The 72,089-nt window shown below is 41.8% G+C and overlaps 2 protein-coding genes and 1 long non-coding RNA gene across 3 annotated transcripts; 1 reads left to right on the forward strand and 2 right to left on the reverse strand.

Moving 5' to 3' along the window:
• Positions 1-12,057: 12,057 nt before the first annotated feature.
• LOC126234524 (uncharacterized) lies at positions 12,058-38,745 on the reverse strand. Its single transcript, XR_007544745.1, has 2 exons — positions 38,548-38,745; positions 12,058-12,177 (listed from the first exon to the last, which is right to left on the reverse strand). It is a non-coding gene; the product is annotated as an uncharacterized LOC126234524 (long non-coding RNA).
• A 216-nt stretch (positions 38,746-38,961) lies between these two features.
• Positions 38,962-46,571, forward strand: LOC126236728 (clumping factor B-like). Its single transcript, XM_049946253.1, has 3 exons — positions 38,962-39,083; positions 43,296-43,478; positions 46,194-46,571. The coding sequence occupies exons 1-3, from the start codon at positions 39,036-39,038 to the stop codon at positions 46,377-46,379; spliced, it is 417 nt and encodes a 138-aa protein (XP_049802210.1). The 5' UTR covers positions 38,962-39,035; the 3' UTR covers positions 46,380-46,571.
• A 19,480-nt stretch (positions 46,572-66,051) lies between these two features.
• On the reverse strand, positions 66,052-69,723 carry LOC126234525 (uncharacterized). Its single transcript, XM_049943220.1, has 2 exons — positions 69,521-69,723; positions 66,052-66,373 (listed from the first exon to the last, which is right to left on the reverse strand). The coding sequence occupies exons 1-2, from the start codon at positions 69,598-69,600 to the stop codon at positions 66,091-66,093; spliced, it is 363 nt and encodes a 120-aa protein (XP_049799177.1). The 5' UTR covers positions 69,601-69,723; the 3' UTR covers positions 66,052-66,090.
• Between the last annotated feature and the right edge of the window lie 2,366 nt (positions 69,724-72,089).

Here is a 72,089-nt window from a genome sequence, read left to right on the forward strand (position 1 = left end):
GCCTTGCATTGTCATGTTGCAAAAGGACACCTGCTGACAGCAATCCACATCGCTTTGATTTGATTGCAGGCCGCAGATGATTTTTTAGGACATCTGTGTATGATGCACTGGTGACAGTGGTCCCTCTAGGCAAGTAATGCTCCAGAATGAAGCCCTTTTCGTCCCAAAAGAGAGTCAGGATAACCTTCCCTGCTGATGGTTCTGTTCGAAACTTCTTTGGTTTTGGTGATGAGGAATGGCGCAATTCCTTGCTCGCTCTCTTCGTTTCCAGTTGGTGGAAGTGAACCCAGGTTTCGTACCTAGTAACGATTCTTGCAAGGAAGCCATCAACTTCTCGTTCAAAGCGCCGAAGAAGTTCTTCACAAGCATCAACACATCGTTCTTTCTTTTCAGGAGTCAGATGCCGTGGCACCTATCTTGCAGACACTTTGTGAAATTGGAGCACATCATGCACAATGTGGTGTGCTGACCCATGACTAATCTGTAAACATGCTGCAATGTCATTCAGTGTCACTCGGCGGTTTTCCTTCACTATGGCTTCAACTTCTGCAATGTCTGTGGAGTCACAACTCGTTGTGCCTGACCTGAACGAGGAGCACCTTCCACTGAAGTCACACCATTTACGAACTTGCTACTCTATTCGTAGACTTGCTGCTGTGACAAACATGCATCACCGTACTGAACCTCCATTCGTCGATGAATTTCAATAGGTTTCAAACCTTCACTATGCAAAAACCGAATAACAGAACGCTGTTCTTCCCTGGTGTAAGCCGCAAGTGGGGCGGCCATCTTTATACTGATACTGCGACGGTATGTGTGCATCTGCACTATGCTGCCACCTACAGGCCATTCTGCACGCTGTTTGTAGCATGCTTACCAACTTACAGGATACCGGCGCGAAATTTCGATTTCTTATTACAAATTTAAGGTTTTCATTTGACTCACCTTCGTATATATAACTGTATACTCAGTATTGTCGGAACGTACAACTTCCTGACCTATTATTACTGTATCAGCCTTTTCACTGGAGAAGTTTATAATTTGTTTATGCTCATTAGCTGATGACTATGCTGAATGGTCACATCTTGGCCTATCAGTGTAACAACATTTTCAGTCTCTAATAGAGTGATTTCGAATTTATTTATGGTTACTATCTGACAACTGTACTCAGTATTCCCAGAGTTAGACACTGTTTCACTATTTTCAAGGCTTTTCTGTTTCCTAACTTCTCAGTAAAATCAATAATGTTTCACTCCATTATTTTATACTCTCATCTAGTGCATTGAAATCCTTGTCCACAGTTTCCCTTCTCTGTATTACACACTTTATTCTCATTAATAATAATATTATCTTCCTGCGTCCTATTAACCTTTTCTTCCTTACTTTTATTACTCTCTTCTTGCTTTCGATTACTCCGTTTAACTAGCCCTTCACTAGTAACTATTCTTGATTTTGTTGTACTGTTAAATGGATCTAGTATCTGCTGTATTTCAGCGTCAGTATCACTGTCTGAGCTACTCCAGTGATTTCTTTACTCGACCCCTGAAGCCGCTCTCTACTTCTCACAATCTCCTTCCTGTCTTCGACAAACGGTTCACCTTCCTTGTGGATCCCACATTCTTAGCATCTCGTCAGCTACAATTAGCGCTAAATAGTAGTCTCCCCTCTTCACCACCCATATGTCAAGAGTACATTTCAGAGAGCTATACACTGGCCGAATCCCTTCCATCTATGACTCTGTAGCCTCACAGAAAAAATTCCTCATACAGTGCTCACAATAAATCCAGGAATCAACGAGAGTAGAGAGATAAGTTATCAATTTCTCTATCCCAATATAAAATCTTAAACAAAATGCAAATTTATGCCGTTGTATGTATATCAAAAAAGAGAAATACTTGCAGTTCAGTAACATAAGAGTGAATATTCAGTTTTAACATCCACCACAAATCACTGTCTAACTGTACAACACAACAAGCCGACAATAATACTCAGTGGAAAGATAAATTTTTATTCGAATTTAAAATATTACCTAATGAAGTCGTCCACTTACTCTAAATAAGCAGAAAATAGAAATAATACATCAAATGCAGAAAAACGCTTCCCAATCAGATGACTATCCTACACACTGCATGTCGCTTCAGAAAATTACTCAGTAACCTTGTTGGCTATGTACTATAGTATTATTCTCCATAAATTGTGTCATACATTCCAACAAAAATTCGGAAATCTGCGTGCTTTTCATCACACATCTCACAGTATTTTCCAGTGATCCTCATAGAGCATATTACCCAGCAGAAAAATATCACTAATCTGTACAAAAAGATTGTTGTGTGCAGTCAACTAAACAATGTCACTAGAAAATGTATACTATACGAGTATCGTCACACAAAACTTTTCTGGTCACTTGTAATGCTATGCAGCGTGCAGTCACATATGTGCTTACTTCAAAAGTAATAAAATATATGGGTAAAATATCAAGTTACACAAATACCGGGTGCTCTTAACAAAACTTTCCCTGTCTAACGCTATAACACGGAAACTTATTACCGTACGAGTACCAGATTTGATAGCATTAACGTCAAGAACATATGGAAGAGAAATAATGCAGAATCAGTTCAACTGAAACACTTTTAATGTGCTGATATGTACATCGTACCACTACTTAACGTATCATTACTGCTACAAAAGAGGCTCGATATGGCGCCCATCAGTGTCCACAAGAGTCTGAAAGAGCAGGGTTGCATTCTGCACAGCAGATCGAAGCATATCCATAGGTATGTTGGCTGCGCTTCAGATCAGTACATGTGTGAATGTTCCCCTGGTAAACCCTGTCCTTCAAGTAGCCCCACAACCAGAAATTAGAGGGAGTGAGATCAGGTGATCGCGCAGGCCAAGCATTTGGAAACGATCGGCTGATAATTCGATCGTTTCCAAACGTGTTTCGGAGAAGCAGTTGAACACGAGTTATGTGATGTGGGGCCCAATCTTGTATGAAAACTGTTGAGTTCAATGGATCTCTCGCGTATCGGGCGGGTATGACTTGCTGGCGAAACATATCGCAGTAACGCTGGCCAGTCACAATGCACGTCTTTGGTCCTTGAGCGCCAACCTGTTAAAGAAAAAATGGGCCAATGATGAACGTAGCTGTGAAGCCTCACCATAATATGACACGTTGACCATACAGAGAAACTTCATGTGCAGTTACAGGAGGTGAAGGTCCCCACACTCGGGAATTCTGTGTGTTCTAGTCACCCGTCAGAACAAAAAGGAGCTTGCGAGAAAGTGGAGAGCGAAGTCAACATATCGTTGTGCGTTCTGTGGTGCAAGCTGCTGTACGATATCGATACCATTTGCGAGTCGTTCGAAACACCCTCCGTACAGTGGACCACGGGATGTTCAACTGTCGTGACACAGCACGCGCACTGCCTGACGATCGGGAATTGTGCGCAGCCTTGTCTGCCATAGCAACAGCAATTTCATCGTCCACTTGTAGTGCAACCGGCCGTCGGCCTCTTCCCTGAGCGACGCCCAGTTCTCCAGTTGATTCGAACTTCTTCATGCTCGGCAAAGCAGGTGGAGAAAGAGGACTCATCCGCAAACCTTTCAGCCGGTGATATTCTCCAAGTGCAGCTGCAGCATTACTGTTGTTTTGATAATAGGACTTCATCAATACTGCCCTGCTCCTTTTGTCCAGGATCATGCTGGCACGTCAACAAGTGCACTGCGACTGGTCAGGTGTGTGAGACTATGAATCACGATGACTGATCACGGCACCTGGTGGCCATGGTTGGAACTGGACGGTTGCGCTGTGACACATGGAAATGATGCACCCCATACTCTGGACATTAATGCTGCCAAGTTTGTTACTCGTACGATAGTTAGTTTCCATGTTATAAGGTTGTAGTTGTTGTTGTGGTCTTCAGTCCTGAGACTGGTTTGATGCAGCTCTCCATGCTACTCTATCCTGTGCAAGCTTCTTCATCTCCCAGTACTTACTGCAACCTACGTCCTTCTGAATCTGCTTAGTGTACTCATCTCTTGGTCTCTCTCTATGATTTTTACCCTCCAATACTAAATTGGTGATCCCTTGATGCCTCAGAACATGTCCTACCAACCGATCCCTTCTTCTGGTCAAGTTGTGCCACAAACTCCTCTTCTCCCCAATCCTATTCAGTACCTCCTCATTAGTTATGTGATCTACCCATCTAATCTTCAGCATTCTTCTGTAGCAGTTTAATTATAACCACCTGGTAGTAATTGCAGTCGGAAATCAAATCCTTCATCCAACTGCTGAATCAAAAGCCTCCCGCAATATTGTATTCTGGCAAGGTAGCCAAGTGTAGCTTTTGAAAACAGACTGTAATATCCATTGTAACTTTTCAGCTGCGCTAACTTACCGAAAGAGAATTTTTGTTTTGGACCCCAGTGAAGCCTTTAGACTTTAATTTGACTGTGTACTCGATGTAATTTTATGCACCTTAGTGTCTGCACATAACCATTACTTGTACTACATATGAAGCTTCTATGATTAACCAAGGTACGTGCATTATTACCTACATTACATGCAATACTTCCGAATACAATACATCTGTCATATTACATACGATACCTATTTTACTGTATAAACTTTATACGTAATACAAATATTTAGATTGCCAGTGCAAAATACGGAGACACTGCACTAAATAATATCAGAATCCATTTCACACCAATTATTGTTTCATTAAATGTAATCTAAATAGGCAATCAGTGGGCACTTAGTGCATGAAATAATATTTAATTCTGGCCCTAATAATAATTTGGCGTACCTGTACAGCAGTGGATAAGGAGGCTGATGCAATGCAATTGTAGTTCACTGAAAAACGCTTCTGTAATATGTCCCATGGTGCAACAACTGCACTCCGAAAACAGGCCTCCATACCAGCTACACACATCTACTTCGGTCAGCACTCGACACCACAATCTTGACCACGTGGACTGGCTGCTTGACAACAACAGAAACTTTACAATCCGAAGTGTCTGTTTTTATACACACATCAAAAAAAGTTTTGCACCATCTCAGTTCCGAGAGTTCTGGAACCTGTACAGAAAATTGGAATATAGATCAACATATGAATCATTTCAGCCCTTTTTATTGCTCATGAAAACCACACATTGCATGTTGTACCACCATACATCGAGACATTCAGAGGTTGCGGTCCAGATTGCTGTACACACCGATACCTCTAATACCCAGTAGCACGCCCTCTTGCATTGATGCATGCCTGTATTCTTCGTGGTATACTATCCACAAGTTCATCAAGGCACGGATGGTCCAGGTTGTCCTACTCAACAGCGATTCGGTGTAGTTTCCTGTCCATAAACAGCCCTTTTCAATCTATCCCAGGTATGTTCGACACGATTCATTTTTAGAGGACATGCTAGCCACTCTAATGGAGCGATGTCGTTATCCTGAAGGAAGTCACTCACAAGATGTGCACGATGGGGGCGCAAATTGTCTTCCATGAAGACGAATGCCTCGCCAATATGCTGCCGATATGCTTACACTATCGGTCGGAGGATGGCATTCACTTATCGTACAGCTGTTACGGCGCCTTCCATGACCACCAGCGGCGTACGTCGGCCACACATAATGCGACCCCAGAACTGCAGGGACCCTCCACTTTGCTGCAGTCGCTGGACAGTGTGTCCAAGGCGTTCAGCATGATAGGGTTGCCTTCACTCACGTCTCCGAAGATTGTCTGGTTGAAGCCAATCGGTGAAGAGAACGTGATGTCAATCCTGGATGGTCCATTCGGCATGATGTTGGGGCCGTCTGTGCCGCGCTGCATGGTGTCGTGGTTGCAAAGATGGACTTCGCCATGGACGTCGGGCGTTAAGTTGCGCATCATGCAGCCTATTGCGCACAGTTTGAGTCGTAAAACGACGTCCTGTGGCTGCACGAAAAGCGTTATTTAACATGGTGGTGTTGCTGTCAGGGTTCCTGCGAGCCATCCACTGCAATAGTAGCCCTTGGGCGGCCTGAGAGAGGCATGTCATCGACAGTTCCTGTCTCTCTGTATCTCCTCCATGTCCGAACAAGATCGCTTTGGTTAACTTCGAGATGCCTGAACACTTCCCTTGTTGAGAGCCCTTCTGGCACAAAGTAACAATGCGGACGCGATCGAACCGCGGTATTGACCTTCTATACGTGGTTGAACTACATACAACACGGGCCTTGTACCTCCTTCCTGGTGGAATGCTTGGATCGGCTTTCGGACCCCCTCCGTCTAATAGACGCTGTTTATGCATGGTTGTTTACATCTTTTGACGGGTTTAGTGACATCGCTGAACAGTCAAAGGCACTGCGTCTGTGATACAATATCCACAGTCAACGCCTGTCTTCAGGAATTCTGGGAACTGGGGTGATGCAAAACTGTTTTTGATGTGTGTACAAGTTCTCAGGAAAAATATGTACTGTCGCAAATATCACAAAGAAAACTGCCACTACTCATAATGTAACAAACTTTCAGAGTGGGAGATTTAGTCAGCTTCTGTGACACGATGTTGCTTAGGGCTGAACAATTCAGTATATATGACTGTGTGGTTTCCTATGACGTTGGGCCAAGTTCTTCAGCCGTTTTTTCTCTAAGCGGACTTTCGGCTGATTGTCGCCAAACGTTTTCTACAGTTCAGCCTGACATTTGTCCCAACTATTGAGATTACTCCTTCTATAATCATTGTTGGGCTACGCTGTCTAAGTAATAGTACACATTTGCCAAACACACCTTGTCATCCCACATGTTGTATTTGTCAACTCAGTTGCATCCGCCGGCCGAAGTGGCCGTGCGGTTAAAGGCGCTGCAGTCTGGAACCGCAAGACCGCAACGGTCGCAGGTTCGAATCCTGCCTCGGGAATGGATGTTTGTGATGTCCTTAGGTTAGTTAGGTTTAACTAGTTCTAAGTTCTAGGGGACTAATGACCTCAGCAGTTGAGTCCCATAGTGCTCAGAGCCAGAGCCAGTTGCATCCCTTCAGCTGTTTAGCTAGGTCCTGACCGGTGTCTCCGGAAATCATTGACGGAAGTCAGATGTGCAGCTGTCTTACTGCCCTTTTGGAATCTCTCTCTCTTCTCAACATACAGGGTGAAGAAAAATTGTGACACGAAATTTCAACCCTGGATACCTGATACCAGGTGGAACCAAAATTACTAATGTTCCTCAGATCGACAACTCACCGTTTTTAAACTATGGAAACTTGGCGCCACGCGCACCGATTGACCGTGTAATCGCCCTGTTGCCATTTTTGGTTTGATGGGCAGCGCTATGGTGGTCGGTTCAAGATACAAATGTCCCTCGCCCCGTCACTGCTCCAACGTGATATGCACACGTGTCGAATAAGTCATGCTGTTTGTCTCCACCTCACGTCAGAGGCATTCACACGTAAGCTTCACTTCGGACCACACACACGTCACCTGCGATTTATTCACACAGTATTTGTTTGAAGAACAACGAGACATGGTTTTTGTTTATGGAGTAGCCAACGATAATGCGCATGAAGCTCGATGGTTGTATGAGGAACGGTACCCAGCAAGACGCCACCCACATCCGCAGACGTTTACAGCAATTCACCGGCGACTCGACGAAATAGGTTCGTTAGCGCGGTATCATGGTGATGCTGGGAGATCTCGAACACGACGGGATGCTTCATTTGAAGAGGAGCCAGCCACGACAAGTACTCGAGCCGTTGAACACGACATGAGGGTCACTCATCAGTTAGTCTGGGAGGTTTTGAGGAATGACGGCCACCATCCATTTAGTTTCCACCCTGTCCAAGACCTAAATCCTGTGGCGTACTATGAACGCAGGCTAGAGTTTTGACGGTAGATTCTGTGTCGTGTTGCACGAGATCCCGACCTGCCCGCCATTGTGTTGTTTACATCTACATCTACATCTACATCTACGTGATTACTCTGCTATTCACAATAAAGTGCCTGACAGAGGGTTCAATGAGCCACCTTCAAGCTATCTCTGTACCGTTCCACTCTCGAACGATACGAGGGAAAAATGAGCACTTAAATTTTTCTGCTCGAGCCCTGATTTCTCTTATTTTATCGTGATGATCATTTCTCCCTATGTAGGTGGGTGCCAACAGAATGTTTTCGCAATTGGAGGAGAAAACTGGTGATTGAAATTTCATAAGAAGATCCCGTCGCAACGAAAAAGCCTTTGTTTTAATGATTGCCGCTCCAATACACATATCATGTCTGTGACACTGTCTTCCCTATTTCGCGATAATACAAAACGAGCTGCCCTTCTTTGTACTTTTTCGATGTCATCCGTCAGTCCCGCCTGATGCGGATCCCACACCGCTCAGCAATACTCCAGAATAGAGCAGACAAGCGTGGTGTCTCTCTAGTAGACCTGTTACACCTTCTAAGTGTTCTGCCAATAAATCGCGGTCTTTGGTTTGCTCTATCCACAATATTATCTTTGTGATCGTTCCAATTTAGGTTATTTGTAATTGTAATCCCTAAGTATTTAGTTGAATTTACAGGCTTCAGATTTGTGTGACTTGTCGCGTAATCGAAATTTAGCTGATTTCTTTTAGTACTCATGTGAATAACTTCACACTTTTCCTTATTCAAAGTCAATTGCCACTTTTCGCACCAAAAAAATGGCTCTGAGCACTATGGGACTTAACATCTTAGGTCATCAGTCCCCTAGAACTTAGAACTAGTTAAACCTAACTAACCTAAGGACATCACACACATCCATGCCCGAGGCAGGATTCGAACCTGCGACCTTAGCAGTCGCGCGGTTCCGGACTGCGCGCCCAGAACCGCGAGACCACCGCTGCCGGCTTTTTCGCACCATACAGATATCTTATCTAAATCATTTTGCAAGTCGTTTTCATCATCTGATGACTTTACAAGATCGGAAATGACAGCATGATTTGCAAACAACATAAGACGGTTACTCAGATTGTCTCCTATGTCATTAATATAGATCAGGAACAATAGAGGGCCTATAACACTTCCTTGGGGTACACAGGATATTACTTCTGTTTTACTCGATGACTTTCCGTCTATTACTACGGATTACTATTACCTTTCTGACAGGAAAACACGAATCCAGTGGCAAAACTGAGGCGATACTCCGTAGGCACGTAGTTTGGTTAGAAGACGCTTGTGAGGAACGGTATCGAAAGCCTTCTGGAAATCTAAAAATGTGGAATCAATTTGACATCCCCTGTCGATAGCACTTATTACTTCATGAGTTTCACAAGAACAATATTTTCTGAAACCGTGCTGTCTTTGTGTCAATAAATAGTCTTCGAGGTATTTCATAATGTTCGAATACAGTATATGTTCCAAAACCCTACTGCAAATCGACTTTAGTGATATAGGCCTGTAATTCAGCCGATTACTCCTACTTCCCTTTTTGGGTATTGGTGTAACTTGAGCAATTTTCCAGTCTTCAGGTACGGATTTTTCTGTGAGCGAGTGGTGGTATATAATTGCTAAATATGGAGCTATTTTATCAGCATACTCCGAGAGGAACCTGACTGGTATACAATCTGGACCGGAAGCCTTGCTTTTATAAGGTGATTTAAGCTGCTTTGCGACACCAAGGATATCTATTTCTATGTTTCTCATGTTGGCAGTTATTCTTGATTGGAATTCAGGAATATTTACTTCGTCTTCTTTGGTGAAGGAGTTTCGGAAAACCGTGTTCAATAACTCTGCTTTGGTGGCACTGTCATCAGTGACTTCATCGTTGTTATCGCGCAGTGAAGGTATTGATTGCGTCTTGCCACTGGTGTGCTTTATGGATGACCAGAATCTCTTTGGGTTTTCTGCCAAATTTCGAGAAAGTATTTCGTTGTGGAAATTATTAAAAGCATCTCGCATTGCAGTACGCGCTATATTTTGAACTTCTGTAAAACTTTGCCAATCTTGGGGATTTTGCGTTCTTTTACCGACGAGTCCACCTTCCTTCAAAATGGCCTTTACAACACTCGAAACGTTCATTTCTAGGTAAGGGTAAATCCTCACGTCATGTACGTCCACGAACACCAGGAACGATTTTCGCTCAACATTTGAGCAGGCATTGTAGGTGACCATCTGACTGGACCAGTCCGTCTACTCCTCGACTTACTGGGGCAAATTACCTTCACTTTTTGCAAGAAACTCTATCCGGCCTGCTAGAAGATGTTCTCCTGGACACAGTGCTACGCAGACGGTTGCAGCGTTATGGAGCGCCGGCACATAACAATCTCGCTGTGCGCGGATATTTAAATGAACTCTTCGACGGCTGATAATTGGCAGACGTGCTCTTAGGACATGGCCCGCGCGTGCACCAGACAAGCCACCGGGCTTTTTCCTGTGGGGATACTTCAAGGTTCTAGTTCACCTACCCGGACGCGAACCACCGAGAAACGAAGAGGAATTAATGGATCGCATTCAACATGCCGCCAGTTTCAACAAGCCGTTAGTCACATCAGGGCAACTGTTGGAATCTTTGAAAGAGTTCGGCAAAACACCGTTCGACGGTACCAAGCTTCTGTCGCGTCAGAGGGTCGCCAGTTCGAGCACCTGCTTTAAATAAAAATGTACTAGCCTTTTTCAGGGCCGACACAATTTGTAAAAGACTTTCTGTACGCGAACTAACAGCTGTTGACAGGTTTGTTCCCAGTATGCGTTATAATGAAACTACATTTGGATGTCTCGGGACCCAGCGGATTCGCGCCCAGAGTGGAAGGCTGGCGCGCTACCTTGGATACATCGCGATCTCCTGCAGACAAAGCATTCGCGGTCTTGCGTTGTCCAGAGCATCCGGCAACAGGGCAATCCCGCAGCCAATCGGTACGCGTGGCGCCAAGTTTCCATAGTTTAAAAATGGTGCGTTGTCTACCTATACAAAAATTTAGTGACGCAAGTTTTCTCCACCCTGTATATATGAAGCGCAAGGACAGTGTACTAGTTGAATCCTGGTTCCTGTCCTTGTTAGCGACGGCTCTTGCGTTACTAATTGGAGCCACAGTGATGTAGATGTTGTGAAGTACCCAACTTCTACACCAAACGATGTCACGCCCTAAACACCGGAACGCTGGGTTGACAGTGAGGTACATCAATTAGAAGTGAATGGTATCAACGTACAGACCGGGTGGAACTAGACTCCTGCATGGACAGAAACTTCGATTATTACATAATAGTAGGATTTATACAGACTTCGAATATTCCAGAATACACAGACATTACAAAAACAAGATATTTCAAGAAAATTCCAGAAATGATAAACACAAATAACAAATAAATACTGGTGATCGGATTTGAATAAGTTACCTACAACACAGCAGATAGCCACATTCCATGCACCAAGGCTTGCTGAAGCACTTATTAAGTAATTTATCTGTGAATAGAAGTTGCCAACCAGAAATAAGTTTAATTTGTTATTGTAACTTCCATTAGCAGCCATTAATTCACGAAGACAGTAGTCAAAAATTCTTGACTGCATACTTTGCTCCTTTCTGTGGAGAAGTAAGATTAATGCGAAAATATTCGACATTGTTTTTGCGAAATCGTCCGAAGAGCGAGATGTCAAACCAAGGTTGGCACCATGCAACGCAGCTACAAGATACGATAGTCGCTGCAACCCGCTGCGACTAATGAGCGACAGTGGCGTAGCCATGCACAAGAACGTTTTGCTACACCGCCGCAACGGCTCTCCTACTTAAGGCCCAACACAGGCCCCTCCACCCAATCCACGATCATCGACTAAGACGAAAGCATGATCTAGTATACCAACTGCGTGATCAGTGTACTAGGTAGAACTCTACTCTTCTGTTAACTGTACTCTGAGTGAGAGACTTATATGAGGGTTAGAAAGGAATGCACCTTTTTGTTTTCTTCAACAATTCTTTATTGAACATAATGAGAATGACACACACGAAAGAATGATGTCTTACCTACACACCCTATTGTTCCACATAAGACCTGTTAAGCTGTACAGATCGGAGTATGATGGTCTACGAGTGTTTTATATCATATGTGTTTCTGAATAAGAGAAGACTTAATAACAATATTAAGTATTTTTATTAAAGTGAAATGTAATCAAATTAAGAAGAATTTCTTCATATTTTATATCATCTTGAAAGGCACTGGTGTTCCCTGGAGTCGACTGCCTGCATCTACAACTGAAACGGAAGAAAAGAAGTCCATGGTCATATTTTCGTAAAATACATATTTTGTACACGCAGAACATTTCATAATAATGCAATTGTACTAATATTCTCTTTTCATTGCAAGCGAATGGACAAGTACCAATCAATTTCCCTTCATTACTTCGTTTAATATATTTTTTTTTATTATAATGCAACTGGTAACCTAAGTGCCGCGACTTCAGGACACCGGTTGTAAGTAGGATTTGTTAACTATTGTAATAGTAAGAAATTTCTATGACATTGTTATTAGTCACAAAAACTAATTGTCTGTATCTTCTGTTTGCATCAATCACAACGGGAAGCGAGTAAAGCATAAAGGCAAAAACTGAGGAGAAGTTTTGGAAAGAAATAAGATTTGGTCCTAGGTTACTTAAAATTTTCCATAGTAAGCTGTTTTGTTCGGCGCAGCGAAGGTAAGACGGCTACGCAAGTTGCTTGCATAGTTACACTTGGTAGCGCCTCTTTTGATGTAGGTAGAAACCTTTTCCTCATTATTCCCTTCCTTGAATTTCACTGTGGAAAATTTACAGGAATTTTTCAGTGCGTACGCGTTGTCAGTAAAACACAATAGTTTGCGTGTCATAGTAAACGTATAACAGGCTTTGACGTCGCGTAAATCACAATTACTAAGTGTAATAATTAGCATACGAAATTTATCCATTTTTTGTGAAATTTTTTATTTCTTGCATATTCATACAGCATTGCAGAAAAATATATGTCCATTGTTGATAACATTAGCGAAAATGCAATCAGCCAAGCTGGCGTAGAATTGCGCGCTCGAACAATTGAAGTTCAGGCAAAATGCATGCCTACCTCAGGAAGTTTAAGTAAGTCAGAGATAAGTGTCTCAAGTGTGACAAATGATAGTGACGCGCCACAACAGAATAACTATGTTTACTATTGACGAGGCCTTTTCGCGCATATCCCAGAGCGATATAACGCTCATGAATGAAGCATTGGAGAGCGATACAAAAATTAATCTTGACAACAAATTACAAACACCGCTTGTTTACAACACAAACTTTAGCTTAGAAAGTACAGCTGACAGCAACTACTGTAGTACTACTGACGCACTGCTATGGCAATTATTATCTAACATAAACACGAAATTAGATAATATGAATACCAATTTCGATTATATGAAACAATATACGAACACGGTAAAACAACAACAAAATACTCTTACACAAGATCTACCTACAACGAAACAAGAACAAAAACAAATATTCAATGATTTGCAAGACACGGTATCACAGAAGTTCAATGACTTAGCCAAACATTTTCGTACTGAAATTGACGAAAAATTGAATGATATGAAAAAACAAATAAAGCATGAAGTACTTTCTGAAGTTAACTATAACATTACGCCGTTAAAAAAGAACATGATCTAGTAGAGCAACAGATAAAGAAAATCACGGAAGCGAACACAAAACTTGAAGCCACGCAGGACCAGATGTGTTCGACAGTAAAAAAGGTAACCACTGCCGTTAACAAACATAACAAAGACTATGAAAGTGTACCTCTAGCTCTAGAAGAGCTTACTTTGATGGTAGCATCGCTGAAAGTTGACTCAGCATGTGCTAAGGAGGAGAGAGAGAGAAGATCAATGAAAATATAAGTGATATCATTAGTGAAGCTGAAGCAGGCACGTTGGATAAGATTAATACCATTGCAGAGAAGTTAGTAACCGATTGTAAGTTATACACACATGTAGTAGAAAAGGCTGTTCAGAAAAAAAATGAAATACTGAACAAGGTAAACATTAACCTACTAGCCATGGAAGGTAGGATCCGCAATCTTTTAGAAGAAAATATTACCGGATCTCGAATTATGCAAGTAAACAATACACAGGCTACAGTGAACAAACCACAGCCTGTCGTTATTGATCCACAAATTGTCACGAGTCCTACAGTTGGTACCACTGACAGTTGTAGAGCGCGAAATGTTAACGTACCCACAACTCCAACACCTGAGCAATTACCATGTGTAGTTACAGGTAACTACAATAACAACTTAAATACGACAGAAAATGCCACGTGTCTATCAACTATTTTTTCCAGACGAAGGTTTCTTGAGACATTAACAGTTTCAAAAACAACTTAAAGCTTATTTAGGACTAGCATACTTTTTTCGTAAATTGTACCACAGCAACTGATGAACAGTGATGCATTACTCAACTTGCTACGAAAAAATAGTCCTTGGTTATGGGATGATAAGTGTCAGGAGGATTTTATTAATATTAAGCAGGCATTAGTCAATGCAAACATTCTTAGCCACCTTACATGTCCAAGGATTTTTGTCTACGCACAGACACCTCATCTCAGGGGCTGGGGACATGCTTGTTCCAGATGCGAGAAGATGAAGCTAAAGAAGTACCCAAAGTCATCAGTGTTGTTAGTCGAACATTATCAGAAGCAGAGAGATCTTACTCTGTGTCAGAATTGGAAGGTTCATCTGTAATATGGGCATTTAAAAAGTTTGAATATGTTTTGTGCTGTAAGAATACCAAAGTTTACTGAGACCATCAGTCACTGTCATTTCTTTTAACGTGTAAACTACTGAACTATAGATTAGATAGGTGGTGTCTATATTTACAAGAATTAAATTTCGAGATCATTTATATTAAAGGAAGTCAAAATGTTATTGCAGATGCCTTGCCTAGGCTACCACAAGTTTTAGATGAGTTTAGTGAATTGACAAAGCAAGATGCAGAAATTAAAATATTATTAATGCAAGGTAAACATAACAGTCTGATTACCATAAGTTTTGTAAGCAAATGAAAATCATACAACAGCAAGTTCGCACTTGCAGTAAAGTCATGCAAAAACTTAAACAAGATGAAAGTGGAAAGGTAAGTAAATGATATCAGGAGTACAAGGGCGTTTTGTTTCATAGGAAACATGAAAAATCTGATCAGTGGTGTGTGTGTATTCCTGAAGACTATATCGACGAATATATAAGACGCACACATGAGGTATGGGGACACTACGGAGTAGGCAAGTGTACTGAAAAAATTGCAACACTTCGTTATTTTCCAAATTTGAGAAGGCGAGTCCTACAGGTATTAAAAAAGTGTGCGATACGTCAAAAATCGAAACAGTCCAATGTGTCAAAATATACTGACCTACACCCAGTACTAACAAAAACCCTCTAGATATAGTATCTCTGGACATAGCTGGTCCATATCCAAGAAGTAAAGGAGGTGTAAGATACGTAGTGGCACTATACGATATTTTCTAGAAACATATCAAAATATATGCCATTAAAAATGCAACAGCTACAAAAGAATTGAGGAAGACTATTTCAGAAGAGTAGGTAAACCAAAGGTACTACTAACTGACAATGCTTCATATTTCGTTGGGCAAAAGTTGAAACAATTTCTGACCTCACAGGGCATAAAACATGTTTTAGTAAGCTATTTTCACCCGGAAGCAACTCCTGTGGAACGAATCTTTAAAGAATTTAACCAGTTTATTAGGACATATACCCCCCACAAAAACACCCGATGTGTAGAATACGTAACTCGTTTCATTGAAATTGTCAATAATCTTCCATATTCTTCAACAGGTTTCACACCTAACGAATTAATGTTCCGGCCAATACAAACGAATGAGTGGTAGTCGCCCATACCAAAAGTACCAACTGCATATATGACTCTACAAGACAAAATCAAACAAGCTATGATTACACTCGGAAACAGAGACGAGTATAGAAAGAAAATTTGTAATAAGTAACTGAAACGTCTTACACAAGTTTCTGAAGGACAACGAGTCCTCTTACGGACGCACCATAAATCGCGTAAAATTGGCAAACTGAATAATAAATGGCAATTAATCTATTCAGGACCATATATAATTTCTAAAATACTTTACCCTGGAACGTACAGATTAGTCTATGAGGAAACAGGGAGAGACAAGGGTCTCCACCGTCACAAAGACATAAAAGCTATTATACAATGATGAAGCAACGTAGCATTTTTCTTCCTATCACAAGATAATTATAAGTGTAATTTTTTTCTGGAGTGTATTTTAGGATAAAGTGTAAAAGTGTATAGGTATAAGTAATGGCTCAGCTGTGCGGGCTCAACAATACGCGCTGACGTTGGTAACAGGAGGCATTGACCTGTGCCAATGCGCAACAGACTGGCAGAAGGCGCAACCAAATAGGAATGCAATATGTACAATTACCTAACTTAAATACAGAGTAAACGGAAATACTAAGAAATTACATCAACTGTCTAAGAACTAAGGAACCTATTGATATATGTACCCAGAGATTTAATTAAATACTAAGCTATATACAACATATTTACAAGTAAAAGGAAGCATTATGAAGATATATGCGAGACGTGTAAGCTAAGAAGAAACGATAAAATATTATAGGACATGTCAAATAATTCTCTTTGCATGGTAAATGATTGTAAAGGGTAACAGAATAAACGAATGTCTATGAATTTAAACAAATTATGGAAAAATCTGCAGACGGATGTAATGATCAAATGTAGCAGTGTCCTCCGAGCTACGTAATGCAATTCGTTTTAAGTTAGTTTTAAGTATTTTTTATTTCGGCGACCAGTGCATCGTCAGGGCGCAGAAAAAGGGAATTACGAGCTTCGAAAATAGCACGTACCAAATGAAGAAACGGGCTGCACATCGAGTAAACAATTTAGTTATAAGGATATTTATAGAAAGGTCATAAGACAAATGAAACATGAAGATATGCATCGTCACAGTATAGCTCCGTGATATGTACCAGTAACTATTCGCTGCAAAGTACACATAAATATTTAAGCATGTGATTTTACAAAAAACAATTAATTTTTGTCGTGTCTAGTGAAAACATAAATAATGGAATTTCCACTAAGCTACACGTGAATTGAACTAAACAGCACTATCGCATGAAGAAACAACATGATAGTACATGACTGATTGGTCAGTACACTAGTGAATCGTGTCCAGTACTGAAACCTCCACTGTTTGAGATCTCGCTGTTGTTTGCGTGTTACTGCTCCCAGCGTCGGTGAGACCAACCGCTACAAGTGGCGTCTGTCTGGTTGGCGGAAGCTACTAGCCGCCTTCTCCTCCTTGATGTTAGTTTGGGTTTAGTATTATTGTTATTAGTGACGTGCAACCAGCGGTATTTTCTGCCTTGTGGCCGCTAACGCTCCATTTACCTGCCCTGGGGGTTAGCGTACATTTCCGGCAGTGTACCTTTCCTCGTCGTTTTGATGCTGTCCGACACGGTGTGTAGTTCGACAGCCTCTTGAATTGTACTGTGCATATGTTTTTCTGGAGGTCTACCTTGGTTCTAGTGTTTCCTTTGGCCTTGGCTGTTTTTCTGAAGACGTAGTGCTGACCGTCTCTTCGCCCTTGCAAAAATATATTCCATCGTGGTACCGGTAATCGGACGTTAGGTGTTTTGGTTAGTCGGTCGGTCGGCGCTTAAGCTACCCCTAGTGTGAACTGCCATCCTGTTACGTGAGTACAACTCTTGGTTGCCTGTTTCGCCGCTTACACAGCTGTAGTCACATTCCTCAGGTCGATCCAAGGAGCACTGTCTGTGGATCACTCCGTCTTATTTGGACAATTTGTTATAATTGTTTAAAATTTACCCTAATGTTTTAACATGTTATTGCCTTCCCCACTTGTAATTCCAGCCTTCAGCCGTTAATTGTTTGTAACACTGCTTGTGGCCTTCAGCCGACAAATTATTTTCTATTTTCTCATTATATGGCCTGCAGCCGTCACTATAGCCTGTTACAGTTCGTTAAGATTGTTTTAGAAAGGTTTTAGTATTTTAACATGCAACTGTCTTCCTTACTTGTAATTTCGGCCTTCAGCCGTCGAGTATTCTGAAAATTGCTTGTAGCCTTCAGCCCCCAATAATTTCGAATCCTTTCTTAATCAGGCCTTCTGCCGTTAATTGTTTGTAACATTGCTTGTGACCTTCAGCCGACAAATAATTTTCAATCCTGTTTTAATGAGACCTTCAGCCATCACTACAGCGTGTTACAAGTTATTAAGATTATTAGAAAGGGTTTTAGTATTTTTAAAGTGCAATTGTCCACCTTATTTGTAATTCAGGCCTTCAGCCCTTGTGTATTCTGAATTTGCTTGTGGCTTTTAATTTTCAATGATAATAATAATAATTTTCAATCTTCTTAATTAGGCCTTCAGCTGTTGGTTGTGCGTAACACTGTCTGTGGCCTTCAGCCGACAAATAATTTGCAATTTTTTTTAATAAAGCCTTCAGCCGTTACCATAGCTTGTTACCGTTTTGGTTGTTAAGAAGAAAATATCTTAGTATTTGTTAATGTGTAACTGCCTTCCTCACATGTAATTCAGGCCTTCAGCCGTTGTGTATTTTGAAACTGCTTCTGGCCTTCAGCCGACGAATAATTTTGAATTATTTTAATCAGGCCTTCAGCTGTTGATTGTGTGTAACATTGCTTGTGGTTTTCAGCCGACAATAACCTGCAATTCTTCTAATAAGACTTTCAGCCGCCAGTGTAGTAAACTCTTTAAAATGATTGTTGAGAGTTTTGCTTTTTAAAAAATAAAGTGGATGTGTTTTCTGTGCACCGAACGGTAACTGATTAGTTTCCCCGTCCACACCTTTCCTGCTTTCCCTAAGTCCCACCTCTCAGTGGCTGCCACTCGCGGACAAACAATACTAGCAAACTAAGTGGTGCCATTAACACAAGAAGGAAGCAAGACGCCACTACCGCTACTACAAGATACGAAGCCATGAACGGCATCATTGCGAGCCACACATGGCTCAACATGATTTCCATGAAAACAAAGCTCCTTGGCAACTAGTCCATGATTGTACGAGTACCATATCGTAATAAATCCTTGAACTAGTAGATGAGTATTTCCTTTTTTCCCTCCCAAACAAAGGAGGTGGCGCCAAGCGTAGTTAGGCCAGCAGTGTGTAATGTTTCAGTCCTATTTTGAATGTTTTTTCCTTGCTCTACCTAAGGAAGCAGTGGGCTCCAATAAGTGATAAAAGCATGTCTAGAGAACGAAATACACTCCTGGAAATGGAAAAAAGAACACATTGACACCGGTGTGTCAGACCCACCATACTTGCTCCGGACACTGCGAGAGGGCTGTACAAGCAATGATCACACGCACGGCACAGCGGACACACCAGGAACCGCGGTGTTGGCCGTCGAATGGCGCTAGCTGCGCAGCATTTGTGCACCGCCGCCGTCAGTGTCAGCCAGTTTGCCGTGGCATACGGAGCTCCATCGCAGTCTTTAACACTGGTAGCACGCCGCGACAGCGTGGACGTGAACCGTATGTGCAGTTGACGGACTTTGAGCGAGGGCGTATAGTGGGCATGCGGGAGGCCGGGTGGACGTACCGCCGAATTGCTCAACACGTGGGGCGTGAGGTCTCCACAGTACATCGATGTTGTCGCCAGTGGTCGGCGGAAGGTGCACGTGCCCGTCGACCTGGGACCGGACCGCAGCGACGCACGGATGCACGCCAAGACCGTAGGATCCTACGCAGTGCCGTAGGGGACCGCACCGCCACTTCCCAGCAAATTAGGGACACTGTTGCCCCTGGGGTATCGGCGAGGACCATTCGCAACCGTCTCCATGAAGCTGGGCTACGGTCCCGCACACCGTTAGGCCGTCTTCCGCTCACGCCCCAACATCGTGCAGCCCGCCTCCAGTGGTGTCGCGACAGGCGTGAATGGAGGGACGAATGGAGACGTGTCGTCTTCAGCGATGAGAGTCGCTTCTGCCTTGGTGCCAATGATGGTCGTATGCGTGTTTGGCGCCGTGCAGGTGAGCGCCACAATCAGGACTGCATACGACCGAGGCACACAGGGCCAACACCCGGCATCATGGTGTGGGGAGCGATCTCCTACACTGGCCGTACACCACTGGTGATCGTCGAGGGGACACTGAATAGTGCACGGTACATCCAAACCGTCATCGAACCCATCGTTCTACCATTCCTAGACCGGCAAGGGAACTTGCTGTTCCAACAGGACAATGCACGTCCGCATGTATCCCGTGCCACCCAACGTGCTCTAGAAGGTGTAAGTCAACTACCCTGGCCAGCAAGATCTCCGGATCTGTCCCCCATTGAGCATGTTTGGGACTGGATGAAGCGTCGTCTCACGCGGTCTGCACGTCCAGCACGAACGCTGATCCAACTGAGGCGCCAGGTGGAAATGGCATGGCAAGCCGTTCCACAGGACTACGTCCAGCATCTCTACGATCGTCTCCATGGGGGAATAGCAGCCTGCATTGCTGCGAAAGGTGGATATACACTGTACTAGTGCCGACATTGTGCATGCTCTGTTGCCTGTGTCTATGTGCCTGTGGTTCTGTCAGTGTGATCATGTGATGTATCTGACCCCAGGAATGTGTCAATAAAGTTTCCCCTTCCTGGGACAATGAATTCACGGTGTTCTTATTTCAATTTCCAGGAGTGTATAAATGTATCATATGTGTGTATTGTACCACAATAATGTGATATGTAATTAATTAGCTGCGCGGTGTGGTCGCGTAGTGTGTAAGTCTAGGGACCGATAACCTAGCAGTTAGGACTCTTAGGAATTCACACACATTTGAACATTTCAGTTAATTTGTATTGTGATGTGAACGAAGATAAGTTGAAACTAACAAACAAACTGTAGTAACCGAAACCAGTTAATGAAAAATTTATGAGATTTTAAAACTTAAGAAATTTATGTTCGTAGTATAAGCGGTGGATGGTATGTCACCACAGGTATAAGCCATCATTAGCGGTTAGAGGCGCCATGTCACGAATTTCGCGGCCCCTCTCGCCGGAGCTTGGAGTCCTTTCTCGGGGATGGGTGTGAGTGTGTTGTTCTTAGTGTAAGTTAGTTTCAGGTAGTGTGTAAGTCTAGGGACCGATAACCATTTTGTAAGAATTTTCATTGAAATTCAAACTCTGTGTAAAGGAGTGAACTTTAAAGACAAGCAGTTTATAACATATTTTGGACGGAAGTATGAATCTTTGTACAAATTGGAAAGTGAAGTGTGGTGACATTAATATATGTGTGGAACGAAGTAATTTCTGAGTATTGTGTCTCACAACGCCTGATACATTAATAAGTGAACTGTAGTTGTTCGAGCCTGTACTTACCTCGTCGACGGATGCTGTTGGCCAGGGTTCTCTCCGCAGAAAATGTGAGTACGACAGATAATAATGATGCCTGTCCCGTAAGAATTGAGATCATCTGCCACAGCGTCGGATTTTGAACAACAAGCACACATGCACTGCATCCAGAATGAAGACAAATGCCACGGCATTTCTATAATATGTAATACTCAGGTGAAAGTGTGACACCAATGCGAAATTAACACTAAGAAACGAGTGCACGCACGTACGATGGTGGTATCTAGTAAGTTGACCGATAGAAGCTCATCCTTAGCCGCCAAACATACTAGTGTGCAGGCGCAAAACCCGGCAACGAAGCCGAAGCAAACTGAACATTAGTGTCAGAGAGCTAAATTCAAATATGTAGTGAACTATCATATTATGTATGTCCGCCCCTCGTGGTCTCGCGGTAGCGTTCTCGCTTCCCGAGCACGGGGTCCCGGGTTCGATTCCCGGCGGGGTCAGGGATTTTTCCTGCCTCGAGATGACTGGGTGTTGTTGTCTCGTCTTCATCATCATCATTCATCCCCATTACGGTCGGAGGAAGGCAACGGCAAACCACCTCCATTAGGACCTTGCCTAGTAAGGCGGTGCGGGTCTCCCGCATCGTTCCCCTACGCTCTGTAAAGAAGCATGGGACTTCATTTTCATTTCATCATATTATGTATACGCCGGCCGTAGTGGCCGAGCGTTTCTAGGCGCTTCAGTCCGGAACCGCGCTGCTGCTACGGTCGCAGGTTCGAATCCTGCCTCGGGTATGGATGTGTGTGATGTCCTTAGGTTAGTTAGGTTTAAGTAGTTCTAAGTCTAGGGGACTAGTGACCTCAGATGTTAAGTCCCATAGTGCTTAGAGCCATTTGAACCATTTTATTAAGTATACAATCTTTTTATTTGTTGTAGAACTCTAACATACATAGAATAAGCCTACTTAAATAAAAGAGAAGCCGACAAATGAAGGTGATCGATCCCTATCGGAAAAAGTAAATATAAGTTATGCACACGCAAAAACACTGTACGTCTCAATTCCATGTCAACGTACAGTGTGAGAGTAATTGTGAAGGTATATGGTGAAAGACCCCCGGATATGTTAAAGTTAAAATTTATTAAAAAATAAAACAGCGATAACGACAGAATCAAAGACCGACTATAAGAGTCGTCAAAGACATTAGTTTATGGATGCGCAGTAAAGTGTAGAAAACTGACTATAAAACATCATTCACTTTTTTGTACATGATTTTGTTTCACTCTCTCGTATGTAGAAGTTTTGTTAAGCTGCACCGCTCAGAGTATGATGGACTACGAGTGTTTTGTATCATATGTGTTTCTGAATAAGAGAAAACTTAATAACCGTATTAAGTATTTTATTAAAGTGAAATGGAACCAAGTTAAGAAGAATTCCCTCATATTTTATCACCTTGAGAGGCACTGGTGTTCCCTGGAGTTGGCTGCCTGCATCTACAATTGAGATGGAGGAAAAGAAGTCAACGGTCATATTTTCATGAAATTAGCAGAAGGAGAAGCTTTCAGAAGACTAGAAATATAATTAAAACATATAGAGTGAAGGACACAAAAAAGTAAACAACGGAATGTAAAGTGAACGAACAGTAGCACAATTTCGTACACTCAGAACATTTCATAATAATGCAGTTGTACTAATAATCTCTTTTCACTGCAAGAGAAAGGGTAAGTACAATCAATTTCCCTTCATTACTTCCTTTAATCATTTTGTATTATAATACACCTCTGAAGACAGGGAGAGCGGCACAAACAATCAAAATTTGCCACCCACAACGAGCTGGATTCAGAGAGAAAGATAGGTTTGTCCAGGTGACACTCGACGTCCATAACTGTCAATAGGATACAACGAGTAACAAGCCATCGCATCCTTACTTAGCACTGGGTTGAATGCTGAAGGCAAATCGTTGATAAATTAATGTATGTATGTATCTGAATGAGGGCTCTGTTACCAGCTGATCAAAACGAGATTCACTCTACCAAGAGCAGAGTCAAAATGACATTAGAAATTTATCTGTGTTACTTTGCTTTTCATGAAGCGTGTTTTATGCCTGTTCATTACATGACTAGAAAACATCTAGCAACAGATGGTCCTCTCATATCAGATACCTTACTAGAATATTAATATATTTACTCAAGAGTATATGAAACGTGCATGACTTCTACAGATATATGTTCAACTAACAATTTGATTACAGCTTTAGAAGAACACTTGGAGATCCTAAAGACGTGGTCATTGATAATTTCAGAAAGAGAAAAGGGTGTAAATATAGTATGGCAGCACACAGCGGTGCATAAAACAAGTTAGGTAACATTGAAACAAACACTAAAATATATGTAATTCCAGTTATCTGCTTATGACTAACCATATTTTTGTGTACATGAGAAGCATTAATTTCATGCCAAAGGTAATTCTAATCATGACACAGAATAAGGAATGCTTCAACTTAATAATGTAGCTGAATCCTTAAAACTGAACGTGTGTATAATTTGGTAATTCAAAATTAATCGTCAGGACATACGAAAGATACGAATTGTACATAACTGATGTGAATATCGTATAGAGGAGGATACATGATAAAACAATAGAACATAGTCTTTGGACATAATGGTCCCTCGGAATAAGACAGGATGAACCTGATGTGATACTGGCATTACTAAGTGTTTACACAAAAGCCCTGCAGGGTTTACTTTGACACAGTAGTACAGCGCAGGTTCTCACTGATGTATAGTGGAAGGGCCTGTATCAGTACGTCATATCTGCCTCTGGTTCGTGCTCACAGTGTAGGTGTTGTGCAAGTGGTGTGTGCAGCGGTGGCGGTGGGTAGAGGTTAAATCATCCTCCCGTTGTCCCAGGAATGGCCAGGAGACGGGGTTCAATGCCGTTAGGTAACACCTCACCTGCCCAATGAAGTTGCATGCCAACAGGTGCGTGTGGTCAGGAACCAACTGTCTGTGGTACTTCCCACAGATCAATGACCTGTTAATGTAGCTGGTCGTTTGTTGTCAACTAGACTGTCTCATGATAGTGTGTTCCTAACATGTTCCCTTGAGAAGGACAGTCGATCATTGCATCTGTTGATGCTGCTGGTCGTTTGTTGTCAACTCGACTGTTTCAGAATAGTCTGTTGCTAACATGCTCGCCTTGAGATGAACACTGACAAACCGTAGTGTAGTTTGGACAGTCGATCATTGCTCTCCAGAGGTCGCATTTGAAATTGTGTATGCTGATCAATACTGAATAAGGCAGTAAATAGCATCAGAGTATTCTCACAAGGAGAACAGATATCTGGTACTGGGTAACGGTTATTTAGTACAGTACTGTGTTGGGGTACAGACTGACTAATGTATAAAATAATTCTTAAGGGGGAAAAGGTGAGCAGACTGTTGATGCCATGGATTAACGAAGTTAAAAGATTCATTTTCTATGCTATTGTACCAGGATGACCAGTAATTAGGGTACTCATGGTGCTTGAGGTTCTCTTGCTTACTTTAACAGTTTTGTCGTCCCTGCAGTATGACTGAGATGTGACGGTGAAGCCAGCTGTGTTGCCATCCACCTCTCTCTCCCCCTGGGAGTTCCTGCTGAGTCTCCAAACCGACCAGTCTGCCACTCACGTTTGTTTTACCAATGAGAGTGCTCTGCCCATCGCAACTAGGCCACCTTGGGTGTAGCAGTCTCCAGCTGGGGTAATTGCTCCTAGCTCACTTCCCCTGCTGCTGCTCGCTTCGGAACACGTCGTCATCGGACTCCCACTTCTCACGCATGCCTGTGCACAATCCTCAAAACCCGATTCAGTACCAACACTATACTATTATGAGATTAAACAAAACTTACAATTATAGCTCTGTAATTATCATTTTACAAAGATATGGAGTGACCCTAATAGCTTAAAAATGAATTAAAATGTGCACAAATATAGTCCTAAATATAATTAGAATTACAACAAGTAGCTAAAGTTTATTCATAAAATCTAAATAATTTTGTGTTATTTACAGAAGTTCTTTGTTTGATATTTATTGGCAAAGGAATCTTTTGCAGGCTAATATTTCATAACAAACGTAATGCACAATTACTGTCTCTTAATGCAGCCCAGTTATGTTGTGTCTTATACTCCAGGAATATTTTTTGTTGCGGATATTGGGTTAGTAGCAGGATAGTGGGACATGTTACAAGATTAGTATTAGTCCATGTGTACCTCTCGTGCCATAACTTAAGTGTAACTATACCAGTTATTTGCATGCTTCTTGCATTGAGTTAGTTACGTAGACAGTGCAAGCAAACTATAGGTTCGACTTATTACTAATTATAACTTTTAAGATTATTGTACACAATCTGAGGTGTTTGCCCTTTATGATATGATCCTTCGGATCCAGGCATCATCAATTTTCATTTTTGTTTCTACTGTACCCCGTTTACTGGAGATTCATACACTGAAAAGTTTACGTGTCAACAAAAATCTCACAACACATAAAATAATGTCTTACTACACGTTATACATATCAAATTATTACAGCTTTCAAAATCGCATGTGAAGACGAGCTGAATGCTCATTATACTATACTGTACTTCACGTGATGTACGTACCTTTATGGAAGTGTAATAATTACCTGTCGTAACTCTGCTTCGTTATTATTTTACGATCAGTAGTGCTTTCTGTCTCATATGTTTGCTATTAACAAATAAAAAGAAATAACAACACACACGTCCACGTTAAAGAGCAACTGTATATCTCTGTCCTGACATCAGAGTGAACCAAAATACCTTACGATTCTCTGACGGCTTCAGACACGTCTCTAAGCTCTTATTACTCGTATATACATCCTTACACTATGTTCCTTACGCCAAAACTAAAGGGGTTGATAGAAGAACTGGTTCCCGGTAACGGAACTGGGGGAAACACACACAATAAATCAGACCATGATTAACCTACTTACATTTTACTTAACACTAAATAAAATTCTGCTATAATTGCTATAATTCTGTCCCCTGATGTATGTAGCATCAGAGATAAAATCTCGTGACCAGTAGTACTTACCCTTATGACCTATGTCCTAAATCTAGTCCTAAGCAAACCACACCCTGCACCTCTCTTCTCCACCAATAATCCCGTGTGTCTTTTGTGCCCCAGTCGCCGCCTGCCGTCCGCAACTGAGCACTTTCGCTCCCATTACGTCCGTATCCACTACCTTCTAAACCTGTCTCCCACACTGGTGCTCACTCGGTTCATAATTGGCACGAATAATCTGTTTATTTTGACACTAACGTGTTCTGTACCTATAGGTGCGAGGTATTCTTCGTCTTCTACCTTCCCTGTCGTTGTACTCTGTTCACCATATGTCCTTCAGCCATCTCTTGACTTTATTCACGCTCTCTTTCGTCTGACCAACTAAAGCCAAATGGTAGGCCTATTTCGTTGGCAGCTTGTCAGGCACAATCACATGATTTCTGTAGGAGAGGATGGTTCGTCTTGATATATGTTCCTCTTTTGCAGCTCGCCAAATAATTGGACTGGTTTATAGAAACTTGTCATTCTCAGAACCTGTAAACTTAACACTTCATTTCTAACCTCGTCTCGTGCTGCGCGTGACTAGTACATCTATAAAAAGTTCTCTCTGAATGCCGCAAATGACGAACATAAATCAGTAACCGGAAAAAGTCGATTTTGTCCCTCTGCATCGATGTGACTCATCACAAATCTAGCCAATGATGAACGAACCAGTTAAGAGGAACGCGATTGTTGAGCTGTCCGACCCAGGCTCCCGGATGCATCGATGCCCCATTTCTCTTGAAGTCTGGGAATGGATATGCTAACATATAGAACTCATCGTCCGTTTTTTAATTTCCTTGCGGCTTATCCCTTCTGTGTGACTCGCAACCTCTGCTGGTCCCAGCTCATCGACACTAACGTGGCTAATTCCTGTGCCATTAACTGGCGTCTTACACCACGAACTTGGTGCGCGTCCTTAGTCACGGCCTGTCTGCAACTCCAACTGCGTATCAACACACCCCATCGGTCTGAAACAGAACAACGTTCCCGTTCCACTCCTCTGCTTTTTTTTCCACCAAGTAATTGATTTTGCAATGCTGCTGTTCGAGTATAAAGCAGTAGCTGTGTTTCCATGAATTTTGCTTTTGACCTTGTGTATGTGTTGTTTGGTCCCACATGTGCCTTACGCACCGCTTCCGCTGTTATTTCATGTTTTAAGGCCTCGCGTAATTTCACCTTAATAAAGTCCTCGAGTTGACCGGTCCGCTCCTCCATTATTGCCAGAAAGTTTCTCTGTCATTCATTGTCTCTCGCTTAATTGCGCTTGATCCCTTTACAGATCGAAAATTTAGCTAGTCCACGATCTACGGTTTCCACTTTACAGGTTAATTTCTTTATCTGATCACAACTTTCCTCTACTGTTCTCTTGCATTCTTCTTTCGTTCCCATTACTGCGTTCTTGGCTTCTTGTTTTACGTTTTTTGCCTTATTCTGTCAGTTTCCATATTTCCTTCGTTTCTTTTAAATACTCTATGACGCCAAAATTATCATCTCCTGAGTCACTATCCCCTTGTGGCGCAGAAGCACAGAAACCCAGTGGAATATCATTTCTCACTGGCGTCTCCCTCTCTGGTGCCTCACAACTGCGAATCTTTACTAAAGCTTCTTTCTGCATGTCATGGCGCGACCTCATCACCTTGTCTTCGAAACCCAAACTCGGTATCTGCCTCCTGATCGCTGGGGTTAGTAGTACTGAAGTCGTCGACTGAATTTTTATTTCACCGTGAGCAGCACTAACTTCAAAATGGTTCAAATGGCTCTGAGCACTATGCGACGTAACTTCTGAGGTCATCAGTCGCCTAGAACTTAGAACTAATTAAACCTAACTAACCTAAGGGCAACACACACATCCATGCCCGAGGCAGGATTCGAACCTGCGACCGTAGCGGTCGCTCGGTTCCAAACTGTAGCGCCTAGAACCGCACGGCAGCAGCACTAACTGTACAACCGCTTTCATCTTCACCATCTCCCAGAATATCTTCGCAACCTTCAGCACTACTCTTCACAAGTAAGTGGCAGCTACAACCAGGTGGTTAACTTCTTTCATGAGACGGAATTTTATTGCGTATAAGTAAATCTCGCAGATACAGTTACCAATCATTAGGATTAAAAAGTCTGATACAGAGACACACCTTGGTTTAACCCGGCGAGATATGGCACGTAGGAGATAAGTGACGCACTGTCCTGGATTCCTCTTAAGGTTACTGCAGTAGGAAGGAGATTATCTGCTCTTCGTGAGCTCACCCTGGAACCGGTTTACACCCCGTAAAGCAGTACCGGTACAAAGAATGTAACTGCGGAGAATCCATGGGTAAGAGAAGAAATATTTCAGTTAATCGATGAAAGAAGGAAGTAAAAAAATGTTCAGGGAAATTAAGGAATACAGAAATAAAAGTCACTGAGCAATGAAATAAATAGGAAGTGCAGGGAGGCTAAGACGAAATGGCCGCATGAAAAATGTGAAGAAACCGAAAAAGAAATTATTGTCGGAAGGACTGACTCAGCATACAGCAAAGTCGAAATAACCTTCGGTGAAATTAAAAGCAAGGGTGGTAACATTAAGAGTGCAACGAGAATTCCACTCTTAAATGCAGAGGAGAAAGCGGATAGGTGGAAAGAGTACATTGAAGGCCTCTATGAAGGGGAAGATTTGTTTGATGTGATAGTAGAAGATACACGAGCCGATAGGGAAGAGATTGGGGATTCAGTAATAGAATCAGAATTTAAGAGACCTTTGGAGGGCTTAAGATCAAATAAGGCTGAACGGATGGATAACATTTCATCAGAATTTCTAAAATCATTGGGGGAAGTGACAACAAAACGAATATTTATGATGGTGTGTAGAATATGTGTCTGGCGACATACCATCTGACTTTCGAAAAAATATCATCCACACAATTCCGAACATTAAAGAGCTGTCCAGGGCGAGAATTATCACGCAATCAGCTTAACAGCTCATGCATCCAAGTTGCTGACAAGAATTATATACGGAAGAATGGAAAAGAAAATTGGGGATATTTTAAACGATAATCAGTTTGGCTTTAGGAAACGTAAAGGCACCAGAGAGGCATTTCCGACGTAGTGTGGACCGGCCGCGGTGGTCTAGCGGTGCTAGGCGCTCAGTCCGCAACCGCGCGACTGCTACGGTCGCAGGTTCGAATCCTGCCTCGGGCATGGATGTGTGTGATGTCCTTAGTTTAGTTAGGTTTAAGTAGTTCTAAGTTCTAGGGGACTGATGACCACAGATGTTAAGTCCCATAGTGCTCAGAGCCATTTGAAAAATCCGACGTAGTGGTTGACGTTGGAAGCAAGAAGAAAAATCAAGACACGTTCATAGGATTTGTCGACCTGTAAAAAGTGTCCGACAATGTAAACGGTGTACGATGTTCGAAATTCTGAGAAAAATAGGGGTAAGCTGTAGGGAGAGACTGGTTATGTACAATATGTACAAGAGGCAAGAGAAAATAATAATAGTGGATGACGAAGAACGAAGTAATCAGATTAAAAAGTGTGTGAACAGGGACGTACCCTTCGGCCCTACTGTTCAGTATGTACAGCGAAGAAGCAACGATGGAAATAAAAGAAAGGTTCGGGAGTGGAAGGTTATTAGTTATATGATTCGATGGTGACATTGCTATCCTCAGTGAAAGCGAAAAAGAATTACGTGATGTGCTGAATGAAATGAACAGTCTAATGAGTGCAGAATAGGGTTCGTGAGTAAATCGAAGGAAGAAGAAAGTAATGAGAAGTAGCAGAAATGAGAACAGAGAGAAACTTAACATCGGGATTGATGGTCACGCAGTTGATGAAGTTAAGGAATTTTGTTACCTAGGTAGCGCAACAATCAATGATGGGTGATGCAAAAAGGACAACATTGACGACAAGCAAGCAAGTAAGCAAGGTGGACATCAAAAGCAGACTAGCACTGGCAAAAAGGGCATTGGCCGGCCGCGGTGGCCGAGCTGTTTTAGGCGCTTCAGTCCGGAACCGCGCGACTGCTACCGTCGCAGGTTCGAATCCTGCCTCGGGCATGGATGTGTGTGATGTCCTTAGGTTAGTTAGGTTTAAGTAGTTCTAAGTTCTAGGGGACTGATGACCTCAGATGTTAAGTCCCATAGTGCTCAGAGCCATTTGAACTCATTTGAAAAAGGGAATTCCTGACCAAGAGAAGACTTCTAGTGTCAAATAAGGCCTCAAATTGAGGGAGAAATTTCTGAGAATGTATGTTTGGAGCACAGCATTGTATGGTTGTGAAACGTCGACTGTGGGAAACCGGAATAGAAGAGAATCGAAGCATTTGAGATGCGGTGCTATAGACGAAACTTAGGTGGTGACGAATGAGGAGGTTCTGCACAGAATCGGGAAGGAAAGGAATATGTGGAAAATACTGACAAGGAGAAGGGACAGGACGGTAGGTCATTGTTAAGGCATGAGGGAATGACTTCCATGGTAATAGAGGGAGCTGTGGAGGGCAAAAACTGTAGAGGAAGACAGAGATTGGAATACATTCAGCAAATTATTGAGGATGTAGGCTGCAAGTGCTACTCTGACATGAAGAGGTTGGCACAGGAATTGCTGGTTGGCCGCATCAAACCAGTCAGAAGCCAGCTGACTCAAAAAAAGCATTCTCCTGTACTAACCTGTATCGAAATATTAGATACTGCGACATAATCTTACGATTAACATATTTTCTTATTTTTTTTACAGTACTGACTTACAACGACAATAAACACTCAGATGTGGAACAAAATCCACAAAACCATTAGCATGGAGCCAAAAATAAAATTACATATCTTGTTTATTCACGTCGGCCAAGTGCTATAAACTTCCGCTGTTCCATGTATTTGCTCTTACCAAGACATTTGAGATAAGCATCGAAGATGATACCTGCTTATTTCACAGAATTTCCTATATTGGAATCATCAAGGCAGGGTCTGCCAATTTATGGAAAACACCGTGTGTTTTTCGAAGGGTTACCCTGGCCCAGAAAATTTCTTAAGAGCTGGAAATATGTGAAACACCCAAGCAGAATTACTGTGTAACTAATACGAAGAATTTATGGCCATAACTGTGGATCCTGAAGTGTATAATTGCAAAATATTAAAAATTAGACTAACTGAAGGTGTTACAGAAACAAGTTTTAAGAGAACACATTAGTTTATTCAGTAAAAACACAAACATGAAATCAATCCGACTATATGATAGCCGCAGTAAATGTTAAAAAGCTATACTGCATGGGTTACACCAAGTGAACCCACAAGTTCTCAGAGGTACTTGAAAGTCTCGAGACCGCGCCTCGTGTGACGTTCTAGAAATGGCCCACAGGCTTCTAACCAAACAAACACAGTGGCTGTTGGCCTGACCGTCGCACTGAGAAATGCTTGCGTCTATCAAAGTGCTGCTGGACTTGGCAGATAACTGAAATGATCTGACTAAATTCGGTCCGAGGGTTGTCCTAAGGTGCCATTGCTGCTACTAATGCTCATTTTACATTATCAACAGGAGCCATACAAAGTGTTGCTGTCATGACTGTCTTTCTGAAGTACAGGGCAAGGATCGTGTTTCCGCCGATACGAACTGTGAATTCCCGACCGGCTACTCGAGTGGAGATGGCAGCTCCTGTCGAATCGCACTTTTCTCCATCCCGGCAAGATATCTTTGCATGTACACTCGTTTTTGATTCCAAAAAAACCCTAGTTATTTCAAACATGTGCGTCAAGTTTTACCTCTCTACCAACATTACTCCGTGAATTAGTGCAGTTCCCACTAATAATGCACTTGATGTCTCCCTGTACAGCTTTCACGTTCTGTAAAAGACCCTAAGATCTCCAACCTCTTCTCATGCACTTAGAAAAAAATAAGATCTCATTGCTATAAACTAAAAAAACTATAAGAAGTAGGAAATCGTGGTTAAAGCAATAGCACAAATGTATGAAATGATTTCATTTACATGTACCATTATTTTCATTTTATTTTGCACAAGGAGAAACGATTACAGGCATCGTAGTGGCCACAAAACATTTTGCGATGGGCTCAAGGAAACGTACCAAAAGCCAAGGACTGGAATAATGTAACTGAACGCATTGGTCAACTATGGAAGATTTCGAGCTGTATTGGTGCACTGGATGATAAGCACGTCAGAACTGAAAAATTAGCGAATACTGATTCAAGGTAGTTCAATTAAAAATGAAATCGCGATGCTGATGGATTATGTATTGCGGTCTGGAATGGTTCTCTTCGAAGGAACAGTGTCGGAGGAATATAACGCGCTTCTGGGAGAAAACATTGAATAATACTTGCAAGCCATGATAATCCATATCCACTGAGATAAAATGATAGTCCATTTTACTATTAACTTTTGGCAGACGAAGCACTTGTTATATCATACTACCTAATGAGATCATTCTCCAAAAAACCCTAGATCGTGGAAAAAAATTTTAACTATTGTTTAATAAGACGAAGAAAAAAGATGAGCTGTGTATTCTGAATACACAAAAAAAATTCAGGTTCTGGAAGACACGCTATGTCGCAGGAATTCACCGAACTGAATGATATGGTGAAAGCTGTTTGTGATCTCCATTATCATGTGTGCGAACGAGAAGGTGTTCAGTACGTACTGACACGTTTTGAAAAGTTCATGATACGGATGGTGATTTTACAATGTTATAAGTTGTTAAAGGCATTACAATTTGCGCAAATTTACCGGCAAATGTAGTAAGAAACTGTTATCAAATTACTCAGACCAAGTTCAAAATGGTTCAAATGGCTCTGAGCACTATGGGACTTAACATCTATGGTCATCAGTCCCCTAGAACTTAGGACGACTTAAACCTAACTAACCTAAGGACATCACACAACCCCCAGTCATCACGAGGCAGAGACTCAGACCAAGTGCATCTGAGTTATTGCCATGGAAATACTGCATATAAACGTTTGTTTCACTGTTATATTTGAATTATATTAAGTAATACAAGATAATTCCTATTCTTTGACCCTTGACAGTTATTTTTGTTTTATGCACTCAGATTGTCTTTTGATATAAACACACTGTGAGCACCATTGTGTTTTAATTTATCGGAGATTCGCTGCTTTCACTCTTCACTTGCACGCGATAACGTGATATTATAGTACAACAAGAATGGGGAATGGTAAAAAAAAGAATGTTCCCTGTATTTTTTCTCGTTCATTTGCTCTCATCCACGTAATTATTATTTTTCTTCAAATTACACTTGGAGTACACTACATAACTGTTGTCTGTATTTCTTTTGCAACTTAAAACCGTGTTTCTGCAGTAAACTGGGAGCTTTTAATTGTATAAAATTGGGTGTTTCGACGCCTCCCGCACAAATTTTATGTCTCAAGCCCGTAGGTTCTTTTCAAAATAAATGTAATATTTTAAGTTATTCATAGCACCAAAGGAAATGGTGTTGTTGTTGTGGTCTTCAGTCCTGAGACTGGTTTGATGCCGCTCTCCATGCTAATCTATCCTGTGCAAGCTCCTTCATCTCCCAGTCCCTACTGCAACCTACATCCTTCTGAATCTGCTTAGTGTATTCATCTCTTGGTCTCCCTTTACGATTTTTACCCTCCACCATGCCCTCCAATGCTAAATATGTGATCCCTTGATACCTCAGGACATTTCCTACCAACCGATCCCTTCTTCTAGTCAAGTTGTGCCACAAACTTCTCTTCTCCCCAATCCTATTCAATACCTCCTCATTAGTTACGTGACCTACCCACCTAATCTTCAACAAGGAAATGGAGCAAACGTATATTAAACTAAAATCTCATTCTGGAAACATCCCTCGGGCTGTGGCTAAGCCATGTCTCCACAGTATCCTTTCTTTCAGGAGTGCTAGTTCTGCAAGGTTCGCAGGAGAGCTTCTGTAAAGTTTGGAAGGTAGGAGACGAGGTACTGGCAGAAGTAAAGCTGTGAGGACGGAGAGTGAGTCGTTCTTCGATATCTCAGTTGGTAGAGCACTTGCCCGCGAAAGGCAACAGGTCCCGAGTTCGAGTCTCGGTCCGGCACACAGTTTTAATCTGCCAGGAAGTTTCATATCAGCGCACACTCCGCTGCAGAGTGAAAATCTCATTCTGGATGTATTAAATTAATTTCATTTCAACCTTACGGCCAAACAGAATTATATGTGAAGTTAATCAAAATATCCACGGGTGTACTGCCGGTCTACAGTGTCCAACGGGCACAATATTTCGGCGATCATACATGTCGCCATCATCAGGTGAACTGACGGACTGAGCTCCTGTGAACGTGCCGGCACGGAGATCCGTACGCTATGGCTGCTCAGGAGGAACTGGGTTCGGTCGCGGCGGCGGCCAATTTAAATACCCTCCGCCCGCGGCGCGCTCACTCCGGCGTCCGCGCCCCGCGCCACGGTCGCGCGGTGGAACAGATTGCGACGGCGTCTGAAGTGACGTCGGTGTGATGGCTCTGTCCGCCGTGGTCGTCACAACTATACGTTTGCTCGATTTACTCTTGATTAACCCAATCGCTGGTTCCCAAGCCTTGCTAAGATTATAGCCACAGTCACGGTTTATGAGGTCGTCATTGGTGCGAATTTCGATGGCATCTCTAACAACACTGTCCCAGTAGCTCGACGTCTGTACCAGAATCCTCGTGCGTTCATACTCCATGGCGTGATTTTCCGACAAACAATGTTCAGCGACCGCCGACTTGCTCGGATACATCAGTCGAGTGTGCCTCTGGTGTTCACGGCATCGATCCTCGACGGTACGCATCGTCTGACCAATATACGACTTGCCACATTGACACGGAATCTGGTACACGCCGGCCTTCCTCAAACCGAGGTCATCTTTGGCTCTCCCCACCAGTGCACGAGTTTTATTCGGAGGACAAAACACAGTTCCGACCCGGTGTTTCTTCAAAATGTGGGCGATTTTCCCCGAGAGTGCGCCTGTATATGGAATAAACGCAGTGCCTCCCTCTTCCCTCGTGATTTCATCAATCTCCACAGGTTGTGCTGTAGTGGGTGGGCGGAGAGCACGTTGAATCTGCCACTCTGAGTACCCATTTTTTCGAAATACAGTTCTCAGATGTTCCAATTCCTGGGGTAGACTCTCTGCGTCAGAGATAGTGCGCGCCCTATGTACTAGAGTTTTAAGTACCCCATTCCTCTGTGAAGGGTGGTGGCAGCTGTCTGCGTGCAAATACAGATCAGTGTGCGTTGTCTTCCGATACACCCCATTACCTAGGGTGCTGTCTGCCCTTCACTTGACCAAGACGTCAAGGAAAGGTAATTTACCCTCCGTTTTAGTCTCCATAGTGAATTTGAAGTTGATCCTTACACATCTAAACTCCATACACCTCAGATACTGGGACAGTGTTGTTAGAGAGGCCATCGAAATTCACACCAATGACGACCTCATAAACCGTGACTGTGGCTATAATCTTAGCAAGGCTTGGGAACCAGCGATTGGGTTAATCAAGAGTAAATCGAGCAAACGTATAGTTGTGACGACCACGGTGGACAGAGACATCACACCGACGTCACCTCAGACGCCGTCGCAATCTGTTTCACCGCGCGACCGTGGCGCGGGGCGCGGACGCCGGAGTGAGCGCGCCGCGGGCGGAGGGTATTTAAATCGGCCGCCGCCGCGACCGAACCCAGTTCCCCCTGAGCAGCCATAGCGTACGGATCTCCGTGCCGGCACGTTCACAGGAGCTCAGTCCGTCAGTTCACCTGATGATGGCGACATGTATGATCGCCGAAATATTGTGCCCGTTGGACACTGTAGACCGGCAGTACACCCGTGGATATTTTGATTATCAAATACGCCGGGAGAAACTCAAGAATCACATATGTGAAGTTGTTGCAGCTTATGGCTTCTGCCATTCAACAACAGTATATAAATGTGACGTAATGTGGGACTTCTAAGGAAACAATAGTAGTACCTCTCAGATACGAAAATTCATCTTTATTTTATAACAGTTTTAGAAGTTTTCAAAAGTGAATCTTAAAGTACAACGATTTTTACATATGCAGGGTGTCTATCCTAAGAGTCATCGGTCACATTTTCTCTGGTGTTTCGCCAGACATTTGCAATTTCGTTTTTGAAATGTGTTGCTGGAATCACCTCGAACAAATATTAGTCATCACGTCTTTCTGGCGACGCCCTTTGTAGACGGAAACCGTTGGTTTGTTTCCCCTTACGAACAAAATCATTTTTAAAGTGGAATTTTACTTGCCCATTCGTTAGACTGATCGCAGATTAGTCTATTGTGATATTCATTTCATCGGTGTGTGTGTTGATAGGGACAGCACAATGCAGCGCTGCTACATGGCGGTAGCAGGGCCGGGGCAATGCTCTCGCTGTTGGAGTACTGATTACTCTTCGTGTTTTAATGTCCCTGTTAACACAGACCGATAAAAATAATATCGAAATAAACTTGCGATCGCTCTACCGAATGGGCACGTAGAATTCCGCTTTAAAAATAATTTCGTTGGTAACGGGAAACGAAGCCACGCCTTCTGTCGACAGTGGGTGTGGCATTAAAGACATGATGAGTAGTATTGGTTTGGACTGACTCCTGCTACTCCTTGCAAAAACTGAATAGCAAATATCTGGCGAAACACCAGAGAAAATTCTCCCTCGATTCTTGGGAGACACACTTTGTATATGCTGTTTACTTTTATAGCAGTTCACTATAGCCCCGTACCGAACGAAAGATCGTTTACATCGGTAAATTGATTGCGATTTTTTGGTACATCAAGCATGTTGTCTGTAAAATCCTTAAATGGCTTGACAAATAGAAGAGAAAACTGCATAGATTCTGCCGTATAATATGGCTTATTTCATTTGGTTACGAAGCCACTTAGGGCACATTTCAAGTCACCTACAAAGCCGTCAAGCTCTTCCATCTTTTCTGGCACTCAGCCACTAAAAATAATTTTAATTACTCAAAATGAAAACATTCGTCTTTGTATAAAGAAACACATAACGTTTTTGTTAAGTAAAGTAAATCACAAAAGGGCGCTAGGTTCTCATACTGTATTTTACCGATTTGCAAATATTTGGCAGCTGAATCAACATTCGTGCCTCTTTTCATTTCACTTTTTTTCAACAAACAGGTCACCGGTAACGTTCAAAGTCCATTCGACGGGAAGGTCATTTGAGAACGAGTTGTACGTTGAAACTGGAAGGTCGCAGGATCGATTACCGTACGAACCACGGAAATTTTTCATTTCGCGTTTAAAACAGGGTTCACATCTCATCGATGTGAACATTCAACAGGGACGACGACACGTGGTTCAGTTTCCTCGTTACACTGTGTGTTCCTTTTCTCTGGTATGTTAACTGGTAGGTTAGCGCCCGCATCTCGTGGTCGTGCGGTAGCGTTCTCGCTTCCCACGCCCGGGTTCCCGGGTTCGATTCCCGGCGGGGTCAGGGATTTTCTCTGCCTCGTGATGGCTGGGTGTTGTGTGCTGTCCTTAGGTTAGTTAGGTTTAAGTAGTTCTAAGTTCTATGGGACTGATGACCATAGATGTTAAGTCCCATAGTGCTCAGAGCCATTGGTAGGTTAGCGACATGCGAGTTGCCGAAGTGGCGTCCAGTTGAAAGACTTCCTGCAGGCTGCTGAGCCATGGCAAATATTTATTTCTATTCTTATTAAGAAATAAGTACAAACTGGAATCTGGGAAGGAAGTCGGCGGTGCCTTTTCAAACATCCAGGCCATTACCTTAAGCCATTATGGAAAACCACTAAAATCTTAAATGTGGATGCCCTCTTGGGGATTTGAACTTCTGTTTTCCACTGTCCTGCCTAACACTCGGGACCCCAAAGGACAGACTATAGCAACAATCTGGAATGTTTTGAAGGAAGTGCACGTGAATCTGACGAATCATCAACATTGGAAAACGATTACTCAATTATGTCAACCAATATTTCAAGAGCTTAACCAATTCGTAACCATATTCAGTAGATTGAAGTTTGACAAAAAATGGATGTAGGTGTTATATCATCTAGCTGACGTTGCTCATTTATGTCTTTCAGTAATGTCCTTTCGTGAGTAATCAGTACGCATGTAATCGTACAGTTCGGGACATTTTTCAGCTTCTGCCACAAATTTAATATTAATAATCTGTTCACTCACCATCGTTAAAACGCAGTGGTTTCCGCAGGACTGAAGAACTACATACAGTCACTGGCAACTAGCAAACCCACCAACCAGACCATTTACCCTTCCCTTCGCGTCACGCTCAACAAGCGAGCTGACCCCAACTAGAGTCATAAACGAGTTCCTTTCAAGTATCCCCGTTTCCGACGGCCTAGTCATCAAAACTGAACTAATTCGTTCCATATAGAAGCCCCGCTCATGACGTCGGTTATTGTGTAAGGCATGATCAGTGAAAAATTTCCTTTCTGAGACACATGTTGTCGCATGACAAATAAACACCAGTTATTTTTTGGCAGAATACATCCACCTGAGTAATCAGAAACACAAGGACCGCTGTTTGCAGATGACGAATGTAAGACACCTGCGAAAATCGCGAACATGTGCGGCTACAGACGGCGCCTGCCCTTTAAATACCCCGCGATTATTAGCGTAAGGCAGTTGCGTCGAGTCTTCGATTAAACAAAATGACTTCCAAACTGGTGATTGTCTTCGCTCTGGCCGTAGTGGCTCAGGTAAATCCTAAACTACTAGTTCATTCTGTGATCAAATGAGCGAAAAAGTTATTATGACTAACCTGATGCATCTGAATATGTATCCAATAAAAAGAAATTAGTAACTACACTAAAATATTTTTATCTGTTTCTTGGAAAGACAAAGCCACAAATCTTACTGCGTTATTTTCTCATGGGACCGGGCCACATAATCGTAATCTTCTGTATCATTACTACATTGGACATCCTTCTTACTATAATTTAACTGCTATTCTGCAACTATTTTACCATCGCTGGCAGGACACTATTAGTAATCGCTTTTCCCCTATAATATCTCTATCCATTCGAAAATCCGAATCACTTTTTTGATTTGTAGTAAATTTTTGCTGTTTCCTACAGTCTTCATTTCGTATTTGGTTCCACGGTTTCTTCACTTCTGCATGGATAGAACATTACAGATATCAACTCTATAAGATATGAATGATAGTTCAATACTATGTTTTTCTCCATTTACAAAATTAGAACTCGAAGCTGCAGAACCTAATAATAATTAAACAGAAAATAGAACCATCAATAGGGATAGTAAATTATCCTTTAATTTATTTTGTATTAAACTCTTAAAAATCGCAGCTCATTCAGTGTTTTACAGTAAAAAATATTCCTTCTGCTGTTAAAGTGCTGTGCCAACAAAAGACAATAGACAAATTCTAGGTTCTCGGGTTTCACATTGATGAAAAACCGTAAGGCAGACCTGATAACGTATTTATATTCAGCTACTTTTGCCATAAAAACAACTGTCTACTTGGCACCAATAAGTTAACATTTTTGCATATATTCATTAACTCCTGTTTGCGGGATAAGGTATTGCGTAAATCTCGCTTAAGGTATTACGTAAATCTCGCGTAAATCTCGCTTATCTACACAACAGAAAGGAATTAAAAATGTGTGCTGGCATCACACATGTACGTTATCAGACATCAACTGAAGCAATTAGAATTAATAAACACAACATCTCAATACATTAATTCGTTGATAAATCCACTGCAGTTAGAAAATAATAGTGATATTCATAAATACAACACCAGAAGGAAAAAGATCTGCACTTCCATCTAGTGATTCTAATTTTGGCACAGAAAATAGTGAATATACAGCTATAAAACTGTTTTAAAATCTACCCATGAAAATTAAAAGTCTGGCATTAAGCATAAATTTTCTTAAATGTAGGTGAAAATAGTTTGCCCTTACTTTTCCTTCTACAGATCAGAGATATTCTTCGATGGAAATAAGTAGTCAAGTAAAAACCTCTAAAGTGTCGCGTACGTAGCCATATGGTATGTGGTATATGGAACGTGGCTCTAACTAACCAATCTTCTAATTTACCTGCAGACGTCTACTTCGTCGATCGTGATTAATGAAATAGTGTCCATTACAGTCTGTCACTATTGTCTTCGCTCTAAGATTATAACGTCACTTCGTGCTGCTTGACCGTAATTATATTTAAAATCCTAAACATTCACTTTTTCACTTCTCCTAAACGTAAATCTTCGAGGTAGTTGGATAAACCGCACATTTGCTTTATTAATATTTCTGTGCTTTGCTTGTAAATATTTTTCATATTTGGTTCTTGCAATTATAATCTCATCCACTATTCTTTGATATTAGGACTAGCCAAAAATTTACTCATTTCTTCATGCGTATACAGCTTAAATATGGGGAAATGTAGGTAGCCGATTTGTTGCCTTTAGAATTCTTGTTTTGGTTGCTGTTTTGTTGTTGTTATTAAAGCAACCTGTTTTTGACCCAGGTGTCTCTTCAAGTTTCAGAAGTTTAGTACCCAAATATTTTAACTTACCACTAATTATACGGTTACATTTATCTGCGATATGTTAGGTTTCACTTTTCTTGCCAATAACTGTTCTACTCCAGGTCATCTTAATCATGTTGAATGCCCACTGTGTAGTGATTGTTTGTCCACTTTTTCTTCTGTGTGCTCTGCGTATTTGTCATATATCCTGTTCTTCGAAACTCTTCTTGGTTTTATTTGTGCTACTTGAATGTTATTCCCTTTTTTCCACTCATGTTTAATTTCTATGTAATCCTGTTGATATTTTATAAGGCAGAGTTCCAAAACATTGCTGTAACCTCGAAACACAAGAAGGCCTCAATTTAGGGAGTTTGAGAGGTGAAAAATGCTGCCTCTACGAAGGCTTACATCTTAGATTGTCTGCAGTGTTATTTCTCAGTGGCTGCACGATATCACGCTTTGTAGCGACTCTGTGTGTACAACGGAAACAAGAAAGGCGCTGGAGCGACAGTGAAATACAAATTCTATACTGTATTTTCACTTAAGAGACTTTAAGCTTGTTGGAATGAAGGCAATCTGCTCTGCTCTGCCTTACAAATAAGAATTAGGATTTAGTTGGTGCGTGCAACTAGTTTCTAATTGCGTAAATAGTTATCTAATTTTTCTTTGTCGCCTACTTATGTCAAAAGGAGCCATCTGGAATCAGGAGAAGAAGAAACAGGTGGATTCACTTACTACTGGTTTTTGAAACTCTTTAACTAGACTTTCTCACAATTAATCAGCGTCCATATTACAGAGTACCAGTTCAGGTTTCCCTGTATTTCTGTGCTGCCCTCCCATGACTCAAACAAGCTTGGTGACAATTCGTACGAGGAATATGTACGGGGAATATGTCCTGTTGGTGCTATGTGGTAAGGGGCGCAGACACGTAAGCGGTGTTCTAAAAAGGAACGCACGAGGGGTTTACAATCAGTCTCCTTCTCCAGTATCCAGCCAATGGACTGAAGTCCGCCACGTGCCTCATCAACAACTGAAACTGTGGGATCAGTCCATCATATACCTCTGCAAATTGTTACACACGTGTATTTGTATGAACTGACTGATTATTGTTACGACTCGTAGATGTTGTGGTAATTGGACACTATGCTCTCTCTCTTTTTATGAAGCGCATAATTTTGTATTTCTGAACATCTGAAACAAATTGTCAGTCGTTACACCACTTTAAAATCTTATCAAGATTTGTCTGCATAATGGTGCCGTTTGTCAGATACTACTTCATCATAGGTAACAGCATCACCCGTAAAAAGTCTGAAATTACTGTTAATGTCATTTACGAGCTCACTAATATATAGCAGGAACAACAAGGATCCCAGCAAACTTACCTTGGCCACGCCTGAGTTTACTTCTACTTCTGTGAATGACTCTCCATTCAAGATAGAATTTTGCGTCTTATCTATCACTAAATCTTCAATACAGTCACAAACTTTGTTTGTTGATCCATATAACAGTACTTTTGTTAAGAACTCTTGGCGTAGTACCGAGCCAAATACTTTACAGAATCCAAGAAACACTCCATTCAAGTGACTGTTTTGATCCATGGCTTTCAGGATGAAACCTGAGGGAAGTTCAAGTTGTGTTTCCCAAGATCGATGTTTTAGGAATCCCTGTTTATTGGCATGGAGGCGGCCATTCTCTTCGAAATAACTCATTGTGTTTGAATTAGGAATATGTTCTAAGATTTCACAACAAATGGACTTCAATGAGATTGGACGATATCATAGAGAATTAGTTCTGCTATACTTCTTGTAGAGGGGCGTGAGATTTGCTTTCTTCCAGTCAGTGAGAACAGTTTTTTTTATTTTTTTATTTTTTTTTATGGTTTGGCGTATAACGGCGGTGACAGGAGCTTATTCAGCAGCAAATTCTAAACAGATTGTCATCCTGCAATCCTTACGCATTTTCCTCAGGCTTTTCATAATATATTATTGAACTGCTTCAGTACTAATGTTTTTTTTTTTTGCGAGTCGGTGTTTTACGTCACGAAAGACACTGTTTAGAGACCAAAAATTGCATAGCTCTTCATTGATGGCAAAATCTGAGTCGTTAGGTCATATTCGTCTTCAAATTTCCTCAGAGATTACCATTCCTTGGAGCTTTTTCAGTAATCCGAAGAGGGCTCAAAAAGTCTAAGAACGAAGAAATTTGAAGACGAATACGATGTGGCCTGACGACACAGATTTTAGCACCAGACATCGGCCCCGAAAGCCTGCAGTCTTATATCACTTATACTCCTAGGACTAATAACCTCGTATGTATTCCTAAAAGAACATTGTTTTGAGATTTATTAAGTTAACTTAGTTTCTCATGGTCATACAAAAGTGAAAGGAGATGCGATAATGATGACAAGCTGCTCCCTTTTTCTATTCAAGGTGTCGGCGACACCCTTGTTTTTTAACGTGATCCAAGATGCCGCCGAGCACATAAAAGACGAAGCCCAAGAGATTGCCAACAACATCAACCAGGGTATACAAGATGCAATTAATCAGGTCAGCAACAGCAGCAGCGAAGCCGCAGCCAACGCCACCGCTTCTGCTGACGACAGCAGCTCTGCAGTGAGTAGCCACTTCTCATGTCTGCCTCTTAGCACATAAGAAATTATTCCACACGTTACTTACATACAGTATACACTCTTTATAAGTGAATTTTGCGCATTGTAATTAGCTGGTCTATTCGGTCGATTTACCAAAGTATTTATGGCCACTAATGCCACAATAACGAGTTTTCTGTAACGAAATGACAAGTAACCCAGCCGTTAGTTCTTTGGCTTAGAGATAGCTTTCCAGTGGTAGAACGATATTTATTCCACATCTACTTAAACCCTCTGCAAACCGATGCATGAGAAAGGGTACTTAGCATTGTACCATATATCCAGGGTTTCTTCCCATTCCAATCGCGTATGGCGTACGAGAAGCACGGCTGCTTAACGGCCTCTGTGCGTACTACAATCAATCTAACCATGTCTTCGCGGTCCCTTTGGCAGTAGTGCCTAGCGGTTTCATCTCTAGGTTTTTCGGTTCATATTGGACCTTGCAATTTTGTAAAAGGAATTTTGCGGGATAATAGACAATTCAGGTGTTCCAATAATTTAGTGACGCGCTCCCGTAATTCAAACAAACCTGTAGCTATTTTATATTTGAATGGTGTACGGTTAGACAAACATCAATTCAGGTTTGTTCTATTACTACAAGAAACACATTTGTAAAAATTGACACACGAATGAACAAACATATTAATAATTTTAATAATTAATCTTACTTAATTATTTTTTAATATTAGGCATTTAATTTGCGATCATTGTCAAGTCCGTCAGGCTTCTCTTTCATCTAATGAGGAATTCTCAACAAAATACTTGTAACATGAAATGAACATCACATGTTGGTTAACGAGAGCAACAGGTGACAAAGGAACAATCTGGTCGATACCTGGTAGTTTTGAAAAGTATAATGATTTATTAAGCTAATACGTATTGTCAAATGCTGTATGCGGAAATTTTCATGACGCACAGTTCATTATCCTTAATTAGCAAAACATTGGTGTCACAGTCTTATAGCAGTAGGTCCTAACTATTGACGGATGCTGTGTTCCGTTACGATGTGACTAAGGTGCAACCCAGCACGAAAACTCACGTGAAGATACCAAATTGCCATCCGAAACTAGTAACATAGAATTATCGAGACAGTTTGACATTTTCAGTAAATGTAGCATAGGCATTGAATAGCAGTTTTAAATTCTTTGATGTTCACAAACTTGCACTCAACAATCATCAGGACAGAAGTATCAGGACTCTTTTGGAGTTTTTTGCCGCATACTAGAACAGTTTCAGTAGCTTCATGATACGATGCTACCCAGTACGAATACCGTTGAAGTATTCTGACATCAAGTGTTGACACAGTACGTGAATGGAAAATGCGTTTGGCAGATTGCTCCTATAGAAATACTGTGAGTTGCTAGTTCACTTCCACTTGACTTTCCGTTATTACAATGCAGTGGTACTTGTAATGGGTAAATAGATCACGAGACTACTGAGACTGTTGTGGTAAGTTCGAAAGCACTCCGAAATATCCCAGGCACTTATCACTATTCAGAGCGGTAGTGAAAAGTTAAATAATTTTAACGTGCAGCTGAACTGGTGGTTTGCATATTCCATAAAATATGAACCCCAGTTGTAGCACCAATACGTGAGATATGCATAATATTACTGTACAGATGTTGTGAGTATTCTGGTTGAAAGAGTTGGGGCTGCTCAATGTGTAACGTTCCTCTCCTTACGTACGGGGGACCTCACTTCCTCTACTCCCAGCAACCTCGTCTGTTAGGACAGAAAGGAAACAAAATGGACGGCAAATCCCGAAACGGGCTCATACAGTTCTGCAAAGCCGTTTTGGTTTCAAATACACTGTCCAAGGACAGTGCACTCGCATCAAAAGTGGTTTAAGACGGGATGTACTCTTTTGCCCCTCCGGTTCAATCCAAACAGTGAAGAATCAGTGAAAGAAATAGAAGAAAGATCTAATAATGGGAAAGAGTAGTTAAGTTTCTGAGATGTGGTGCTACAAAAATGGTTCAAATGGCTCTGAGCACTATGGGACTCAACTGCTGAGGTCATTAGTCCCCTAGAACTTAGAACTAGTTAAACCTAACTAACCTAAGGAGATCACAAACATCCATGCCCGAGGCAGGATTCGAACCTGCGACCGTAGCGGTCTTGCGGTTCCAGACTGCAGCGCCTTTAACCGCACAGCCACTTCGGCCGGCTGTGGTGCTACAGAAGGATGTTAAAAATTAAGTGGACCGACAAGAAATTAGAAGTTGCTCCAAGAACTGCAAAAGAAAGGAACATGTAGAAAACACTGACAGGGTGGTATGAGATGTTTAAACACACCGGGGAATAGCTTTCATGTATTAAATTGAGCTGTAGAGGGTCAAAACATTATGGGAACATGGAGATTGTAAAAAATCTAACAAACATTTGAGGACGTGGGGTGCAAGTGCTACACTGAGATGAAGATGTTGGCATAAAGAGGAATTTATAAACTGTCGAATCTAACCAGTCAGAAGACTAAGGACTTCAAGGAAAAAATACTACGTCATTTTGTAAATGATCTGTAATTTTATATAGAGATTAATTTGATACTGAACCATCATGAAATTGTGGTGAATAAGTTGTATTATTTAGAAGCAGTATGATAATTTGTAATAATGAAATTGACTTTCTTGTAAGATGTACATGTGATTGTGACATCTGCAGTCATTCTGGCGTGTTACAGGTATCGGCAGACAGTGAAGCCGAGGAGGACACATCTGACTCCGCATCTGACTCTGCATCTGACTCCGCATCTGACTCTGCATCTGACTCCGCATCTGACTCCGCATCTGACTCCACATCCGACTCCGCATCCGACTCTGCATCTGACTCCGAATCTGACTCTGCATCTGACTCCAGCTCCTCATAAGGAGTCTGGCTGGAGAGTGAAAGTGAGATTGAGAGCCTCTGAACCTGAGGAGGTTCGCCTGACAACATCTGTACCTGTGTTCATGGCATTACTCTGAAATTTCTCCGATTAGCTGTTAATAAAATGACTTTGATCATCTAATTCCTTACAATAACAGTGCCAAATTTTAGAAATAAACATCTCTGACTCGCATGTGTAGTGTTTATGTTGTCCATATTGAAACTAACCCCTGTTAACCTTCCGTATGGTGCATCTGCAGCTTTATTAAGGAAACTGTAGTCTCCATACTGACAGATCTTGCGTGAGACATAATGTTTTACGTATTTTAAGATCGCAGTTGTCACGAGCTCGTCTTGGGAAGTAAATCGTCTGGTGAAATAAATCGGTTGGTCATTTTCAAAAAAAGCATTCCAAGAAGCTGAATGACATTTGAAACACCTCTATATAGCTCTTGAAATTCTTCTTTACTGTACTTCAGTAAGGTAAAGATACAAACTTTACTAATTTTTCAAAAATGTCCCAACCATAGAGACCTATCAATGAGAAGTAGATATTGTGTTTGATATCGGCCTTTGAGACGAACATGACATAAAATGCAGGAGTAGGTTTAATAATGAATAAAAAAATAGGAGTGCGGGTTAGCTACTACAAGCAGCATAGTGAACGCATTATTGTGGCCAAGACAGACACAAAGCCCATGCCTACTACAGTAGTACAAGTTTATATGCCAACTAGCTCTGCAGATGATGAAGAAATTGAAGAAATGTATGACGAGATAAAAGAAATTATTCAGGTAGTGAAGGGAGACGAAAATTTAATAGTCATGGGTGACTGGAATTCGTCAGTAGGAAAAGGGCGAGAAGGAAACATAGTAGGTGAATATGGATTTGGGGGAAGAAATGAAAGAGGAAGAAGCCTTGTAGAATTTTGCACAGAGCATAACTTAATCAAAGCTAACACTTGGTTCAAGAATCATAAAAGAAGGTTGTATACATGGGAGAATCCTGGAGATACTAAAAGGTATCAGATAGATTATATAATGGTAAGACAGAGATTTAGGAACCAGGTTTTAAATTGTAAGACATTTCCAGGGGCAGATGTGGATTCTGACCACAATCTATTGGTTATGAACTGCAGATTGAAACTGAAGAAACTGCAAGAAGGTGGGAATTTAAGGAGATGGGACCTGGATAAACTGAAAGAACCAGAGGTTGTAGAGAGTTTCAGGGAGAGCATAAGGGAAAAATTGACAGGAATGGGGGAGAGAAATACAGTAGAAGAAAAATGGGTAGCTTTGAGGGATGAAGTAGTGAAGGCAGCAGACGATCAAGTAGGTAAAAAGGCGAGGGCTAATAGAAATCCTTGGGTAACAGAAGAAATATTGAATTTAATTGATGAAAGGAGAAAATATAAAAATGCAGTAAATGAAGCAGGCAAAAAGGAATACAAACGTCTCAAAAATGAGGTCGACAGGAAGTGCAAACTGGCTAAGCAGGGATGGCTAGAGGACAAATGTAAGGATATAGAGGCTTGTCTCACTAGGGGTAAGATAGATACTGCCTACAGGAAAATTAGAGAGACCTTTGGAGAGAAGAGAACCACTTGTACGAATATCAAGAGCTCAGATGGCAACCCAGTTCTAAGCAAAGAAGGAAAGGCAGAAAGGTGGAAGGAGTATATAGAGGGTTTATGCAAAGGCGATGTAATTGAGGACAATATTATGGAAATGGAAGAGGATGTAGACGAAGACGAAATGGGAGATAAGATACTGCGTGAAGAGTTTGACAGAGCACTGAAAGACCTGAGTCAAAACAAGGCCCAGGGAGTAGACAACATTCCATTAGAACTACTGATGGCCAGTCATGACAAAACTCTACCATCTGGTGAGCAAAATGTATGAGACAGGCGAAATACCCTCAGACTTCAAGAAGAATATAATAATTCCAATCGCAAAGAAAGCAGGTGTTGACAGATGTGAAAATTACCGAACTATCAGTTTAATAAGTCACAGCTGCAAAATACTAACGCGAATTCTCTACAGACGAATGGAAAAACTGGTAGAAGCGGACCTCGGGGAAAATCAGTTTGGATTCCGTAGAAATGTTGGAACACGTGAGGCAATACTAACCTTACGACTTATCTTAGAAGAAAGATTACGAAACGGCAAACCTACGTTTCTAGCATTTGTAGACATAGAGAAAGCTTTTGACATTGTTAACTGGAATACTCTCTTTCAAATTCTGAAGGTGGCAGGGGTAAAATACAGGGAGCGAAAGGCTATTCACAATTTGTACAGAAACCAGATGGCAGTTATAAGAGTCGAGGGGCATGAAAGGGAAGCAGTGGTTGGGAAAGGAGTGAGACAGGGTTGTAGCCTCTCCCCGATGTTATTCAATCTGTATATTGAGCAAGCAGTAAAGGAAACAAAAGAAAAGTTCGGAGTAGGTATTAATATTCATTGAAAAGAAGTAAAAACTTTGAGGTTTGCCGATGACATTGTAATTCTGTCAGAGACAGAAAAGACTTGGAAGATCAGTTGAACGGAATGGGCAGTGTCTTGAAAGGAGGATATAAGATGAACATAAACAAAAGCAAAACGAGGATAATGGAATGTAGTCTAATTAAGTCGGATGATGCTGAGGGAATTAGATTAGGAAATGAGACACTTAAAGTAGTGAAGGAGTTTTGCTATTTAGGGAGTAAAATAACTGATGATGGTCGAAGTAGAGAGGATATAAAATGTAGACTGGCAATGGCAAGGAAATCGTTTCTGAAGAAGAGAAATTTGTTAACATCGGGTATAGATTTAAGCGTCAGGAAGTCGTTTCTGAAAGTATTTGTATGGAGTGTAGCCATGTATGGAAGTGAAACATGGACGATAACTAGTTTGGACAAGAAGAGAATAGAAGCTTTCGAAATGTGGTGCTACAGAAGAATGCTGTAGATAAGGTGGGTAGATCACGTAAGTAATGAGGAGGTATTGAATAGGATTGGGGAGAAGAGAAGTTTATGGCACAACTTGACTAGAAGAAGGGATCGGTTGGTAGGACATGTTTTGAGGCATCAAGGGATCACAAATTTAGCATTGGAGGGCAGTGTGGAGGGTAAAAATCGTCGAGGGAGACCAAGAGATGAATACACTAAGCAGATTCAGAAGGATGTAGGCTGTAGTAGGTACTGGGAGATGAAGAAGATTGCGCAGGATAGAGTAGCATGGAGAGCTGCATCAAACCAGTCTCAGGACTGAAGACCACTACAACAACAACAATGACATAAAACTGCAGCTATCTTATGATAAGATGTGCTGTTGCTGACCAGTCGAACTTAAGAGAAACCAGAGACAAAGCTCATATAAAGGCTGAACAATAGCAACTGCGTGCACATCAGAAAGGTGTTCTTGCTCGTATCAGGGAACACCTTATTGGAGGTGAGACATTCCTTGCCAATAGTAAATACAAATTTATTACAATCAGAAAGACTTCTAGAATGTAGCCTCTGCCGTTATTATCTAATGATTGTTAATCTAGCACATAAATATTCCATAATTATTACTCAAAAGTATTTCTTTCTGTTTGCGAATAAGTGATTTTTCAAGAATCTCTGAACTCGAAATATTCTTGCTCTCTAAAGAGTTTTCCAACCACCTTTTAACCGTCGCTGGCTTGGTAAGTGAGCTTGTATAAACTTGTTAATGAACTAACCAGTTAGAAAAAACTTGATGAACGGTATCAATCTCTCTATGGAAACCACACATCAACAATGTTTGTGCACAGACTGAGTGTTAGGGGCATGAGTGCAGATACTTTTATTGGTGACTGAGGACACTGTACTGAGTAATAATATTACATCGACATTTACTTCATTTGCAGACTAATAATAAGAGCTATTAGGAGTAGTATGTTTTTACGTTAGGTAGTATCTCCAAGTACATGTGGCAAGAGCAAGCCGTTAATGTTACCTTTCCCCTCAGCAGCAGGCCAGGCGTTGAAGTGTGGGTGTGTGAATGCAAAAGATTTAGCCTACACTGACAGGCATACTCTACTTACTGGTGCACTCAGAACCATGCAGAAAACATTATACAGTAAATAATGTGACGTGTTTACGTTAAGACTGTTAGATACAGAGAAAAGCAACTAACACACTGAAATGGGTACATATTAAGATACCAATGTTCATAATATATGCACTTACATTTCTAACACTCTGTAAATAAAGTTCGAAACCCACCTATTGCCGTTTGTATTTAACACAAAGTGGAGTAAAAATAAAAGCGATTCATGAGAAGCTATTTGTAGATATGTTCGAACATTAAATGACATGACGAACTCATTTGTTCTGGATATGAGTTCAAAGCAAGCATCTATAGGCAATGATATAACTAAGCAAAGTTATCATGCCTGATCGAGACTCGAACAATGCACTGATCGTCATTTCTGTCTAAACATAAAGAGAAGTGGCGTACCTCATTCTTAGCCGTCATGAGTAGCAGAACTGAAAATTTTTGTACAGGAGCAGGACTCTTATTCAGCAACCATGTTAAATATTGTTTCATTGACAAGCAAACAACTTGAAACGATGCGACACGTACTTTTGTGTCGGGTGGGGATTCTAACCCAGCACCTGAGTTGATTGATAATTAAGCACAATCAGTTGTTAGATATCGAATTTTCTCAACAGTTGCGACCTGTTTGAACGTGAAATGACGAGACGCATGAGTAATTATTGCCCTCCTGTGACTGGAATCAGGCACCTGTCGCCACTGTTTCCTAGCTACAAATGGACATAAATACAGGTTTCTTTCACCTGTAGTGAGACGTGCTTGTGTTTCTACTAGAATTCAGTGCTGACTGATCATTCGTGGTGCACGAACAGAAGTTGGCATGTTTGTATTTGAAACGAGGTTTCGAAAAATTGTGTGTCCGACTAGCAGTAGAAATCGTCACATACACTATGTGATCAAAAGTATTCGAACACCCACAAAAACACACGTTTTTCATATTAAGTGCATTGTGCTGCCACCTACTGCCAGGTACTCTATGTGAACGACCTCAGTGGTCATTAAACATCGAGAGAGAGCAGAATGGGGCCCTCCGCGGAACTTACGGGCTTCGAACGTGGTCAGGTGAATGGGTGTCACATGTGTCATACGTTTGTACGCGAGATTTCCACACTCCTAAACATCCCTAAGTCCACTGTTTCCGATGTTGTAGTGAAGTGGAAACGCGAAGGGACACGTACAGCACAAAAGCGCACAAGCCGATCTCGTCTGTTCAAGAGGTTCGTAATGTGTAGTAGGCGGACATCTGTCCAGACCATCAGACAGGAATCCAAGCTGCATCAGAATCCACTTCAAGTACTATGACATTTAGGAGGCAGGTGAGAAAACTTCCATTTCATGGTCGAGCGGCTGCTCGTAAGCCACACATCACGCCTGTAAATGCCAAACGACGCCTTGCTTGGTGTAAGGAGCGTAAACATTGGACGATTGGACAGTGGAAAAACGTCAAGTGGAGTGACGAATTACGGTACACAATGTGGCGATCCGATGGCAGGGTGTGGGTATGGCGAATGCCCGGTGAACGTCATCTGCCAGCGTATGTAGTGCCAACAGTAAAATTCGGAGGCGGTAGTGTTATGGTGTGCTCGTGTTTTTCATGGAGGGGGCTTGCACCCCTTGTTGTTTTGCGTGGTTAGTGCCACTATCACAGCACAGGCCTACATTGATGTTTTAAGCAACTTCTTGCTTCCCACTGGTGAAGAGCAATTCGGGGATAGCGATTGCATCTTCCAACACGATCGAGTACCTGTTCATAATGCACGGCCTGTGCTGGAGTGGTTACATGACAATAACTTCCCTGTAATGGACTCGCCTGCACAGAGTCCTGATCTAAATCCTGTAGTACACTTTTGGGATGGCCGACCGCTGCGACCGAGTGGACGTAGGCGCTTCAGTCCGTAACCGCGCTGCTGCTGCGGTCGCAGGTTCGAATCCTGCCTCGGGCATGGATGTGTGTGATGTCCTTAGGTTAGTTAGGTTTAAGTAGTTCTAAGTCTAGGGGACTGATGATCTCAAATGTTAAATCCCATAATGCTTAGAGCCATTTGAAGCATTTGAACTTTTGGGATGTTTTGGAACGCCGATTTCGTGCCAGGCCTCACCGACCAACATCGATAACTTTCCTCGGTGCAGCACCTCGTGAATGGGCTGCCATTCCCGAAGAGACCTTCCAGCACCTGGGTGAACATATGCCTGCGAGAGTGGAAGCTGTCATCAAGGCTAAGGTTGGGCCAACGCCATATTGAATTCCAGCATTACCGATGGAGGGCGCCACGAACTTTTAAGTGACTTTCAGGTGGTGCCCGGATACTTTTGATCACGTAGTGCACCAAAATTGTTGACAACGAATGAAGGCACAGAAAAAATCAAAATTATTTTCCACAAGCTTATGAGAGAGTTTGAAGAGACATGTTGAAAATTTTTGTGGCGGTAGAGGATTAGAACCTAGACACATGCTTTACAGAGAATCCTTGAGGTGTTTGGAATACTGAGCAAGCAACGAACTGATGGAATTACATTGTCTTGAAGAGTTCAAATCTCGCGAAAGGAAAGATCAGAGTTCGAGTCCACAACTAATGCGTTCAAATAAAAGATGAATAACTTCCCTATAACTTTACGTGACATTTGGTTCATTAACCAAAACAAAACTCGTAGTCTAAGGTAGGTTACTGTTGACAACTTTCTACATGCCACCACTTCCGTCCCTGTCGTGGGAGAACCAAACTTGCGAAGGGACATCACGTTTAATGAGAAACTGGAACCACGATACAGCCCTGTGTTCTTCAGTCGGCGTAACCAGTGGTGAAGAGAGTCTGTCGGCGCCTATTAAAAACCGTCGCCTGAAGGGGGAATGGAACGCAGGATCCAGGTATACCAACCTAACATCACTCTGCCAGAACACTGGTCTCCACTTGTGCCTGGTCCTTGATTTCGTTGTAAGACAGGGGCGCAACACTGGATGAGAATTCTGACTTCTGACGCCCTGGAATGGAATACATGACGTCCAATACATTAATTTCTTTATTCTGTCGAACTGACATTAACCAGCTACCTCGGCTATCCGATGAGTACAAACGACTTGCTTACGTAATCACTGAAACAAAGTCACATAACGGCCATCTACAGAAACTGCCAGCACCCTAGGCTGCGGAAGTTTCCGTAGAAAGGGTATCCTTTCACTCTTTTTACTTCATATTCATATTCTTCACATAATGTGCTTGATGAGAAAAGACCGCCACACCCTTGCCTACGTCATATGAGACGAAATGCTTTTAAAAATATAAAGAGAAGAATGTGCTAAATTTCTGATTTTTACGTTTATACTACGCTACATATATCTCTAGGCATTTTTTTCTTTAGATTGCCATTATCTCTGAGTACTTTATTTCTGATTCCAAAGTAATGACAATTTCCTTGTATAACAATAAAAGTATGCTGCTTTGCCAAATACAATAAGGTTTCTTTCTTCCTTGGGGAAAATAGACATTCGACTATAAATAAACTTAGCTTTTCTGAAGTAAGCTGTAGCATTCAAAATTTATAGCCCTCTTTTCAACTGCGATAGTTATATTCGTCTTGCGATAAAATATATTTGCTAATCTAGATTGAAATTACCTTCTTTTCGCTAAAAATGTCACATTCTTGAAGCATCTCTTCCCCGTGTGACAGTTAATATTAGCTTCTTCATTGGGATCTGTGTTTATTAATTAATAAATAACAGAGATTTTCTTCGTTATGTAACTTAGAACGATCACATTAATAAAACACTCCTAATCATTGGCACTTTAAGATTTCTATTGTTAATCGAAGTTTCTTCATCCAGTTATTTGGGGTTATTGATGTCCTGCGAAATACTTCATTTGGTTCTTGGGCTTTCGAGATGAGAAGTGATTGCTAGGAAGTTTTTAAAACATTTTTGTACAAGTAAGTCTTTGATTTTGTTCTCTGATATGCAGCTTCTATTATTCTAAAGATGTTGTACATTATTTATCTAGCAATACACGCAGTCCCCCAATAGCCAGGTATAGTTATTGTTTTTGGATTTGGGAAACAGTTTCAAATCCGGTTGTAGTATGTGATTTATATTATTCGTATGTTCTGCCGTTCTGTTTATTACAGCGGTCTTTTCGGGTCCTATTCCACATTTCTGTTTGCTTCCTGCATGTGAGTTAGTGCTCTAAACGTTCCACAATTTGACACCCTAAACGTCTGAGCGTGGTTCTCAGTTTTATTACGTGTAGTTTTTCTCCAGTCGACCTGAAGTCGCTTACTGCGACTTACCAGATGAAGCTAATTTTTATTCATCGTATCGAGTTATTGATGTTTTGCCAGATATTTGTCTAATTATTTGGGGGATGCCTTTTGCCAATTAGCTATTCTGCTGCACTATCTGCTAGTTGTAAACGTCACGCAGCGCAAAATAAAAGCTGAGTTACTGACCCCTATTCTTCCGTAATTTAGTAAAACACAGAACGTCTGTGTGTCAGCAGCATTTTATTGGCAGCTCAGATGGTTTCCTTCATTTTCTAGTAATAGTAACACCTCGGACAAACAATTCCGAGAAAGAGCTTCTGGCTGCCTGCCCTCATCAGAACAATTTCTGCTCCACCGACCTACAGCTGCGCGACGCTAGACGACGTCAGCCCAGATGATGGCGACACATCGCTCCTAGAGTGTGTGATCTGCGGCGTACGTTGCTGCATTCACATTGGCAAACATAAGATTATTTAATATTGCACTTTGTTCTTCGGCTTGATATATCTATATACAGTATGAACATCAATAAAACCGACAAACTGCAGAGACGGACTCTTGACTGGAAACGGAGGAAGAAATGTCCTATGAACATGTGTCCGGAAATGCATCGTTACCACGGTAGATGGTGTTGACGAATGAGAATTCCTCTTACCACGTGCCATGTGTTCCTTGTGTGTTGCAGGCTGTGTGTTTGACGCAGTGTACTGTAAGCAGCAGAATGGTCAGGTATTCACACCGGTAACAGGTCGAGATAGTGTTTCTATATGGCCAATCGGATAGAAACCGTCGAGAGGCAGAACCCGTTCCTCCAAAGCCGGTGTACGCAAAGTCCACCGCCTACCTGCACGTTCGTCTGTCTGAAAGTGCCCATGATAACACGAACGCCCAAAACGGGCTTGAAATGTTGTGTGATGTGACTGGTTTTTGTGAGGGTACTTGTTATGTTATAGCCGTGCTGTCTCACGACCTTGCCGGCCGGAGTGGCCGAGCGGTTAAAGGCGCTACAGTCTGGAACCGCACGACCACTACGGTCGCAGGTTCGAATCCTGCCTCGGGCATGGATGTGTGTGATGTCCTTAGGTTAGTTAGGTTTAAGTAGTTCTAAGTTCTAGGGGACTTATGACCACAGCAGTTGAGTCCCATAGTGCTCAGAGCCATTTGAACCATTCTCACGACCTTTCCCGTCTGCTTGATCGCACGCAAACACCATCTCTACTTGTTCCCGACATGAATACCAGGCCGTTCTGCTGCTTATAGTACGCTGCGTCCATCACACAGCCTGCAACAGACAAGGAACACAGCCGCGCGGGATTAGCCGAGCGGTCTCAGGCGCTGCAGTCATGGCCTGTGTGGCTGGTCCCGGCGGAGGTTCGAGGCCTCCCTCAGACATGGGTGTGTGTGTTTGTCCTTAGGATAATTTAGGTTAAGTAGTGTGTAAGCTTAGGGACTGATGACCTTAGCAGTTAAGTCCATAAGATTTCACACACATTTGAACATTTTTGAACAAGAAACACGTGGTCAGAGGAATTATCTTTCGTCAGAGCCATCTACCGTGGCAACTATGCATTTCCGGACACAAGTCCATGGAATCGTTTTTCCTTCATTTCCAATCAAGAGTCCGTCCCTGCAGTTTGTCGGTTTTATTAATATTCACCCCTTATATAAAAGGCAATGTTCTGAGTGACTGACTCACCATCGCCAAGCCCATTCCGCTAAGGGATGAAACATGAAATTTGGAGAAGATGGTCATTTTATATTACAGACATCGTTTAAGAATGGATGTTTCAAAATTCTAACCCCAAGGTGTGAAACAGGGGATGAAAAGTTTTTTGGAAGAATGTCGTTATTAATGCAATTTTGAAGCTAGAACTACGAAAACTGATATTTGATTTCTCGGTCAGAAATTGAAATATACGAGTTTCAGCATTTCTGGAAATTTAAGCCCTAAGGGGGCGAAACAGCAGGTGAATTTTTTTTTAAGTAAGTCATTATTACAGACTTACTAAAGCATTTTAGAGGCCACATCTATGAAAATAGGTATTTGACTTCTCACGCAGAAATGAAAAAAAAAAAACTGGTGTTTCAGTGTTTTCGGAAATTCAACCACATAGGGGGCATAACAGTGGAGAATTTTTTTTTAATTAAAGCATTATCAAAGAAATAATAAATCATTTTTAAAACTACATCTGTGAAAACTGACATTTAACTTCTCGGTTAGAAGTGAAAAGATACTGATTCAGAGATTTTGGAAATTCATCCTACAAGGGGGTGAAATGGGGGATGAAAGTTTTTAGGAAATATTTCATTCTGAAACCATATTCGAAGCTAAATCTACAAACCTTTTTATTTGGCTTCTCAATTAGAAATTAAAAAATAGCGTGTTTCAGCGTTCTTCGGAATTCAACTCCTGATGGGGTGAAACAGGGCTTGATTGATTCACAGAGTCATCATCGCCCAGTCCAAACCGCTAAGAACAAAAACTTCAAATCTGAAGAGGGTGTTGATCTTACAGTGTAAGTACCTTTTAGTAAGAGGTTGCTCGAAGTTCCTTTCCTAAGCGGGTGAAATAGGGGACGGTAGGCTATTTAGAAGTATGTTGCTATTAAGGCAATTGTGATGCTAAAACTACGAAAACTTGTATTTAGTTTTTCAGTCAAAAATAAAAAAATGGCATGTTTCAGTAGTTTTGGAAATTCAACCACTATGTGGATAAAATAGTGGGTGAAAGTTTTTTAAAATTAATTCATATTTAAAGCACTAATGTTGCATTTTTAAAGCTTCCGGTATACTTTCTAGTGTGCAATACTGAGTAGAGGAAGCTGTCCAGGGTTCACGTCTCCCAGATTAAGGAGGACTAGCCTTCTTCCAGAATACTCAACACATAAAACATCGGATGGGGTTTCTGTGGGTTTGGCGGGGGCGGTTGAACCGTGTTCTTTCCTAATGGCTGTGTATCCTTAAACATCCTCTTTAGATTGCTACTTACAGTCTTCTCAGAAGTTGATCTAGGGCGGCTGTTTGTTTTAATCTATGAGTCTGCCTGCCAACTCTTGAGCTGTTCTAGGTCTCCATAACGTCTCTCCTGCGTTTTGGTTCGATACGGACGTGCGGCGGCTATGGGCTTTGGTTTCTGTCTGTTGCCTTTTGAGCCCCTGGTAGCTCGGCAGTTCTGTATCGACTGTGGTTTCACAGAGGCACTGTGCTATTTCGCACCGGATTTATATTTCCCTCTCACGTGTATTTATTAAAACCTACAGTTAACACATGCCTTAGTGTGTTCTAGATTTGCCAGCGTGAAGGTGAGTCCAGTCTGGCGGGGTGTAAGGATGGCCAGGCCAGCGACAACCGACGGACGACGGCTCTGTAACCGGCTCACCAAATCAAGAGTTACGTAGAGCAATTTACAGTATATTCTTTAGTAAAAGTGTCTCTCAAATTGTCCTCCTTTTCTGAAATTGTTAATACTTTAAGAATTTTCCTGTTTGTTTGACTGAAAGAAATTGTTTGCTTTTAATAAGTATGGTGCAGTCACAGAGACTATAATATTTTAAAGTAATTATACATAATAGGAAGCTCGCCTTGAAAGCACAGTGTGGGGGTGTCTCTCAAAGAATTTTTTTTAATTGTTAATACCTTAAGAATTTTCCTGCTCGTTTAATTGAAAGAGATTGTAAGACTTTACTAAGTGTGGTGCAGTCACTGAGATTTTAATGTCTTACAGTATTTACACATAATTGGAAGCTTGCCTTGAGAACAAATTGGGGATGTCACTTAAATGATTCTTTTTGTTAAAAGCTTAATACCTCTGTTTTCAGAAAAATCTGTTTCTCGTTTATCGTTAAACATTCTGGACTCATCGGAAGTCTTGAAGGATTTGAATCCACATTCTTAGGGAGTCTTTTAAATTGTTTTTCTCTTATGTGGTTAAAACTTCCTTTAAGAATTGGGAAATTGTGATCTCATGGACGTGAGTACCCCTGTGGTTACGCTACGAGTATTTTTATTTGAATTCTTTAAACTCGGTTATTCTACTATCTAAAGGGTGAAAGATGTTTTCCCTTAACCCTGCCTAGCCGTTCCACGTTCCATTGACAATGGTTCTGAAACTGTTATTACGTTTTGATTAGACATGTCAATTGGTTACCCAGAGCGCTATTTTTAATGCTGGAGGGGTGGGGGTGGGAGAACTTTTAAGCATCTTTCACCTTGATTGTGATTAAGGAAAATTATTGTTACTTACACATTCATCATTTTCACAGTTGATTATGGAGGGCCGGCGTCTCCCGGGGTTCAACTTGTTAAAGAAAAAGCAAATTACCTACGAAGGTAAGATTCGCTCTCGGGTTGGCGAAGGATGCGTTGTCGATCTCTTTGCTCGGGTGAGGGTGGCGTTGGATAAGCCCCTCGTCGTCACCACGGAAACTGTTGATGGGGTAGATGACGTGCTGCCGCGTTGTACTGCGGAGCAGACAATTGATTTTCCTGACGGAGCTCCTTCCACTTGCAAACAACTTGCTCGTCTTCAGGACGAGTATTGGGAAAATCGAGTTAGTGACCTTGGCCATCTTATGCCTGGTGCCAATCAAATGCAAGTTATTCAACAACTGCTTAAGTCATGTTGCTAAATTGCCAGGTGTTGTAAATCAGTTTACCTTAGAGAATGTAGAAAGTTCGAGAGGAGGCCAGGATTCTATCACCCAAGTTGGTTTCAATAATCGTGGTCAGATGCTTGCTTATCCTCAGCGTTTTCCAATGAATAATTTCAGCAAATTTCCGCACCCTGTGGCAATTTTATTGAGAGAAATTGATAAGTTGTCCATTGAGTCCGATAGTGACGTCGAGACAGTTTTATGGCTGTCTGTTAATTTTAAGCGTCATGCTGACGCGTTGAATTTGCCTCATGGTCAGGTTCTTCAGTTATTGAACCCGTTAACTAATGAGACATTGAGTCAAATATTTACAGACATTTTGCTTGAGGGAAAAGTTTGAAGGAGTTACGTCAACGGGTGATCAGTATCGAACCGTCCCCCCGTTTGAACAACGAGTTGCAGTGTAAGCATTATTGGTCGGCGCAATAAAGTAATGAACCCTTGAGTAAACGTAAGGAGTGGATTTGAACCGTTGTTTCGGCTTTAGAATTGCAAGTTCCCGAGGGTCAAATTGACGATAACATATTGTAAGGGGTGAGGTCCGTTGACCAATCTCGCGTCACCTTTGCTAGTAAACCACCTTTGATCAATAAGGTGCTTTGGTCTCTGGTCTCTAGCATTGAGGGGCGGATTCAATCATCTTTTGGTTGTTTGGGAGCTAGCGGCTGTTCGATGCAACCTAAATTCGATGGGGTCCGGCGACAACGATCTGAAGTATGTTTTCGTTGCCAGCAGGTGCGATAATTTGTTCGTGAGTGTCCAGTTCAGCAAAAAGGGGGGTGGGGTAGACAGTTGACGGTATCGGATGTCCTTTCCTAGGCGTTGTCACTGAATTGGGGACGTAGTGCGTGAGTCCTTACATTTTGTGTGTTCTGAGTTGAATCATGATCCTATTTGCCCCCTTGTATCGCCTATGGACTATTATTGGTACCTGGAGTATCTATTTTTATGTAAATTCTCTCCCTTTCAAACTTCTTATCGGAAGTGTCTATCTGTTAGCGGACATCGGCTGCTTTTAGTCGGCGAATTTGTGGTTCTCCCATCTAAGGATGAAGAAACTGCGTGCCCTGATAGTATACTGCGTGAAGGCGTCATAAGACCTTCTACCTCCCCCTATGCGTTACCAGTGTTCTTGGTTCCGAACCGTAGTAAAGGGGAGTTCCGACCGGTAGTTGATTACGGGTTGGTGAACGAAATGGTTGTATTGCAATTTGTGCCTTTACCTGATATTCATAATTGTTTCACATGGTTCTCTGGAGCAAAGTAGTTCACCGTTTTGAATCTGAATTAAGTCTATTACCAGATTCCACTGTCAGACGATACCAAGCACATTACCGCCATTTGTCTGACTGGAATCTCTTCGAGTTTAGCTGAGTTCCGTTTTGTCTGTTTTATCTAGATTTCTGGATCGGGTGCTCGGAGACTTAAAATTTAAATGTGTATACCACTATATGGACATGTTTATCTACAGCTCCACAACTGAGGAACGTTCAAGGAGACAGGTTTGACCGCCAAACCTTCTATGGTCACCTTTTCCCTGCCGGCAGATTGACCCTCTGGGCCTTTAGTCTCTGCCGAAGGGTTAGGATCGATCAGGGGCCTACGAAGGATCTGCGAAAACTTCATCCTCCTGTTAACAAGAAGGGGGTCGCCAGATTCAGTGGGATGACCATCTATTTCCGCAAATATGTGCCGCATTTTGCACAAGTGGCCGCCTCTCTTAATGAATTGCCCAGGAAAGGAGTTGGGATTCGCATCAGGTGGGACTGACGGATGACATCGAAAAAGTTCAGAGAAGGGCGGCTCGTTTTGTATTATCGCGAAATAGGAGAGATAGTGCCACAGACATGATACGTAAACTGGAGTGGCAATCATTAAAACAAAGGCGTTTTTCGTTGCGATAGGATGTCCTCACGAAATTTCAATCACCAGTTTTCTCCTCCGATTGCGAAAACATTCTGTTGGCACACACCTACATAGGGAGAAATTATCATCACGATAAAATAAGAAAAATCAGGTCTCAGACATAAAAATTTAAGTGCTCGTTTTTCCCGCGCGCCGTTGGAGAGTGGAACGATAGAGATACTGTTTAAAGGTAGTTCATTGCAACCCTGCTAGGCACATTATTGTGAATAGCAGAGTAATCACGTAGATGTAGATTTAGAAGTAGTTAATTACCGTTGGGATCAAACTCGCCAGGCATCCTTCTAAGCAACTAATCAGGCTCTTAGTAACCCAACCGTCCTGGCTATCCCAAACTTCGAGTTACCCTTTGTGGTCTAAACTGACGCTCTACTTGCGGAGTAGTGGCAGTTCTTCTCCAAGAGCAGAAACGAGGAAGTAGACCGGCGGCCTATGCATCTAGAAGGGTTCCCCAGCAGAGCTTAAGTATTCTACGAATGGAAGGCGCTAGTGGTGCTATTCGCTTTAAAGAAATTTATGTTTTTCCTTGAGCACCGCGAATTCTTGTTGAACTGATAATCAATCCCTTAGTTGGCTGTTGGCGCGCCCACGTAAGATGGATCGTATAGGTCGTTGGACCGTCCGAATTTCGGCTTTCCAACTCACGGTGAAGCATAACCGTGGCACCAACAATCAGATAGCCTACACCTTGAGTGGGATGTTTGAGGTTGGCCTTCAGCAGTGGGAGAAGTTTTCCGATCCGGAGGATTGTGTAGGAGGGATACTATCCAAAGTCGCAGATCTTTTCAGAGACCTCAAGTGAATACAGGACAGTGACCCCAGGATTAAGGACACTAAGAATAAACTATTGAATGGGGAATGGGTGGCCGGTCATCTCATACATAAAGACCTCGTTTGTTGTCGTTTCCAGATCTGTCAGCACATTCATTTCGTTAAGCCTGTGTTCTGACACTTTCACCATACGATGGCTGGAGGGCATTTAGGTGCAACGAAACCATTTCTAATATTAAGCGCCATACGTCTTGGCCTTCCTTATACGAGGATGTCCGGTGGATTGTGAGTGAGTGTGATGTTTGCAAAAAAACCAAATCAAACTCCAGCCCCAGTAAAGTTCATCTGCAATCCACTGCGGCAACTCATCCCTTGGATAAGTGGTTCATCGATTGCATTGGTTCTCTGACATTAATTCATGATGGTAACCGGTATGTACTCGTGGTCACGGACGCCTTCTCAACTTTCTGTTGGTCAATCCCTAGTCACAGGGTTACGGGTCGTATTACTATTCGACATCCCTCACGGCTTGAAATCTAAGGGCTGTAGGAGATTTTGTTTTCAGCTGGTTAACGGTCATATCAAACCTACCCCCTATTATTTCTCAGCCATCTTTTGTAGAACGTGTTAACCGAAATTTGAAAGGGGCACTGATTCCCAAAGTGGGACCACTCTGTGGGTGGCACGAGTATTTGGCTATCAAGTTAATTCACCTCTGGGCAACTAGAGATTGGTTAACAATTTGCTCCTGGAGTGTAATGAGGCTAGGTTCTGCACAAGAACTGGAGGAAGGAACGTCGAAACATTCAGCGGGCCCATCAGAGGTTGCCCGATCGTTATAATCAAGGACGTAGAGAATATAATGGTAAGGTAAGTGATAGTGTTTTGGTGCACAACCCCAGTGTTAGAAAGGGGAGAAGGGTTATTCGTTAGTTAGTACCCCAGCTTTTGGACACTTTGAGATTGTCCGAGTATTGGGTCCAGTCAATTTGCTTGTGTGGAATACTGAGTCGGAGAAGTTGTCCAGGATTCTCGTCTCGAAGATTAAAGAGAACTAGCCTCCTCACTGGACACTTAACGCATCAAACAGGGAAGGGAGTTTTTGTGGGTTTGGCGGGAGTGGTTGAACCATGTGGGTCAGCTTCCTTTGAATTCCTTGGGTCTGTATATTCTTTGTTTGTTCTCTTCTGAGATGGTCTTGTTCTGCTGGAGGCGCTAGCCTCGCGGCGGCAGCTCTGTTTCAGCGACGGTGGCAGTGCGTGGATGGAGTGACCGATTCAAGTCATTCGGGTGCAGTGGCTCTGGCCTGACGGAAATGGCAGAGAGAGTTAGCAAGCGACCGCCAAGGTGTAGAGGCGGAGGCCTATCGGTTTTCAAAACGAGAGGTCCACAGGTGTCTGCCTTCGGTTGAAGGCGGTCATTGTCCACCGAGGTCGTTTCTCACTACTTAGTGATCACTGGACAAGTGGTATGGGAGCCACTATTAACAAACGCCTTAGTGTGTTCTAGTTTTGCCGGCGTGAGGACCACGGCTTGCGGAAGATGAGTCCGGTCTGATGTCGTGGAAGGACACTCAAGCTGCGGCAACCGAGGGACGACAGCTCCGTAAACGACTCACCGAATCAAGAGTTACGTGAAGCAACTTACATGCGTTTCTAAAATTGTCTCTCAAATGGTTATTTCTTTTTTCTTAAATGGTTGTTGCTGTTTGTTCAACTAAAGGAAATTATAAGCTTTTAATATGGTGGAATCAAAGAGACTCTAATATTTTAAAGCAATTATACATAATTGGAAGGTTGCCTTGGAAGTACGGTATGGAGATGTTTCTCAAAGGGATGTGTTTTAAATGATTAATATCTTAAGAATTTTCCGTTTGTTTAACTGAAAGATGTTGTAAGAATTTATTAACTGTGGTGTAACCACTGAGACTTTAATGTTTTAAAGTAATTAAACATAACTAGAAGCTTGCCTAGAAAACACATTGGGTGTGTCTCTTAAATAATTCTTTTTCTTAAATTGTTAATACCTTTCTTCAAACAAAATTCCTGTTGCTTGTTTATCGCTAGACATTTGAAACTCATTGGGAGTTTTAAAGGATTTGAAACCATATTTTTAGGGAGTCTCTTAAATTGTTTCTCTCTCTTACGTCGTTAAAGCTTCCTTTAAGAATTAGACATCTGTAAATCAGTCTCAAGGACTTCAGCCTATAGCTAGGCTACATGTTTTTTATTTAAATTCTTTGAGACCCGTTGTTATATTTATCAAAACACTGGAAATGTTTTCTTATTAAAAATTTATTTTCTGGTTTAAATAAAAAGTGTAAACTAAAGGGTGGAAGATGTATTCTCTGAAGCTTGCCTAGCCGTTCCACATTCCGTTGGCCTTATTTCTAAAATTGTTATTACGTATTGACTGGCCACGTCAGTGTTACTGGTATAAGTGCAGATGTTATAATCATTGGTGCCTTAATATGTACCCATTTCAGTGTGTTGTTTTTCCTCTGTGTTTTTCCTCTAACAGTTTTCCTCCAAACATGTCACACAGTTTACTGCAAGACGTTTTCTCCATGGTCGTAACTGCAACACTCAGTGGACTACACCTGCCAGTACAGGCTAACTGTTTTGCATCCGCACTTCAACTTGTCTTGCTCTTACCACATGTACTTGGAGGGACTAGCCAACTTAGAAACATACTACTCCTAATAGCTATAATTATCAGTTTCCAAATCAAGTAGATGATGTAATGTGGTTCAGTCGCCAATAAAAGTGTCGGTACTTACACTCCTAACACCTAGTGCGTGCATGTACATCTTGATACTTTGTTGATGGGCACTTGACGCTGTTCACAGGGTTTTTCTACCTGATTATTCATGAACCAGTATATAGAAGTCCACTCACAATGTGAACAGTAATTAAAGGCTGGTTGGAAAGACTTTTAGAGATAAAAAATACTTCGAATTATCTTAGAATTTTCGGAGTTCAGGTACTTAGACAAATTATTTATTCGCATGCAGAAAAAAAAAATAGTTCTGAGTCATAATTACAGAATGATTTGTGTGGCACAGTTATGGTCATTAGTTACTAAAGAGAGTTGTTACATATTAGAAATGTACATATTAGAAATGTTGTAATAACTCTGAGTTTACAACCATTAAGGACTGCCTCATCTCTAGTAAGTCGTTTCCTGATATTTGTAGTATTGTGGTGTTTGTTTACATCTAGAGTCATTGCCATTCAGAGCAATGCTCTATAGTGGTCACTTGACTCCATTTTGTGTACACAAACGACTGTAGTCAAAAGTAATTAGAGGACCTAGAAGAAAGTTGCATTATTTGGGCTGCATGCATATCAGGTCGTTCGGATAGTCTTGAGCACGATAGTACCTGTCACTTTGGAGCTACAAGAACACCTTCCTGGCGCTCATACAGTGGCTGTTTTGCGGCCTTTATGTGGACTTTGTTTCTGATTTCTCTTCAGTGCGACTAGTCAGCAGCAGCACATCTTATCAGAAAATAGCTGCAGTTTTATGTCATGTTGGTAGTAAAGGCCGATAGTAGACATGAGAAAAATACCACGGTATCAACTTCACGTTGATATGTCTCTATGGCTGGGACATTTTTGAGAAATCTGTAAACATTATGTCTTTTTCCAACATTCTTAATTTGTTTACCTTACTGAAGTACAGTAAAGAAGAATTTCAAGAGCTATATAGAGGTGTTTCAAATGTCATTCAGCTTCTTGGAATGCTTTTTTTGAAAAAGACCAACCGATTTACTTCACCAGACGATTTACTTCCCAAGATGAGCTCGTGACAACTGCGATCTTAAAATACGTAAAACATTATGTCTCACGCAAGATCTGTCAGTATGGAGACAAAAGTTTCCTTAATAAAGCTGCAGATGCACCATACAGAAGGTTAACAGGGGTTAGTTTCAATATGGACAGCAAAAACACTACACATGCGAGTCAGAGATGTTTATTTCTAAAATTTGGCACTGTTATTGTAAGGAATTAAATGATCAATGTCATTTTATTAAGAGTCAATCGGAGAAATTTCAGAGCAATGCCATGAACACAGGTACAGATGTTGTCAGGCGAACCTCCTTAGGTTCAGAGGCTCTCAATCTCACTTTCACTCTCCAGCCAGACTCCTTATGAGGAGCTGGAGTCAGATGTGGAGTCAGATTCGGAGTCAGATGCAGAGTCGGATGTGGAGTCAGATGCAGAGTCGGATGTGGAGTCAGATGTGGAGTCAGATGCAGAGTCAGATGCGGAGTCAGATGCAGAGTCAGATGCGGAGTCAGATGTGTCCTCCTCAGTTTCGCTGTCTGCTGATACCTATAACATGCCACAATGACTGCAAATGTCACACTCACATGTATATTTTTAAACATAGTCAGTTTCATTATTAGAAATTATTTTCTGCATCGAGTAATACAACTTAATCACCACCAGCTCAAGAGCTTCCAGCGTGGTGGTCAAAAATTAATTACTACGTAAAATGACTTCTCATTTACAAAGTGGCGTACTATTTTTTCCTTGAAGTCCTCTGTCTTGTGACTGGTTCGATTCGACCTCGATGAATTCCTCTGTTGTGCTAACCCTTGATCTTAGAGTAGCATTTGCACTCTAGGTCCTCTAGCACATGTTATCTGTATTACAATCTACACCTCACGTACAGTTGTTATCCTTTACAGCTCACTTTAGTACATGAGAGCTATTCCCTGATGTCTGAAAACGTATCCTGTCACCCTGTTATTTCATCTAGTCAGTGTTTTCTACATTCCTTTCTTTTCTAGTTCTACAGAGCAACTTGTCATTCCTCGTTTTTCAATATCCTTCTGCAGTACCACATCTCAGATGCTTCGATACTCTTGCCTTCCAGTTTTACAATTGTCCATGACTCACTGCCATACAGTGCTGTGATCGAAACGTTTATTACCAGAAATTTCTTCCTCAGATTAAGGTCAATGTTTCATACTAGCAGATTTTCCTTTGGTAGCAATGGCTTCTTCCCCTCTGCTCCTCTCTTCATCCGTCATATGTTATTTTGCTTCCAAGGTAGGAGAATTCCTTAACTTCATCTACTTCGTGATCATCAATTGTGATGCTAAGTTTATTACTAATCACATTTTTGCTACTCGTCATTACTTTGGTATTTCTTCGGTTTACTACAATCAATACTCTGTACTCATTGTGGTATTCATTCCATTCAATATGTCCTCCAATTCTTCACTTTAATTGAGGGGACCAATGTTATGCTAATCTTGTCATTGATATCCTTGCACCCTAAATTTTAATTCCTCTGTAGGTCCTTTCTTTAATTTCCTACATTGCTTCTTAGATGTATAGATTGAACAGTGGGGACAAAAGACCACATCCTGTCTTACACTGTTTTAATTCAAGTGTACTGTTCTTGAACGGCGCATTTGAAACCAAACCGCTCAGCAGAGCTATATGAGCTCTGGTTCGTGATTTGCCGTCCACGTGGTTTCCTCCCTGTCCTGACAGACAAGATTGCTGGAAGCAGAGGAAGTGATGTCCCCCGGATGTATGCTAATGTACACACAGGAACGCTACACAGTGTGGAGACCCTGCCTCTTCCATGCATACAGTTACAACATGTATAGCCGGCCGCGGTGGTCTCGTGGTTCTAGGCGCGCAGTCCGGAACCGTGCGACTGCTACGGTCGCAGGTTCGAATCCTGCCTCGGACATGGATGTGTGTGATGTCCTTAGGTTAGTTAGGTTTAAGTAGTTCTAAGTTCTAGGGGACTCATGACCACAGCAGTTGAGTCCCATAGTGCTCAGAGCCATTTGAACCATTTGAACCATTTGAACAACATGTATACAGTAATGGATGTTGATATTTTTTGGAATACGTAAATCAACATCTCAGCTGCACGTTAACATTCTATCATTTTCACTACCGCTTGTGTTCTTTTGACATGTAACAGTGCCTGGGATATTGTGGAATACTTTAGCACTTACCAAAACAGAATCAGTAGGTTCATGATATAATTCTACCAGGCACAACTACCACTGTAGCATAATGACGACAGGTCTAGCCGAAGTGAGGCAGTGAAACACAGTATTTGTACAGGAGCGATCAAACAATCGCATTTTGCATTCAGGTACGGTGTCAACACTGGTATTACTACACTAGTACAATGGTATTTATACGATAGCATGATATAACGAGGCTACTGAAACTGTTCTGATATGTACCAAAATACTCCAAAAGGGTCCATATACTTCTCTCCTGATTATCTCTGTTGAGTGCAAATGGAGTGAACACCAATGAATCAATGCTACATGTACTGAAAATGTCGAGCTGTCTCGATAATTCTCTGTTATTTGTTTCGAAAGGCAATTTGGCTTCTTGAGGTGTGTTTGCATGTTAGTTACACCTCAGTCACATCGTAACGAAACGCAGCATCCGTCAATAGATAGGATCTACTGGCATAGGACAATTGCTCCGACGTTTCACTAACTGACGACAATGTGCTGTACGTCAGAAAAATTCCGCATACGGCATTTGACCTTACATGTTAGGTTTAGTAAAACTTGATGGTGTCCAAACCTATCACCAGTCTTATCCTGTGTCTTCTGTCGGTCTCGTTTACCAACACCTAATGCTGATTTCGTGTTACAAGTATTTTGTTGAGTATTCCTCATTAGATGAAAGAGACACCTGACCGACTTAACAATGATAGACTAATTAAATGCCTAATATTAAAGAGTAACAAGTCGGGAAGTATAAAAAATAATTAATTATTAAAATTATTAATTTGTTTGTTCATTCGTGTGACAATTTTTATATATGTACTGTTTGTAGAAATATATCCAACCTGAACTGATGTTTTTTTAACCGTACACCAAACAAATATAAAATAGCTACACGTTCGTTTGAATTACGGGAGCGCGTCACTAAATTACTGGAACACCTGAATTGTCGATTATCCCGCAAAATTCCTTTTACGAAATTGCAAGGTCCAATGTCAACCGAAAAACCTAGAGATGAAACCGATAGGCACTACTGCCAAAGGGACCACGAAGACATGGTTAGATTGATTGTAGTATGCACAGAGGCCGTTAAGCAGTAGTGCTTCTCGTACTCCATACGCGATTGGAATGGGAAGAAACCCTGGGTATATGGTACAATGCTAAGTATACTTTGTCAAGCATTAACATCGGTTTGCAGAGGGTTTAAGTAGATGTGGAATAAATATCGTTCTACAGCTGGAAAGCTATCTCTCAGCCAAAGAACTAACAGCTACCGTGGAGCCTGTGGTTATTTGTCATTTCGTTACAGAAAACTCGTTATTGTGGCATTAGTGGCCATAAATACTTTGGTAAATAGACCGAATAGACCAGCTAATTACAAAGCGCAAAATTCGCTTATAAAGAATATATACTGTATGTTAGCAACGTGTGGAATAATTTCTTATGTGCTAAGAGGCAGGCTTGAGAGGTGGCTACTCACTGCAGCGCTGCTGTCGTCACCAGAAGCGGTGGTGTTGGCTGCGGCTTCACTGCTGCTGTTGCTGACCTGATTAATTGCATCCTGTATGCCCTGGTTGATGTTGGTGGCAATCTCTTGGGCTTCGTCTTTTATGTGCTCGACGGCATCTTGGATCACGTTAAAAAACAAGGGTGTCGCCGACACCTTGAATAGAAAAAGGAAGTATTCTCTCAACATTCAGTTTTGTATGAACGTGAGAATTGAAGTACTAACTTAACAAAGCTTCAACACTTTCTGGGAAAAAGTTAACGAATTCGCATGAGCTGATAAGTAATATAGCATTACACAGCAGCACACACATATAACAAAGAAGGGAAAAAAAGAAGAAAACGAGGTTATTATTTGAATGGGACGGAAATCGGTAGATGTGATGTACATTTATAGACAAACAAACGATTCCAATATCAGAAATATTCGTTGATCATTTGTGCTCAGTTCGAAGCGGGACTCTGCGCTGAATATACCAATTAGTGAGATTCCAGGCCGAAGGTGAGACGCCACCGATAGCAGTGGATTACCAAACTGACTGTCACCCTCATACGGACCGACAGCCAGGAGTGATGGTCTAGGGCACCACTTCATTTCATAACACTATCCATCCGCAGCACCCTTACATCCAGCGGTACATCGACGATATTCTACGCCCTGGTTTGTTGCCCTTCATGGCAAGCCACCCTGGGTTTACGTTTCAGCATGATAGTGCCTACCCTCACATGGCGAGATTTTATACAGCTTGTCTCGTGCTCGTCAGACCTTATCTTGGCCAAGAAGTTCGCCGGTCTCTCTCCAGTCGAGAACGTTAAGAGGTTTATGGGCAGGGCGCCTCAACCATTTTGCAGTTTTAATAAGCTTGGGCAGAATTTGGTACGATATCCCTCAAGAGGACCTCCAACAACTCTGTTAATCAATGCCAAGTCGAATAAATGTTTTGATAATAGGCAGAGGTGGACCATCTTACCAATGACTTGCTCAGTTTGTGATATCTCTCGAATAAATAAGCCGTCCTTAGAAGAAAAATCAGAGCCGCACTCAAACAACAATGCTCGGTACTTCTACGTCTGGCAGGCAACTATGCAAGATGGGCGAATTAGATACTCACAGATGTTGGCTGCTGTACCAGCTAGCAAGCAGCAAACGAGATACTTCAACTTCCGCCGCTCACCAACAAAGAGGCGGCAAATTGATCAAAGACAGTCCAGTCCTACTACTAGCCTATTCACTTTTCCGGAAATTGCAGTTTTTTTTAAGTGTATGTTATATATAAGTCTGCAGTCTTTTCCGGCCGATGGGACTCACGACAACATCCGAGTCGTCAGGCCACGTCATATTGGTCCTCAAATTTCTTCTTTGCTAGGCATTTTAGATCACTCTGCTGAAATCCTAAAGAAGATTTGAGAAGAGGGATGAAAACGTCCAGCATTGAAGAAATTTGAAGACGAATATGACGTAGCCTCACGATTCGGATTTTACGCTCAATATAAGAGATGATACGTCATTTGTTGTTTCTAAGCCATTTTGTTTTGTGACGTAAAGCACTGAACTCGCAACAAAACGTTAGCACTGAAGAGTTTTAATAATATAAAATTCCTGAGAAAAACGGTAGAGGATTGTGAAAATGATCACAGCATAATGACGTACAGAATTTTCAGCGTTTTATGAGTCAAGTCCCTGCTTAATCATAACATACCATAGATATCCTATACGAAACACTGTGTCCATTGACTGAAATGGAATGCACGTGATACCCGTCTGCAAGGCGGGTAGCAGAATTAATTTATTAAACTACTGATCAGCAGCATTGACGTCCCTGTGTTGTCAAATCATAGAACGTATTGTGAAGTCAAACGTAATGAGGCATATTGATGACCGCCTTAATGTCAGCCAGCTTTCTTTCTTTCTTTATTTTGCGTACGCCATAGTCCCACAGCGATCGCAGGGTCGGCGTGGTTACAACGGATTTGGCAATGTGAGTTTTAGGGATGGTCGGATGCCGTTCCTGCTGCCACCTCGTACCTCCCAGGACGGAATCAGTGTACCCCAACTGTCTGCGTCTAGTGTAAATCGTGAAATAGTGTGGACGTGTGTCAAATGTCTGTGTATCGCATGTAACTGAGGCGAAACGTGGGGACCAGCCCGGTATTCACCCAGCGGGATGTGGAAAACCGCCTAAAAACTACATCCAAGCTGGCCGGCACATCGGCCCCTATCTAATATGTCTATCACTTGTTGAAGGGAGGAATTAACTAGTTTCAAAATCTGTTCCCGTATATGAACATCAGAAACGTTCTGTGCAATTGCATCACGTACCATTGTATCTGAATAAGGGAGTCCACATTCACACTCAAAAGCACAATCCCTAGTAAGGCCTTGCAATGTTGCAACCCACTCCCTATTAGTCTGACCGGCCGTACGTTTTGTACGAAATAACGTATACCTTTTTGCAACGACATTGACTGTTTCTTTGAAATAGGCATCTAATGCCGACAAAATTTCTTCGTAGGACAGAGTTGCGACGTCGCGTCGAGGAAAC

The sequence above is a fragment of the Schistocerca nitens genome, chromosome 2, assembly GCF_023898315.1.
Source record: "Schistocerca nitens isolate TAMUIC-IGC-003100 chromosome 2, iqSchNite1.1, whole genome shotgun sequence".
NCBI lineage: Eukaryota > Metazoa > Arthropoda > Insecta > Orthoptera > Acrididae > Schistocerca > Schistocerca nitens.

Excerpts from the sequence above, each read along its gene's own strand:
- LOC126236728 (XM_049946253.1), top strand. The coding sequence starts at position 39,036 with ATGACTTCCAAACTGGTGATTGTCTTCGCTCTGGCCGTAGTGGCTCAG. Across the intron at positions 39,084-43,295 it reads CTCTGGCCGTAGTGGCTCAG|GTGTCGGCGACACCCTTGTT; the intron begins GTAAATCCTAAA and ends TTTCTATTCAAG. Across the intron at positions 43,479-46,193 it reads CTGACGACAGCAGCTCTGCA|GTATCGGCAGACAGTGAAGC; the intron begins GTGAGTAGCCAC and ends GGCGTGTTACAG.
- LOC126234525 (XM_049943220.1), bottom strand. The coding sequence starts at position 69,600 with ATGCAATTAATCAGGTCAGCAACAGCAGCAGTGAAGCCGCAGCCAACA. Across the intron at positions 66,374-69,520 it reads GTGACGACAGCAGCGCTGCA|GTATCAGCAGACAGCGAAAC; the intron begins GTGAGTAGCCAC and ends GGCATGTTATAG.